The sequence below is a fragment of the Anser anser genome (assembly GCF_964211835.1).
Source record: "Anser anser genome assembly, chromosome: 1".
NCBI lineage: Eukaryota > Metazoa > Chordata > Aves > Anseriformes > Anatidae > Anser > Anser anser.
Window position 1 is genome coordinate 150,883,015 of NC_139720.1, and position 72,089 is coordinate 150,955,103.

Genomic DNA, 72,089 nt, shown 5'->3' on the forward strand with positions numbered 1-72,089 from the left:
CTTTGTACGGCTGAATCTCTATTTTTGTTTGCCTTTTTTTTGTTTTATTTTGTTTTTGTTTTTCACATAAAAATGCCATGACCCAGATTCAGTCCCTCTTGCTACAAAGGGCAGTGACCTACTCTATGAGATATTATTTCTGTCCTGTCAGTGGTACCCCTGTGCACAGCCCTGTGCTCATCAGCATCCACTTCTCTCTGCAGTGTACAGAGTGACAGGGTTGGAGAAGAAAGTGGTCTCCTGTCTGTACCTTTCTCCTTTCAAGGGGGCTGCCAGGGGAGGGCTAGATGCTCAATAGCACATCAGTGGTGCTCACAGACAGTGGACAAAATTCACGTGCACGTCTGGGAATGCTTCAATGTCACAAGAATTGAAGAACCTATGAGCCCTACTGACATTAACAGGAACACTATCCGGCAGTCAACACTTCCTTTAACATGCCAAAATCTATAGATTTTCAAACCAAGAATTTAAAGGCTTCTACATTCCCTGCCATTTGATAAGTAATAGAAAACCAAGCCAACATAAAATCAAAAAAAAGGTGTTTTACTTCAGTGATTTTTTTATTTAAAAAAAAATCACATTTGTAAGTAACAAAATTTTCTGAAAAAGAAGCTTCCAGATAAAATCAAAATGTGATTTTCTGGAGTTGCACAACAACAACAACAAAAAGCATGTCAGGCAGTTTATTTCACAAGGTATTCATTTACTTTCGTTTGGAACAAAATGCCTTCCTGGTGAATGGAATTGGCAGTAATCTAAATATATATCTTTTTCCTGCTTTTAAAGGAACTCACCAGTGTGGCCATTGGAATTTCCACTATCCAAACAAGAGAGGAAACTGCCCTTGTTCACAGTTTGTGGTTCTGGATTTGTGATTTGATTCGTAGCAGCACTGAAAAGCTATTCATCATTCCTCAGAACTGCCACACAGTTATTAAAATCAGCAAGCTAGGTACAATCTGAGAACTTTTTAATATTTTTAAAACACTTAACAGTTCTGCTGCAGTTTACAAATATCCGCTCTCTGCTCTCTGGGGACAGCGACAGGACCCGAGGGAACGGCATGGAGCTGGGACAGGGGAGGGTCAGGCTGGGGGTTAGGGAAAGGTTCTGCACCCAGAGGGTGGTCGGGCACTGGGACAGGCTCCCCAGGGCAGGGGTCACAGCACCGAGCCTGCCGGAGTTCAAGGAGTGTTTGTTCAATGCTCTCAGACATACGGTCTGATTTTTGGGTGGTCCTGTGTGGAGCCAGGAGTTGGACTCAGTGATCCCTGTAGGTCCCTTCCAACTCTGGGTATTCTGTGATTCTATGGTATCAAATCTACACACACTCTCTAAAAAAAAATCTCTCTTTTCCTTTCATGTATGCAGACTCTGAAGTCTTTAAGGCTGCGCAGAATATAGTGAGTTTGCCTTTCAGGGAGAAACATGGATACAGAAGTGTCATTTATGACAATACAGAGAACAGAAACCAGCACAGTGGCCATTTTACCTAAAGCCACAAAAAGGTAAAATAATTTCCTAAAAACTATTTGGGGAATTTAACCACAAGATACTTAAAAAAAAAAAAAAAGTTCAGAAGCCAATACCAACACATTATTTCCAGTATATACAAATACTTCATTTTGACCTATGAACAACACATATGCTTAAAATCAACTAATTCACTGAAACAAATTCAAAACAAACAACATAATTCGTTATTAAAGAAAAAGAAAGGATATACGGAGTATATTTTTTAGGGAAAGTAATAGAAATTTTAAGTAGAATGCTAACATTGTTAAGAAATGTTAGCAATTCTATTCCAAGAAGAACCCAAATCTGAATTACAATATGAAGAATATATATATTACCAAATATGGCTTGAATATTTACTATCAGTACAGAGCAGAAAAAGTCAAAAGCTCTACCTGAGTATGCTTCAGATCACTGTAAATCAAACCTGAGCATCAGCTTTGTAGTATAAAGGATTTTTGAATATTTGATAATGTAAGCAGAACACAGGATTGGTAAAACACTTCTTTAAAACATGTAAAAGTATCTAAAGTGTGCACCAACATGAGGACTTGCTGTACAAAACAACATGTACCTAGAACAGTAATGTGTGCCCCGACCTCTTGTGACTTCAGACGATAGCTTTGCTTTGATGGGATTTTTTTTGTTTTTACTCTTCTGATATAAACCACGTTGTGGGGTGTGAGTGAGGAGAAGAACATTTCAGACTCTTCTTCCATGAAGAGAACAGACAATTCTGAAGAAGTTAATGACTCCAGATGTCTTTACAAACCACAGCCAGCACTTGAAAGAATGTGTTCTTCACCAGTTGAGAAATGTAACCACAATTTCAAAAAAAACCAAAAAACACCCAAAACAACAACAAAACAACAAAAAACACCACCCAAAACAAACACATCTAGCTTTTGCAGAAGGATAAGAGCTTAGTCTTCTGCATATCTATGTAGTTCTCTTCTGCATATCAGTAAGATCAAATTCCCCCTCCTTCTCCTTGTTTTAACTTGCATAATCATTTTAATACCTTGTAATCTAACTTCGTAATCCATCCAAATAAAACTGCAAGTTTGTTATCTATGAACTTGTGCATAAATTGCTAAGTTTTGGTATCTGAGTATCTGTGGCCTGAGACATCTATCTCAACTTTTGCTGAAACAAACAAACAAAAAAGATGAAAAACCCTGAGCTTAAAAAAGAGACCTGCTTGCTTGGGTTCCTTCTTTGGTCTCGATCTGTACTCTGTAGACTTCCTGAAACACACTTAAACACTAGGTAATTTAATTTATAAACGATATGTATGTTCTTGAACAATTTGCAGCTTTTTTTTTTTCCTTTTAACTTTTTAATTTATTACCACAAGATATCTTCCTTTACTTTTTGCTTGTGCAGGTTTATAGATTGATTATTTGGCACTTTTTAATTAAGAAGTCTTTATGGTGCATTAATCATGGATTAAATCAGTCACTGCATTAAAATGGCTTAGTCATTGTTACAGATATGATTCAGATCTAACAAGTATCTTTGAAGTATTACTAGCATCATTTTAATCTTAATGGAATTACAAGTAATATGTTACAATTAGTATAATCAGGAATAATTTACTAAGAAGAATAGTTTATATAGACTTCCATTATGCAGCATAAAGCAAAATTTTTTTTTAAATTAGAGCCTATTTTGTGTATTTTTTATTGCACAGAGGTCTGTATAATATGTAACACTGATTCATTCATTCAGTAGGTGGAATTCTTCATGTAAAATTGTAAGCACTGGATGAAGTCTTTTTCTACTCGTTCACATAGAAGTGTTCACTTCCTTTAAAGTTAGCCTGTTGTCAGCAGAAACAAAAAAGAATTACATCTCTTTTGAGAACTTTTTTTTTTTTATCACTCTTATATTTCTCCTCTTTAAACAATAAAATAAGAAGTATTTGGTGAGGGAATTTTATATGCAGAATTTGCTTAGACCAGTAAGAAAAGGTTAGCTTTCTTGACTTAAAGATCTCTGAAGTCAAGTTCCAGCCATAAAAGTTCATACTGTCTGTCTCTCATGGGGATCTAAAACAATATCATACGGAGTCAAAACATTTCTAATCAGCAAATGTACCAATTTGCCAAAAAAGCACTTATATCAAGAGTAATGGCAAAGGGGATGGCTTCTCACTACTTAGTGCTTGCATGACACCAGTTGTTTCCTGTGGATGGATGTGACATGGCAAAAGAGCCTGGGAACAGCTAGTGAAAAATTGCCAGGCTAAGTTAGCCTTTCACTGCTTTGTGGACTTTGAATTTCTCTTCAGTTCCTTTCATATACACATCTGGTTGAAACGGATAACCTCAATACACTGAAGTAAATAAAGTCCACGGGTGCCCCAATCTGATCACACCAGAACTTTGCAAATTTGAGCTTACAGACAACCTGATGCTCACCTCGCTAGCCAACCATGGGAATCAGAATCACACAGAGATGATTGGAACAAGGCACCTAGGGAGCGTGCAAATAAAACTTGGCATTTGTACTCTGAACTGTCTCAAGTAATAAAGCTCTATCTTGTTCCTGGACCGAAGGACGTATACATCTTATAGAGAAGCATGCTGGCAAGGCAATCAATAATAGTGATCAGGGTAATGTGTGTGTGCGCTCGTGTGTGTGTTTCTGTTGTGTAGCAAGTTTTCCTCTACAGGCAAAATTTATAAAAAGAAAGACAAATTAGAAGAAAAGTATTCCTGCTCTTAAGTGTCCTGATATGACACCTGCTAGAAGTGGTTAGATGATCTACATCTGCCTGCATATTAATAATATGCATCTTTCAAGATCACCCATTAACTCCTACTCATTGTATCAAGAACTCTGTTTCTGACTGTTAACTGTGCAGCTTTCTCTGCAATTGATGTTCAAAACTCATCTCTTCAGCCTACTTGTGCTGGAAATTTTCTCAAGACATGAGATGTACAAATTCTGGTGACTAATACTTTTACGTATGAACATAGAAAAATGCCTAGCCTATAAAAATATTAAAGAAAGCGCTGCATTAGATCTATTTTCATTCAATCATCATTTTAATTAAAATTACAATTCGTGGCCACTTTCATGCACACAATATCAAGTAAGTGTATATTAAAAATCTATTAAAAAGGAAAATTCCATATATTCAAGAAGAGTTGAGCTAGGTCTGAAAAGAATCAAGGGCATCTATTACCAGAATTTAATTATCAAAGTTAAAAAAAAAATCACAACTTTATTTATAAACAACAACAAAAGGTTCTCTTTTACTTCTGTTCTCTGAAGAGACATAAGAGAAGCAATTCTATACCAGTAACATTCTCAAATATTCACTTTCTAAGGAACTGGTATGTGTTGAATTGAAATTATGGGTCAACAATTAATTCTGAGACTAGACTCTGCTTTGAGAGCTTGTTGAAGCAAACAGAAATAGCACAAGAACGAAGCACCTCACTCAATTTATCTGCCATCATACTGGACTGAGCGTAGTGAATCTGTGGGATACTTTAGAGGCTGCAGGGATTCCAATACTCAGCAATGGATGCAGGAAGATAAAAACACAGGGGTAGTAATTTTATGTATATGACCAATGAACTGGCAGAATTCAGGACCAGGCACAAAAACATGTTATTTTTTTTCAGGCACTGTACTAAAACAAAATTTAGCATTGACTAGCAGGTTCATGGTCATCAGTGGAGGGAAGTCTGGTCTGAGAAAATTAAGCTCTAAAGAGCTTAATTTGCTGTTATTAGAGCAGGTAGAAAGGTAACTCGTTGTAACAGATGACCTTTTATGTAAGGAAAAGATTTATAATATAATTTATTTTTTTTAAATATATACATACAAAATATGATGGCTGTGTTAGAAAACAATTTTTGTAGTACGTCAGCCTATGTAGGTTTTCCCTTTCAAATGAATGTTCATATTCTGTGCTTTCTGTTATCCATCCAAAACAATTTAACAGCCAGTTTTATCTTAAAAAACAATGCTTACAAAAATATGAAGCAGCTTAATTAGAAGTTCAGGTGAGGAAATACATATAGATATAATCAGAGGTGGCTACCTGATGAGAAGAATCTTAAGTCTGCCAGAAGCACAGCTGAGGAGCCCAAAACCCTCCTCTGCCCCATGAACCCTCAATGAGAAATAAGAGTATAGATGAAAACTACAGTGAAGGGAACTGAATAACTTGCAGAATACTGATGCTATAATATCCATTAAAAATAAAATAAAAAGACATGCCTCCTCATTTTGGTGATAGCTGTGGTTTAGGTATAAAAGATCACTAGTTTTTATTTGGGAGACATTAGGATGGGGAGAGCAGGGAAGTTATGTGACTCCCATGATAGGAAACAGGCTACAAGAAGTACAATTTAAGTAATTTTGTCTTGCATCCTGGTTGTGAAATCACTCTTAGCCAAGACCCTGAACCAAAAATTATTAATGAAATAGAATAAATCTCATTTAAACCTATGGATTTTGGTTCATGTCCTATATGAATATTCTCTTTTAGAGACTTGGAGGTAAGCAAAATGATACTGTAAAACTTAAATTTCATTTAGCTTGCTGAAGATTAACTGAAATACATTTCACATTGCTTAAAATGTGCTTTTGATTATTTAATTAATCTCTGATTTAGGCTTTATCTACTCATTATTGTTAACTTAACATATTTTAATTTAATCAGTAATTCAAAATATCAGCTCCCATCAGTCAAAACAATCTAAAACTATTTATAAGGGGATTTAACAGATTTAGCAATTTAGGAATATTTCTAGTTACTCAGTGTAATTATAGTATGCACATTGTTATGTTTAAATTCTGTATTTCGTCCTATCAAACGTCAATGTATTTGGAAACAACTAAACGAAATTGAGCATTTTATCCCTGAAGGAAACAAGTGTATCCCATTAATATACTGACATTATAATACACATCAGAGGCGTTTTACAGAGCAGTCTATAGTGTTTTCTGCAGCATCTTTTAAAAAGGCTACAGTAAAAAAAAATTTTTTAATTTATTAATTTTGCTTACTATATTAATAGATGGTTTTATGCAGAAGTAATGCTAATCTTTTGAATTCCTTGTAGTCTGCCTCTTCAGACAGGTACAAGCTAGCTTTTCTCTTTGAAAGCTCCTACTTCCTTAAAGTGAAGGAGCTTTCTTGCTACTTCTCTCTTTTAGGATGACTATGTTTTCCCAGAAAAATGACTTGACTTTTTTTTTTTTTTAATAATAGCCTTCCCTCCTTAATATTTATCAGAGAGAAACAAATTAGACATTACGCTGCATTGAGAATGATGTATTTAGAATTGATCAGTTTCCAATGTGAACAATTTCAAGTTGCCTTACTCAGCTCTACAGCTAATCGAGAAATACCATAGTTACAAGAAGAAGAATTGGGAACTAATATTCAAAATTCAACCTGCAGATAGCAGAAATATCTGGTACCTTAAAGAGTATGGTAATCATCAAGCAAATGCAGTTCACAACATTCATTCAATAATAATTATATTCAGTTGCAAAAATCGTAATAGGCTCTGGGAGCATTCATCAGCCTAAGCGGAGGAGATATGAGCCAAGAACTGCTGCTAGTCTCCAAAAAGCATTCAGCTGCAGCATCCCAACCCACTTCGCGAGGTGCTATTTACCTGTTTCTTCCGTGTGGACGACAGACCTTCTCCCCCTGTTTCTGCTCCCATTCGAGATTTCGTTTCGGAAACTTTCAGCTGGGCTAGGGCCAGGAAGCTTGTTCTCCTAACGGGGACAGGCAGCAGTTGGTGAGAGCAGCCTCATTCCCTGCAAGCTCATGCCCTGCGAGCCACAGCCAGCACTCCAGCTTACCTGCCTGGCACCAGCTGCAGAGGCTTGCAGGAAGGAAGAAACAGGGGCACCCGCTTTCTCGTCATCAGGGGAGACGGCTGGCCGCTCTAGCGGAGACCTTGCCTGGACCCTGTAGATCAGCTCATGGCGCAGAGCTTCTAGCTCTGTTTTCAGGGTGAGAACATGGTAAAGAGACACTGCTGCAAGACAAGAGGACAGGAGCATTGCAAGCCACAGGAATGTGACAGAAAAAAGTCCCGTGGTGCCTGAAGCAGCACCAGGGGGGGCAGAGGGAGAGGAGGCGGTATCCTTCTGTTGGATGACGTGCACACAGTCCACGGATTTCATCGCTGCTCTTTCCTCACTAAAGCCAGAGGGAGAGTTCAGCTGTCCCCTTCCGAGGTGCAATCCATGTTACCAGTTGCTCTGTGAAACTAAGGGCATCCAGAATAAGTGAACAAAACGCCCAGATCATTTCCTGTCATATGAAGCCGTTGATACAACCATTAAACTTAATGTACAGAGTGAAAGTTTAACATTCAGTCTCCGTTTAGCTTTCTTCTTTCTGTGCTGCATTTTGGCAATGAATACTTTCTCATGAACTGCTTGCTCAACCTGCCTTCCTCCTTTCACTTTCAGCTATGTATTTTTGTGGCAACTTGCTTTTACCATTTCCCATTATCTTTAAATTTAGGCACAACCAGTACCGCTGGTATTTGGAGCCTTATCTGGAAGTGCAGAAACAATGTAAGGTTTCCTGGCAGTGTATCATCCAGTGCCATTTAAAAGAGATAAACATATAGCAAAGTGTGTGCCTGTAGGTATATGCATATATAATATATGTATACAATGTATATATATTTTATATATACATATGCATATATATCCAAAGTGACTATATGCCTGCAGAGTGGGTAACCTATTTAAATATCAAATTTTGTTGTTTCCTAAACACAAGAGTGTAGAGTATTCTCAGGTATGAGTAAAAAATTATTGGTCTCTCAAGTGTATGAAGTGGCAGAGTCTGCCGTTCAATTCATCATATGAACTTGGTAAGGGATGACTTTTTATCAAGCCCATTTGATAAATACGACTTCTCTGTAGAATTCAAGGACCTGGGTTGCTGCACAAGAGGACCCACAGAAGAGGGGGGAGCAAACCCAGAAGGGAGGGGAAAACTAGAGGATGGGAAAGGACGAGAGGGAAAAGAAAAATGGGGAAAGAAGAACAGAGGGGTAGAGAAAGAAAATAACATTTAGAGAATTTCAAAAAGGAAACTTTAAACATACGTGCTTAAGTTTTTCAGGTATGTGAGTTGCATGCTCATGGCAACACCTGTCAGAGTAGTTCAGAACAAGCTGATACTATTGGGAAGGAGAAGGAAGGAACAGAGAGAGAGCAAACAATTCTGTTGCCTCTTCCACATTTATTTCTTAAGACTATGAGAAATTGGGGTCATTAAAAGTTTTATCATCTTTCATTGCAATTCAAGGCACTCTTTTCATTACTTTGCCACCTCTAACAACTATCCAATATCCTGCATGGACAAATCATTCTTTTCCTAAAAGCAGAGAAAAGAATATAGCATGTATTTTAACACATGCTATTTAATATCATGTATTTAACACATGCCCCTAGAAGGCACCTACATACTACATGAAAAGTGATAAAGAAACCAGTATATGGTGGAATAAGAGCAGAATACCATACTCTTTCTGCATCTATTTTCAAGGTTAAATTAAGGTGTAAATGGGATTGTGTTTTGAAGGAAATTTAAGATGCATTAGTTTTTTTGGAACACAATAAGCAGTTATTAGTATTAAACAGAGGTGTCTTGAAGTATCACCAGTCATCAGAACATTATCACTCTAGTACTGTGATAAAAAATAAAATAATATGACAGCTGGAAACGAAGCGCTATATAAGAAAACGAAGGAAAGAATGAAAGTTAGAACTAGCTATCCAGGAATCCTGAGAAACAATTGGCCAATGAGGTCTCTGTGGTCATTATCATATAAAAAAAAAAAGCTGATGTATATAATTAGCATCACTCCAGTTACTTCTACAGAAAATAGGTTGTTCCCAGCCCCCACACCTTCTTTAAATGGGGTCTGCATATGACCTGACAAAATAATTGTGGTGACACAGAGGACTTCTGTAAGACATCTGGCTTTGGCTTGCTTATCATTCTGACAGATGAGAACTTCAAAGGAGAGAGGAGGAAAATCAGAACAACCCACACATGGCAAATTGTTAAATTCAACAGGTGTTTCTATTCAAGTATCAAAGGGATTGGTCTGGTTTCAACCTCATGTTGTTCTAGTTTCATAAGCATTTAAGTGATTCGAAAGAAAATGTAATTTGAACAAATTTTGCAACAACAGAAACACAGTGGGAAAATAAATAATGACAGTGAGAGATCAGTCATGGAAAAAAAAAACAAAAAACAAAAAACAAAAAACAAAAACCAACCAACCAAACAAAAAAAAACACATTAAGTGCCTAGAAATATATTTGTACAAATTACATTTTATCACAATCAAGTGAAGTTTCCATAAATTAGACTACTAATCAGATTAAAGTAACATGTAAGAGAGCTGACGATTAAAAACAAAAACAAACAAACAAAAATGTTAGTTTCAAAGCCTAGTACGTGGATTTGGTGTGAAGGTGGTGCCTTGATGCTTGACGCTGTGCCTTGTCAGAATATAAGTTCCCTGTTATTCCTCCTGCTAGCAGAGCGACAAAGCAGCCCTTAGCCTGCTTAAAGCAATGTCAGTAAGGTTAATACAGGCACAGTTTCTTCTGCACTTTAAACTAAGGTATGACTACAGAGGACTAAGGAGTGCTCAGGTTAGGCCTTCCATTAGGAGACACAAGAGGGTGTTGACTCCCACTGAACAAGAGCTCTTGGATGAAACAGAAGCATAGCATTTGCAGATAATATACTGGGGCAAAATACTGTGCTAAAGTAAAAGGCATTGGTAATCGTGCTTTAACTTTGAGAGGGCTGGTGAAGATGGTTCTGAACAAAAAGCCAGAATGACTACACGGGGTATAAAGAACTCATAATGAAAAATGTATTCAGTTTGTGGTTAGCACCCTGTTTCTAGTGCCTGTCTTTCCTGAAAACTCTTCTGCAAAAGTTTGTGCCATATTAACTCGTTTGGCTCAGGATACATACACTATGCTACAGATGCATGCAGTAAAACCTTAGGGCAACAAGCGACCACCTCAAGCTCAGTTCAAAGCAGCTTTTTCCAAACTATTCCTAGAAAATAAAATGCCGCTACATTAAATTGCAGAAGTGTAGTCTAGGCCATCTAACACTAGAAGCAAGTAGAAGTAAATCTTTATGATAAAGTTATTTTGTAAAATATGGCCTATGCTGCATGCATGGTACAGCTGATCCATGTGCACACAGTAAATCCAACCATTTAGTGTCACCTTAGTCTGGATAGCGAGCTATGTTAAACACTCAGGTTGACTGGATAGGGAACCTTCTTAATTTTACCAAGGAAAATTATTAAGAAATGGGTTGGCTGGTCTAAGAATTTTACTTAACTCAGACTTCTACTTTTGGGAAAAAGAGTATGAGCTAGGTAAAAAACTAAGAAGAATAAGAAAAACAGAAAACAAACAAACAAACAAGCAAACAAAACCCACCACCACTGGAGACTATTAATGGTGAGAATGGTGCACTAGGGGAAATGGTGGATTCTTGAATAAATCAAGACTGATTAGTCTTTGAAGATATTACAGCTGAAACAAACCCTGTAATTTCTGCTAGCAGATAAATTCTTTCATTTCCATTACGCAGAATATCTGATTAAATGAAAAGATGGGCCCTGATAACCTGCAAATGTATAAAACTTCATCACTACATCTGTGGGGAACCGAAGCAGAGATAGTAAGCAATCACACAGGAAATTTGTGGTTGAACCAGAAAATGAACCCTTGATTTCCTGAAATCCAGCACAGTGCTTTAACCACAAAAGCCCTCATCTTTGAGGGGGAGGAAAATCTGATAATGAAGTTTATTGTACAAAAGAGAAGCAGATGATTTGAATAAGAAGACTTGGATAAAAACCCAGCTTACTGAAGAAATGTAAAAGTTTACTTAAAACAAATGTTCTGTTTTTAAAACAGAGGTTGCAGCATCTGCAAGATGCTGCAACACAGAAATTCAGGCAAACATCAATGGTCATACTAAAAGTACATATCCAGTGGCAAAAGTCCAACTTCACATGCTTCTGAAGTGGCCACAAAATGGAACTGGTCCCTGTGGTTACTGCAAAAAGAAAGAAGCCATCGTAGCTTATCGTACTACGCAACAACGCACAGAGCAGATAGAGGAGTTCAGAGCAAGCAAAGCTTCCATATTGAATACATTTCAAGTCTTTTCTGATGATGGACAAGTTGGACAAACTCTTGTGGAGGAGGTCAGAATAAATCCTGTATGACAGTTTTCTGCTATTACAGATAACTGCATTCACAGCATTCATAGCCTTCTGAAGCAGTGCACATTCCCTTCAAGGACACTTAAAAGTTTCCTTCAGCTATTAGCCAGGACTACGTAGCAGCAAAGCCAGGGAAGTCACTGCCTCATATATGCATCCAAAATCACTCAGTCTGTGGATTCTGTGTACTGTGTATTTACATCCTATTATCTTAAAGCTTAGGAAACTAGTGAATGCAGTGCAAGTAGAGGATGTGTTATATGAACAGTTTAAATCTTGTTTGATATATTAATTTGTTAAAAGAAAAAGAAGTCACATGAGATTTTTCTGAAACAAGAGTGATCTTTTCTCTTTGCCTTCTAACTCAAAATTGCCTAGGACAATGCAAGTGTCTGTATGCCTTTTAGATACGCCATGCTTGATTTATGTCTCACCTAAGATTTTATTTTTCTACACATCTAGACAATTTAAGTCCAAATCTGGCATGCATACTACACAAAGTAAACGTACAGCTGCCTTGCAGCCATCATTACTATTTACATAGATATTACAGTGCTTTCAAAGAGGTTAGCAAATGGAACAAGAAGGAAAAGCAATTCTTATGTGTGTCTCTCAAAGTATGCAGCAGAACCAACAAGAAATATAATAAAATATATAAACCAAATAAAGATAACACGAGATTTATATATTACAGCACCTTAAAGCCAGCCTCCTCCCTCCACCCCCCTCCCACAATGTTATAGTAGTTCCTTCTTACTGCACAGTGGAAAAGGAGCTCTCACTTGTCTTACAGCCTCACTGGTTTGGCTATCCAGCAACACGGAGTGTTTCTCCACCTCTTCGACACTATGCAACTTGACAGATTTTACACAGATGGGCTTGAAATGCATTTGTATGGCAGCAAAATAAACAAGGAGCCATAGCCTTTCATGTGGGAGTGGCTGCTCTTCTACTGCTGAAGTTTGTGGACCTTTAACAGAGGGTACAGGGTGGGGATCCAAATTATTTTCAAATCATAGATGCAGCTATGGAGAAATAATGCTATTTTCTACACTGTTCCTGACTTCTCAAGGGCAGAAAGGGAACGGTACTCTGACTGACCTTTTACTTTGCATTTTTGTAAATAATTACCCCACACCAGACGTAAGCATAATGCAGAACAGCTGTAGAACTTCCTTTCTTTCTATCTTCAAGCAGCAAAATCTGCTCCCTAGCTGCTTGTCAAAACTAGCAGCAACATCTCTCTGGAACTTGGAAAATGAATACAGTTAGGTTTTATGCCAGCAACTATACCGTTGCGCTACAACATTATTCAGCTCACTGCTTAAGACTAATAAAGATGTATTTGTCAGTAGATGGGTGAAACCAAGCTCTGTAATGCATTAAAAACATGCCTGCCCTTACACTGCATTATTTTTCAGAGAAAGGAAATTTGCTGTTCAAGACAGAGGAGAGTTATTCTGTACCCACTCAAGATGAAGCATAACAAATTAATCACATTAATGTTTTCAGCACAATTCCAGAAATATTCAGTTTATCTTCCTTATCTACTTACAGAGAGAGAACTCTGTAAAAAGTCAAAAGTTAAGAACCTGAAAAGGGTCCAAAGGATTTAAAGTTCAGGCGTATTTAATATCTTAGGAGCAAATCATTTTTATTTAGCCAATGGTTCAGTATTTTCCCAAGATCTTACCTATGATCTTTTCCAGGGATAGCAGGCCTGTTGCCTTTGGTTTAGGTTTCATTTCTAGCATTTGTTTAGATGCTCATATGCATTTACAGATTTTTACTGTGATTTAGGCAGTCCTCGCAAATTGAAATCCTGAACTTCCGTCAATATGGGCCTACACATAATATACTAAGCAAATGAATATAGCACCACATGGAACTTTATGAGGCGTTCGGCCCACAGTGTATGTTGCTTTTCATAGACCAGCTGCTTTACAATTTTCATGTAAGAAAAAGCAAATGCAAGACTTGACTTGTACTCTTCAGAGTAGAACTGCTCAAGTAAGGTTTAGTGACATTGTTCACAAGACACCAAACTGCTTTTAATTCAGGAAGGCTATTATTCACATGAAGTACCCAAATCCACCAGTAGAGTTGCTTCTCTAGTTTTGTCTCCTTTTTAAGAATTAAAAATATTTTAAGAATTTGAAATATCTTTATTTCACTCAAAATCAATAGATATTTTGAATGAAGCTTCAAGAGATCATCCCAGTCCCCTACCTCCTATGTATCAGTCTGAAATTGAACTAGAAGCCTTTCAGTAAACCAGGAGAGGACACATTTTGCAGCTTCAGAAAAAGCAGCAGTAAGTCCTTATTTTCCAGGTATTTCACATTAACAATGTGGGATAGCAGCAGAGGTGATATAAGATTAATCACACATTTCTCTTTAAGGAAGTAGAAATCACCTCAGTCTTAGTATTCCACTGCAGCTATGTGCGTTACCTATAAGCCTGCTAGAGGACCAGTAGCACATTTAGAAATATTTCCTAAGCCACTTGTTCAGACCATCTCTCAGTCCCCCAGATAAAAGTTTTAAAATGCAGAAGGTGATAGAAAGTGATGGAAAGCTACTGAGCATCAGTTTTACTTACCAACGCTTGGTGAAATCAAGGATATATGACAACGCTTAGAGATGGACAGCTCTAATTCAGCTTTTTCCCCTGTTGTAATAGCTTTCCACAAATGCCACCTCTAACAATGCAAATGTCTATTCCATGTGCTCTGGTTTGTTTTGTAAGTGACTGAAAATGATATCCTGAGGCTGACAAGATACCACGCATACAAAAATACCCCTGTACTCATACCGAAGACATACCACAAACTAGAACAAGACATTAACAGCACTTTTAATGTATCAATTTATTGCATATGTCAGTACATAAAAATAGAAGTGTGTTTTTTTGTAAAATTAATTTTATTGTAAAAACCAGACTAGAATGGGAATGTAAAACTTTGCCACGATTAGCACATATACAGTTACATTTATGCTTTGTCTACAAAACTTAAGAATACTTTAAAAGACATTTCTCCTTTAACTATACACTAAAGAAAAACCAAATAGAAAGCTTGCATCATTTATTCAGCGAGTGTTCCTGAATTCAAAATATGTTATTTAGAATTTGAATATATACTTTCTCTATCTACACTCTTGTGGATTCTACTCTAAATTATACAAGCAGGATGGTATTGTAAATTATTCTTAATTTACAGTGGATTAGATTAGTGGATCCAGAGTGGTCTGGATACACCAGGCTGATCCCACTACATGCAGGAGGCACTGATTTTGTATTTGGCAGGAGTGCCCTTAGCAAAATCACCTGTCATTAACAAAAATAAAAATATACTTCTCAAGAATTAAATTATGAAATACAAATGGAGGTATGCCAGCATCGCTTTGCTAATAGGAGACCATACCTTGGAATCTCAATTCAGCCTTGCATTCTTCACTATGAACTTCCAATGTGACACAAGTGATTAGCTAAGACTCGCTGATATGCATATTCTATATAAATAGTTAATCCATTTGCCCTTCAACTGAGAGATTGTCCATAGCTGACCAAATGCATTTGTGCTATATTTCTAATTTTACCTGAGAAATGGACATGAGGGCAGTTGTTTCACTTAACTTTTTTTTTTTTTCATCTGAAAACAGTTTATCACTCTATGTTTCACAGTTCAGAAGCAAACACTGGGAATGTAAACTTGGGTCAGTAGGAAGCCTCAACTATTTCCACTAATTAAAACCACGCATACAAGGTCTCATAGTAGATGATTCCTCACAAGGGCTCTACAGCTACAGCTGTTCTAGTTCAACTCCTGACCCTTCCCTCCAACTTTTTTAAAAAAAAAAAATAAAAATCCTTAAGCAAGTTCCTCTTATAAAAGAGACAATTCCTTTAAAGAGTATATTCAAGCCAAGAGGCTTTCTTACAAACCTGTAAAAATATGTCAACTTCCTCTTCCTAAACTAGAAACGTATGTATACATAAGACAAACACTTAGGAAACATCTATACACAAATGGAGAACTGGTATGGGAAAATATATAATAGCATTAATGCAAAAGTATCATAATGTTTTTGGCAATTTAAAGCTGTTACTACTGATTCTTGTAATGAACTGTCTGAAAATGGCTTTCAGCAGCAAACCATAGGTTGCCATCACAGACCACAAAACAAAAACAAGTCTTGTCAGCAACAAGCTTCTTCCCCCTTCTCCCTCCTTTAGATCATATTTACAGCATTGGAAAATTTGCATAATTATTTCCTTCCTATTTTCTTTCAGTGGATTCCACAGCCAACACAATGAAAAAATAGAACAGGTATTCAGCTACAAGCGTGTGTGTCCAACGTATTACGGGAGAAGCAAAAACGTGCTTATGTGGAAGCTGGAAGAAACCACATTAAGTATGCATATATGATGAGAGCATACCTGATACTTTGTAAAACCAGGCATTTTTAGGTCCTGCAGACACTATAGTGAAAAGATATGGCTTGATAATCAAAAGTAATGTTTAGATACAGTGCACTATGAACAGCTCCTGATTTCCATAATCCAAGGCCATACATTTGACATTGACTTAACTGTGGACCCAAACGTGAATACTTTATTTGTACAGAAGTGACACATAATGCAGAAGGTTGGAAGGGTACTGGCAGTGATTTTGTGTGAGGTTTTTGAACGTATTTGATTAGTGTGGAGCAGTGTAAAAAGTCCTGTTATTTTGGAAATCCACATTTTATGAAAGACACAATGATGTTTAATGTCAAATTATGACAACTTCTGAAACAACTATTTGTCTGCATGCAGCCTCCAACAAGTAATTAGTTTTTGGCTTTGTTAACTTGTTTTCAGAAAAAGCAGTACTTGCCCTCCATCTTCCTTTTCTCTCCTTTATCCCTCCACCTGAATTCTAAAGCAACATGAAACAGCTGAAACAATGGATCAGAGATGATGGAAGTACTTAGTATTGTTTTAGGATACATCACAGAAAGGGAATACTATGTCTATTAACTTCTTGCTATATAGACACCTCTCCCCAACCTTCCCAATCCAAACTACACCAATACCTTGTCCCCCCTCCCTCCACTGTCACCACTGAACATCAGAAATCACTAGATTCAAAACTATGCTCTGTCTACCATGGTTTAAGTCTACAGGTCCAAAAGTGTTTTTTTTTCTCCTATACCTTTTTCAATCGTTTGTAAACAAATCTTAGTAATAGGATGATGAAAGATACTTACCAGAGATAGCAGCAACTTCTGGTATGTATGTGTTTATTAAAAAAAAAAAAAAGATCACATTTAAGTTTTTGTAGTAAAAGATGTATCACCCTACCTTCAACTCTGACAATACATAAGTGAAAGTAAAACTGTAAATTGGAGGTGTAACTATTAAAGCACCAGTTCAGGAAAATAGTTTTATTCAACAAGAGAACTTAAGCACAAGCTTAAAATACCACTGTCCGTAAGGAAACAGATTTTAAGTGCGTGCTGAGATACTTTTCTGAATCAGGGCATCATGGCAAAAAAAAAAAAAATTTAATCTGAAGGGGAATTGTACAGATTTTGTGGAAGATTTTCCACAGTTCCTTCCCATAAAAATATTTTGAAGAGGCAAATTATCAGCTGCAGCAGATAAGCAATTAATCCTGTAGAAGAGATTTACACAACACACCCCAATAAACTGAACTAATACCATATAACTTTTGATATAACTACCCAGAATTAGGACACTCTGAAGCCAAAAAAAACCATTCAGTCACAATCAAGCTCTCGATTTTAGTATTGCTGGTTTGAAGTGGTGAGACCTTCAAAAGTCTCAGTACAAGAAAACTCAGTTCTACTGCTAATGGATAGGCTACCTTCACTGTAAAAGATTTGTAAGCAGATGGATAAAAGTATGAAAGTAAATGTTCTCTCTCAGATTAACTAAACTTAGGTCTGCTAAATATTATCCTCATTGTAACAGCTGTGTACTTTACTGTCTAATCATGTGATCATTGGTAATTATTTGATTTATTTATACCTCCAAAAGAAAACAAAGTGCACAGACTTGTAACTAAACCAGCCTAAACCCAAACACAAATGGAATACTTTTACCTTGTGATACTTCTATCACACACACCATCCTGCCTGGGAAATCTCACCTCAAGTGCACAGGCCGACAACAGCAATAAATAGTTTGACTGTAAGTTAATGATGTGAGCTTGGGGTGGACAAGAGCTTTAAAAGTTAAATTACACTGCCTGTTTTTTTTTTAAGGGCTACTTCTATTTTCTGTGAAGAAATTGTCTGGGCAAAATCCACCAGCCATAATGTTTAGGCACATACAACTTTATGGGCAACACTAAAATGCAAACAGTAAAATGAAAACAGGGAAAGTGTCTTTTCCTCTTCAGTTGCAGTTTGATCTATATATGTATGCATAACCATTAAAAAAAGTAATAACTGAGGATAGTATACCTGTAAGTATACTCTACCATTAATGTTATTTTATATTATTTAGCACATTAAAGACTTCCCATCTTGCATAATATAAAGTTTCAAGGAATAAAACACTATCTCATGCATGGCACACTTTAAATAAACTCTAAGAGAAACAACAAATCATTGTGCTAACCATGATTGTCCAAAAAGCTCACACATACAGCATTGAAGCCTCCCACTGTTCTAAACTAATATGTTCTGTACTACTCTTGTAGCAAGTTTTTTTTTTCTTTTAATAGCATCTGTTGTACATATCAAACAAATGGACTATATGGACATATCAAAAAAGTATGAGAAAGACAAAATGGTTCATTTACAATGCTGCAAATGTAAAAGTTATCTGGAACATCTTAATAAAGCATCAGACCTTTCCAACTTTAATTTCACTCTTTAGGCAAGTACAGACATGACACACATGTAAAAATTGACATTCTTTCACCACTTTTCACAAACCAAGGTACAGTGCAGGTACTCCCCCGACCCCAAAGAAGAATATCAGTTATATTATTGTTACATTAGATGACGTTTTCGCCATTTCTTCAGGGGAGTGACTCTTTATTACTTCTTTGATGAACTGTTCAAGTGCAGTGAAATATCCCTGGCACTGCCAAGTGTCATTATGAGTTCCATCAGGAAAAATTGCCAATCTCTTAGTCCGAGCTGGGGATAATTCATAAAGTTGCTTCATCATGACTGGTGGAATTAACTGGTCAGACAACCCAGAGATGAAGAGTGAAGGCATTCTGCACTGAGAGATTTTTCTGTAGGACAGAAATTTATTTTTGTAGCACCATAAGGGAAGGTATCTCATCGGAAAGAAAGAAAATAAAGTGCTGGCCATGTGTGGGATGCTAAGAAAGGTGTTCTCGACCATGATGGCAGAAATCCTATGGGAATTTTCAGAAGCTAAATGAATAGCTACTGCTCCCCCCAGGGAACGGCCAAAGAGAAAAATTTTTGTTTTATCAAGATCGGACCGAGTCATCACATAGTCTAACACAGCCTCAGAATCTAAGTACAAACCTTCTTCACTTGCTTCTCCTTCACTTTTTCCGTACCCTCTATAATCAACAAGGATTAAGTTTACTTTCAGGTTCACCAGCATTAATAAAGCATTTGGCAACCTGTGGCCAATGTTGCCTGCATTGCCATGAAAGTAAATGATGGTTGGAGAATATGCTGCATTGTCCCCTGTGTATCTCAGCAGAATAAGATTGAGAAGGACTCCATCTTTGGTTTTGATGAAGATATTTTCGTGTGGTATACCAGTAGGCATGGGAACATAAAGACGTGATGAAGAGGGCTGTTCAGGAAAGTAAAGCAGCACATCCTGGAATTTATATAATATACCTGCTATTGACACGAATATCAGTATGAGTAGTATAATGCCTCCATACAAGTGAAAAGTTACTATCAAGGGTAAAAGAGAAATACGGCAGAGACCCCAAGACCAGGAAGCCAAAGCTAGTAGCCATCTTTCAACAAAGGTCCAAAGCATCCATGACTTTTCCATTGTAGTAGTCAGTGATCTTTTACTCCAAGTAAATCCTGTAAAAAAAAAAAAAAGACGTATAAGTATGGGGGAAAAAATGAAGTGATATTTTATTACATAAAAGTCAACATTACACAAAAGCATAAGCATCAAACTTGGAGTGCAACTCCTTTGGATTTTTGGAAAACATTCAGTTCTGTAAAACAGGTAGGAAAGCAAACGAAGACAAGGCTTTAAAACTTTCCAAAATCACATTTGCATTGTTTCAAAAGGGCAATATCCAACAGTGGCTCCAAAAATTGGTAGAGTGTAACCATGAAGTGTTTTCCCTCAGTCATCCCTACTGACCAAGACAGCAAACATACAGATGAGTTTGTCCAAGCTTCTTGTAAGTAAATCTAGAATTCAGAGAGCACAAACAAAAGTAGCTCTTCTTTCTAAGCTGCTACTGATTAAGGCCAAGAGGAACATTCAATAAGCCTATGCACTTCACTCTGCAACCAGTCAAGGCTAACAATGCACACAGGGTCGACTATCAATTAGTAGCTGTGTTTCAGAATCTCAATTAACTGTGATTATAGAGCAACACGTAAACCTACCAGAAGAGACACCACTACAGCAAGATCCCACACTGTACTTAAATTTATAACAGAAGTTTTGCTATATTCTGATTAGTTCTGACTTATAAGTTTTATGCTAACAGATCAGTAAGCTGAATGACGTAACTATCATCACACAGCTGACTGAAAACAGTCAGCTACCTGCATTATTCTCTGATCAGTGAAAAGGACAACTGCTACGTAGTCTGGAACTGAAGAGACTTATGACAAACATGTACACCATTAAATAAGGAGAGTGGTGCTCAATGATAACAGATTAAATCTTCTCTGTGGATCAAGATATAAATGACCACCTCTGTAGTCACAGCCTTTGCACTCTCCAAATATGTCAAGTAAGCAAAAATACCAAGAAAAACTGCAATCTCTGCTTTACAAAAACAATTACAAATATATAAGTAAATCTGTTACACCTTAAGACTCATATATTCACCACATGCAATGTGAAATTAAGTTTTTACACAGTCTATCTATTCCAAATATAGAACCACTGAAATATGAAGTAGTTTAGGGATTAATTATCCCAAGTTTTTTTTTTTTTAATATGAGGAATTCATGTTCAATATCCAAATCCAAGTGTGCACAAATATTGTCTGTATAGAAATTTAATTCTTGTGATCCATTTAGGACAGACACGAAGTAGGTATTTCAATTTCCAACATAATTCCCTAATGAAGTAGTCTAGACTAACATTTCCTGCACTGAAGACTAAGAATGCTAACATTGATAACCACACAGTAAAAACACTTCTCTTACCCCCTCTATGCAATTTTGATTACTTTGTTACAAAATGAAGTCTCAAAAACTCATTCTCAACAAGCAGTTCACAAAAGAGAAATAGACCCACCATTAAAAATGACTAGTAAAAAAAAATCTTACATAAGATGATTACAAGTCTTGCAGATGGCTATCCCACATACACTATGGATTGTATTTGGAGACATACTCTGATGGCTTTGTAAGCTATGTTAGCTTCCCTTGCACATAGCTTCCTGTTTTCTAGGACAATACTACTGAGTATTATACAACTCTGAGATACTGCTGCTATGTGACTACTTCTGATATGTGTATATATAAACGCTTTTCTACCAGAGTAGAAAAGCCAATGCATCCTACAACTAGAACTCAACCCAGCTCCATATTACCAAGGTGCTATTACATTTCATTCAACAAAATGACTACTACAGTACTGCAAATATGTAACAAAAGTAAAACTCAGGACTTCATAGATCAAACTCAATTCCTTTCTACCAAAACCCCAACCCAACAAATACTCGGTATTTCAGTCAGCTTTTAGAAGAAACATAGCTTGTGTTCAACATGTTAATTAGCCAGAAATGTAAACTACACCACCACATGTTTTGTAGTCACCTAACGTATTTCAGAAAGGTTGACTACCCTGCACTAATGAACAACTGCTTGACTATTAAGGTTTTCTTCCCAGCTATGTGGAACTTCACTAGTTTCATCTGCTACCAGGCCTGAATCACGTCCATTTCACACCTTGCTGGGAGGCTTGTTAGTGAGAGAACAAAGATACAAGTTTCTTCCAGGTTCTTGCCTGCATCCTTCCAATACCAATCAAGGGTCACAAGCATGGAAAATTATGGTTTCTCAAACATGCACACAGACCTGGAAAAGACTAAGGGAACACAACTTCATTCTCAAGAAAGCTACAAACCATGCTTTCTGGGGAGTCCAAAGTAGCAAGCCTTCTAAACACACCTTCTCTGACCTGAATAGTAGAAGTTAATACAGAATCAGACTTCCATTTAAAGCACATGTATATCCTTTCTGTACACAGAGTGATGATATTTGTGTTTTAGTTCAATATGATTATCTTTCGAACACTTTATAGTATAACATCTTACGATGCAGGAATTCTGTATTGAATTATGAAGAGCGCATGCTATAATTCTCTTATCTCTACATTTTGTGACTAATTGGATGCCAGAAAGTGAGGGAAAGAGAATATATTTTGACTTCAGTATCTGAGCTGGTCAAACCAAGAAACAGTGGACCTGACACCTGGAAAAGCACATTTCTCTTTCTAGCCATGACTAGTTCTGTTCCTAGACTACATGAAGAAGTCCATAAGCCCTCCTTAAGATGTCCCAGCTATAGCAAGAAGCAGGTACCCTTTACGTCTTCTAAAATAAGACCTTTTAAAATCATTTTCTCTGTCACCTGCAAATACGACTAATTAATACTGTTGAACAGCCAACTATTTAAAAGGATTATCTCAGTTTTATTGCCTTCTACTATTAGAAGTTTAGAAGTATCACAGCTCTACAGACAGATGGCATGAAACATCATCCCTGTATTACAGATGGAGATACTGAAACCAAGGGAAGTCAGCAAGCTGGCCAATAGCAGGCCTTCCGTTTCAGCTGGAGAAACTAGGTTTCTCCACGAGTTTCCTTTTCTGATTTGCCAGATAAAACATTAACCCCTCAAAAAGCACTCTTTCTTTCCCCTTTTACAGCACACACAGTAACAGTATTTTATTACTGCTGATTATTTAAACCAAGCTAGAGGCTGTGGCGGTGCACTCTCCCCTGTCCCCCTAAACTGACCTTTTACCTGTATGCCAGCTCGGGGGATAACCATCGGTGGCAGCCGTAATGAATGCGTCTGGGCTCACGGTGGACTTGCAGGAGATAGATCCAAGAGCTAATGGAGCGCGCACCAACCACATATGGCTGGTTTACAAACATGGCTAGTAGTCAGTTATCTTACCCCATAAACAGGGGAGAGTCCAGAGCCCGCTGAGCTTCCTGTACTGCAGCAGGCTGCATGCCAGGATCTTCCCCCTAAGCAGGGACACTGCTCAAGGTTACTCCTCGAGATCAAGAGATCCCTTACCTGCAACAGATACTCAGTAAGTGACTAAGAGCTAGCTTGTTAAAACATTGCAAGTAACTTGTTAAGCATGCTGAAACTTTGCAGGCTTAGCTAAGTGATAAAAAGGATTGATTGTGCATATAATCCTTTAGGCAGAAACCATTAAGTCTGGGATTGGGATAGGATCTGGTTGTATCTAGACTCTTTGGAGTCTGGACAGCAAAAGGGCCTCCGTCCTGAACTTTGTGACTCACTGTGAGGGCTCCCTGAAGCTTTTAGTCTGACCCTATCCTCTACGCAGGAAATAATGAAGTGACCTCGTTTAACTTCACTAAATCACTATTTTCATCAATAAACATATTGCTGCTTCTCTCTTATGAGTGAAGTGCATAATCCCATTCATGGCAGAGGATATGAAAAAAGCATATGGAAAGTATTTTTTTTTTTTTAATTTGGCATGTAAGTCAGTAAGTCAGTGTTTTTATCTGGTAGATGTTTTCATGGATAACTTTTATATTAACGGAAGTTTAAACATAAGCTGCTACTTGCTCTTAGCTACTGGAAAATATTTCCCAATACTTAACAGCAAGAAAGATTGAGTAACAAACTCATTACTTCTAGTTCAATGTTTATTAACCTCCAAATACGTAACCTACCTTCGGTTTATCCGGACTACATAAACCCGGGTCTTCTGCTCTCCCCTCACAGATAGTGCTTTCTTAGCCACAAGCATGATCAGAAGTATTTTGTCTAGCATCTAACTACTTCCCATTTCCTCCTATCCCTCTGGTAAAGCTATATTAGGGAGGCTAGCCTTTGTGAATGGCAGTAGTTCCTCCAAGTTTATTGATGATGCTTGTAAATTTATGAGACAAGACAGAATTGAAATACAAAGCTCTATGGCAGAAACTTTAACACAGAAGAACAGCAGCTTGGTGGAAGTCAATGTTCAGAATTAACTGAAAGTAAGACTCAGCCAGAGTGCTGCTGTGCCTCAAACAACCCACCTTGTTCAAAGACCATTAATAACCAATTCTGTTTACAAAGCTATAGAACTGTGCTGCATCTCAAAGCAGAAGTGAAATTTGACAGCCTTGAGTCTCAATCTCATCCCACAGGGATAAACACATATATTGGTGCATGCACACATCCTTGTATCTATCTCCACTGCTGAACCCACTGTCCAGGATCAGGATATATCACCACAGACAGACCTCTGTGTTCTGTCAGGTGAGCTACACATCCCATACTTAACGCAACTACTCAGAATATAAATCACTCGGGACAACAAAAATTCTGAAGAAGAAAAAAGTATTCATTACCTAGATGTTTCATTATCGTTCTGCTGTGCCCTAATGCTAATTCTAAATGCTTAACGTCATTATCAACTGAAGACCGTAAGAACTTACGTTCAAACTTAAGTGCATGGGAACAATTATCCACTCATTTTGAACAGCAGTTGAAATTACTCTTGTATTTGTGACAGATCTGGTTGTATTTTTTGCCTTTGTCTACATTCTTAACATTAAAACTGTTAATTTCACACACTAATCACATTATAAAACATTTACCTTTGGATGTGATGATTTCCCGTGCTTCATTGCTGCCTGAAAGACAATTCCATTTGGGAACTTTGAGTAAAATTGCTTTTTCAATTAAACACACAATCACTGTTTGTCTTCAGTTATTTTACAGAAGCTTAAGAAGTGCTAGCAGCCAGTACCCTTACAAGTTATGCACCTACTTTACTGATGAAGCCATGCATACCATATTCAAGCTCTTCCTGTCAAGCTCAGCTCTCGCTTGAAAGAGCTGATAAACTTGAAAATGCCAGCTGGTAATGAAGTTTGAGAACCATGCTGAAGTATCCTGGACTATACATATAACACATAATATAAAACATATATAGCAGTTAATAATCAAGCTATATTAGATTTACGTTGCCTCCTTAGAGCTAACTTTTAGTCTGTGTATTTGCATGCTTAAAGTTGCATCTAAGAAAAGCATTCAGATGCTTATGGCTGCTCCCTCTTTCAATAGCTTTGAAAAAGTTTTAGCAGTCACTGCAGCCCTTAGGATTTCATTATGGTTTTGAAACAAACGAATGTGCTAGCTTTAAGAATACAGAAAAAAAACCTGGAGAGATTTGTGCACTCCACCTTCTCTAGACACAGACAAGCTTTATACAAATTTTACATTTACTCATACATCAAAAGACTTCCTTACGCAGCAAGAGTCCTCAGCTATCAAAAGTGACATTTGCAAGAGAAACTTGTCTTAAAGAAAACCTACAAGAAATTTAATAAAGACAGGAAAACTATGCTTTCTTAGTACTAAAACCCTAGAATCATTTAGGAAAAGACCTCTAAGATCATCTGCTCCAACCTTTAACCTAGCACTGCCAAGCCCACCCACTGAGCACTACATCTACACATTTTTTGAAGACCTTCAGGGATGGCGATTCAAGCACTTCCCGGGGAAGCCTATTCCAATACTTCACAACCCTTTCAGTGAGGAAGTTCTTCCTGATATCCAACCTAAACCTCCCCTGGTGCAACTTAAGGCCAACTCCTCTCACCTTAACGCTTGGTGCCTGAGACAAGAGACCGATCCCCACATCACTATAGCCTCTTTTTAGGTAACTGTTGATCTCACAGAAAAACTCTCATACAAAAGTTAAAGCAAAGTAGCTACTCCCAATTGAGTATCTACGCCTACTGAAAAAGTAGAGCATGCACAACCCAGCCTCAGAACCTCACGGGCTGCTTGTTGGAACTAGAAGGCCACCTCTCCTACCAGGCGCACTCCCACAGAGTGATGCACACCCAGAACTGAAAACGTAGTCCCCGTAACTCTCATCATGCTTCTCCCCCTCACGCTATTGAGGATCCCCAACGACTCCCCCACGCACATCTTCAGTTACCGGTGGCACCGCGTTAACGAGACAAACCCAGCGAGACCGAGGGCAGTTACCGTAGCAGCTCCCGAGCCGTTCAGCAGGCACGGCCCCCAACACCTCCTGCTGCAGTCCCAAAGCCCCCAAAGAAGCCATCCCCGTTCTTACCCCAAGCAAACGCCCCGCTTCGTCTGCGCGGTGCTCACCCGCCACGAACCCGGCACCCCGCACCGGGAGCCGGCAGCTCCCGGCCCACAACCTCCCCCCCTCTCCCCCGGGGGTTCCCCAGGCACCTCCCGCCCCCTTTCGCAGCCCCCGCGGGCCGCCCACGGGACGCACCCGCCTCATCCTCCCGCGGCCGCCGCCGCAGCCCCGGGCGAGCGCGGCCCCCAGCTCCGACCTCCGCCGCTGCCCAGGCAGGAAGCCGCCCGCCGCCGCTTCCGCTTCCGGCGCAGGCTCTGCCGTCCCCGCTTCCGCTTCCTCCTCCCCTCACGGGGCCCTGCCGCCCCGGGCCCCGCCGCCGTCGCCCCCGCGGCAGCGCTCACTGCGCATGCGCGGCCGTCGCGGTCACCTCTCCCCCTTCCCCTCCCCTCCGCGTCGGACCGAACCACTGCGTGTGGGGGGGGGAACGCCCCGCAGACACCGCGGCCGCGCTCCTCCCCTTCCGGAGCAAAGGGGCGAGGGGCGGCCGCCGGGGCTGCGGGCTTCAGCGGCGCTTCACTGGCTCCGCGTAGGTCCGCTCTGGGGTCGCCAGGCCCTTTCTTTCTCCCTTCCCTATCCCCCTGCCCCTCCCCCCGGGCCGCCTTCCCGCGCTCCGCTGCAGGGGGGGGGGGGGGGGGGGGGCCGTTGCGTTGCCCTGGCAACGGAACTCGGGGGGAGGGGGGAGGGACAGGGGGAGGGAGGGCGTCAAGGCAAGGGGGCCGTTGCATTGTACTTAGGAACCGCAGAAACCCGGTGAATCCTCACTAAAAACACGCAGACGTTTTGTATATCTATACGTATATATATCTATAAATAAATATTTTGTACATTTTTTCCCGTTTTAGCGAGGAAGGGCCTCGGATGGCTTCCCCGCCCGCCCCGCAGCCGTCTCCTCGCAGGACGGTCGCCTCGCACGTGCCCTTTGCGGATCTGTGCGCCACCCTGGAGCGGATGCAGGCCTGCAAGTCCCGGCCGGAGAAAACCAAGTATTTCAAGGACTTCCTGGACTCGTGGAGAAACTTCCACCACGCTCTTCACCAGAAGGAGAAGGATGTCACCGATTCGTTTTATCCGGCGATGCGACTCATTCTCCCGCAGTTGGAGAGGGAAAGGATGGCGTATGGGATTAAGGAAACCATGCTCGCGAAGCTGTACATTGAGCTGCTCAATTTGCCAAAAGATGGGAAAGACGCTGCGAAGCTTTTAAACTACAGGACACCTGCCGGTTCGCGTGGAGATGCTGGAGACTTTGCCATGATTGCATACTTTGTGTTAAAACCTAGGAGCCCCAAACGAGGCAGGCTGACAGTGGAACAGGTCAACGAACTGTTAGATGCCATAGCTAACAACAATGCTGCTAGAAACAAGGGGCTGTTAAAGAAAAGCCTTCTTCAGTTAATTACCCAGAGCACAGCGCTTGAGCAAAAGTGGCTCATCCGGATGATTATAAAGGATCTAAAACTGGGCATTAGTCAACAAACTATATTTTCCATTTTTCACCCCGATGCTGTTGAATTACACAATGTCACGACAGATTTGGAAAAAGTTTGTAGACAATTGCATGATCCCACTGTCTCACTTAGCGATGTTTCTATCATGTTATTTTCTGCCTTTAAGCCAATGCTTGCTGCTATTGCCGATGTCCAGCAAATTGAGAAACAAATGAGTAACCAGACATTCTACATAGAAACTAAACTGGATGGTGAACGTATACAGATGCACAAAGACGGCGATGTGTATAAATATTTTTCTAGAAATGGGTTTGACTATACGCAGCAATTTGGCGCTTCCCCCCTTGATGGCTCACTAACGCCATTTATTCATAAGGTATTTAAAGACAACATACAAAATTGCATTCTTGATGGTGAAATGATGGCTTACAATCCTGAGACACAAACCTTCATGCAAAAAGGAAACAAATTTGACATAAAACGAATGGTGGAGGACTCTGATCTGCAGACCTGCTTCTGTGTGTTTGATGTGCTGATGGTTAACGATCAGAAGTTGGGTCATGAAGCGCTGAGCAAAAGGTACGAGATCTTAAGCAATGTATTTACCCCAGTAACTGGCAGGATACATGTCGTACATAAAAAAACTGCCAGAACGAGAAAAGAAGTAATTGATGCTTTAAATGAAGCGATCGATAACAGAGAGGAAGGGATTATGGTCAAGGATCCCATGTCCACCTACAAGCCTGACAAACGTGGGGAAGGCTGGTTAAAAATCAAGCCGGAATACGTCAATGGGCTGATGGACGAGCTTGACCTTCTGATCGTTGGTGGTTACTGGGGAAAGGGCTTACGTGGTGGAATGATGTCTCATTTTCTGTGTGCGATTGCAGAGACTCCGGCTCCAAATGAAAAACCTACTGTTTTCCACTCTATTTGTCGCATTGGCTCTGGCTACACTATGAAGGAGTTGTATGATCTGGGTTTGAAACTGGCTAAACACTGGAAGCCCTACCATAGGAGGGACCCTCCCTGTAATATTTTGTGTGGCATTGAAAAACCTGAAGTGTACATTGAACCTTGTAACTCCGTCATCGTTCAGGTCAAGGCAGCTGAGATTGTTAACAGCGATATGTACAAAACTGACTGTACCTTGAGATTTCCCCGAATTGAGAAAATAAGAGAGGACAAAGAATGGTATGAATGCATGACTTTGGACATGCTCGCAGATCTCAGAAGTAGAGCAGAGGGGAAGCTGGCGTCCAAGCACCTTCATATTGACGAATACGATGAGCCACAAGAGAAGAAAAGGAAAACTGTATCGAAGGTGAAGAAGGTAATCGGAATAGCCGAGCAGTTTAAAGCTCCTGATCTTTCCAATGTAAACAAGGTTTCAAATGTGTTTGAAGACGTAGAGTTTTGTGTTATGACAGGCACAGGAAAACACTCCAAATCTGAACTGGAAAGCCGAATAGCCGAATGTGGTGGCAGCGTGGTACAGAACCCTGGACCAGACACTTACTGTGTCATTGCGGGAGCTGAGAACGTCAGAGTGAAAAACATCATTGCTTCCAACAAATATGATGTGGTGAAGGCAGAGTGGCTTCTGCAGTGTTTTCAGTCCAAAATGCTTGTACCTTGGCAGCCAGCCGTTATGATTCACATGTCCCCTGACACTAAAGAACATTTTGCTCGTGAGTATGATTGCTATGGAGACAGCTACACAGCAGATACAGATGTTGCACAACTCAAGGAAGTATTCTCAAGAATGAAGGATAATAAGATGATGCCCTTGGACGTGATTGCTGAGTTAGAAGAACGTTACTCATGGAACAGCTGTCAACTCAGTATATTCAGAGGAAACACTATTTATGTGGACTGTTATGCTATTGTTAACGAACCCAGAACCAAAATCCATGGAACAAGACTATCAATTAGAGCTTTGGAGCTCCGTTTTCATGGTGCAAAAGTAGTGTCTTGCCTTGAAGAAGGTGTCTCCCATGTCATTATAGGAGAAGATCATTCCCGGGTAGAAGAGATGAAAGCACTCAGGAGAACATTTGGGAAAAAATTTAAAATTGTATCTGAGCTGTGGGTAACAGAGTCAGTGAAGGAAGGAGTCCCAAAGAATGAAAATCAGTACTTGATTTAAAGTAGTTTTTAATCTTGGAGCAAAAGCATTCTTGTTGACTTGATTGGACTCGGGTATAATGTATTTTCCTAATTTTTCTGTGTGTTTTCATGTCTTATTAAACCTGTGGTTAAACAATGATTGTATTTTTTGAAATTAGAGGAAGATTCGTTATACTGTTGTGGAAGCAAGAGGATGCTAAGCTGTGCTGGAGGGGGAATAAGAAGCCACAAGATAAATAATGTAAGCCTTTTACTTCACATACAGGTCTCAGAGGAGATCTAATTTCTTCTAAGAGAATTCCTAACTATTGATAGTGTTGTTCTCGGTGGTTCAGAATGGAGCCAATGATTCAGTATTTTATGGAAATTCTACTGTTTAATATGTTTATTTATTGATTTGCAATCACTTTCATGTTTTTGTAAAAGTGATATTGTGTATATTCCGTATGCTACATAATTCAGTAATTTATAAACCTTCTTTGTAGTGTTTTAATTTGTTTACACTGTTTTTAGTGTTAAGCTCCATGTAGCCTCAGTAGCACTTTGGTTTTAGGACATTGCATTGATCTCGTGTTTCTTTTTATAAGTAAATGTACAGTGAAACCTAAACTTCATATTGAGGTGCTAATGAACTAATACTTACTAATGTATCTAAACTACAGATCGTTAACTTAACTGTAATGATGTCCTTACCCATTACAGTTGCAGTTAAACTGTCAAGCATTAGAGTGACGCTTTTACTCTTAATTTTGTTTACCTTTCAAAAATTAGTTCTGTAAGCTATTTCAGTAATGAGATGAATTTCCAAATATCTAGTTCAATATATATATATATATATATTAAATTATTAAAGAAATATATTTTTGAAGTCTGCCTGGTGTGCTTTGTGTTTTTGTTGTTGTGGTGGTGGTGGTGATTTTTTTTTTTTTAGTGAGAACTAACTCTTGAAAAGCATGAAAGAGTTTCTCATTTTACACCTAGATAACTTTGCATTAAATTTGCATAGGGAGAGAGGTTCAGGCCTCAGTGCTTGTTACGCAAGGTATCAAACAGAACGGGTTTGGGGCTGATCCCAAAGAACCAGTTTCTGTCTGAGCTATTTGTTCAATGCTTTTTGTGGTTGCATTCATTTAAAAATTGCTGTAAAAAGAATTGGGAAATGTTAGGCTATTTGGGAGGGAGTTTATTCTTATCTCTTATAGTTAGTGTAAGCATTTGGAGGTCCCTTATTCAAAATATTCTAAACAGGTAAAAAGTAATGAAGGAGGTGTGCAGAGAATTTCAGGCATGATGTCTAAGCAGTAATAGAAGACGAGATTTGTAGGTAGTTATATGAGCTGATGTAGACTAGTAAAGGGCTTCAGTAACAGAAAAGTCTATCTATTCTGATAGGTGCATATGTATATATACATTTTTTTAAAAGCATATAAAGCTAGCCATATTATTAGGTAATCAACACACATCAAAAACAGCATTCAACAAAAAGGAAAAGCTGGAATGAAAATGCTAAAACATTTGCCTGATGTTTGAACTTTCAGAGGACCTCCTCTGATTACAGAGCATTGTACTCTTGTACTTTTTATTGCAGCAAATACTCCTGTTTTCTTAATAACATTTATATGTCTAAAAATGGGGATTTTGTAGGTGAAGGTTTCTTGGCTTATTTATATTTTGTGTAAAGCTGTTTTTTATTTTATTTTTTTTAAATAGCCACTTGTTTTGAAAGCAAACCTAATTTACACTGTAATATGAAATTTATTTTAAGATGATGTTTGTGTAGGAGTTTGAGAAAGAATAGTGAGTTAAGAGAAAAAAGGACTGTAGACCTTGCAGTTTCAGGGAAAAGTTTGGTATAGTTCCTATTCTCTGCAACTTTTTAAAAATGCTGTGAGTGAAGGAGAAAGGAGAGGAGAGCAACTTTCAGGACCTGCTGGAGCAAAACATCTGGTATGTACCTGTCCTGTCTGCAGCAGCATGTTGGTGAATGATGGTCTGATTTCAGTGAGCAGTTGCCAAGGCACTTCTGCACAGGCCACAACTTCACAAGCCCTGGGAGAAGGTTCCACTGTTCTCTTAGTTTATAAAGCAGTTCAATAAAAAAGACTCATATCTTTTTTTTTTTTCCTACTTTCCAATACATATAACTGGTGTAGTGCATTTTTGTAGCAAAAGCTTACGGGCAGCTTGCATGCAGTATCAAATCTTGCCAGGGGCTCTGGGAGGATTTTTTTTTTCCCCTTCATAAGATTTATCTGCCTCAACAGTGGAAACAGAGCATGTATTGACCATACAGTGCTGGTGAAACCTCAGCTGTGCTCGTACTTCAGAATATGTTCCTCAGTTTCACATACATGACATAACAATGATTGCCAACGTTGTAGACAGGGATTATGCCAGGTATAAAGCTGTTATTGCTGTTTTGTATACTTTTACCATGCAAATGTAAGTAAACATGGCTGTTGCAAGGCAATATAGAATTGCTCCCCCCTCACACATGAGCTCTTGCACCGTTACAGGAAAAAGTAAGAAGCCAAAATCTTAAGTAAGTGACATTCAGAAGGCATTAGAATATGGCACTGGCAACACCTATTTATTCCTTGGATAACTTACTGAATTATTCTAATTCCATGAATACGTGGAATGTATCTGGCTTGTAAAGCAAACCACTAGTGTTTGAATAAGCTAAAACCGAAAAATACGAAGAATTTTTTTTCTCTTTTTTGGGGGGGTGGGGCAGGCTGTTCTCTGTGGATAGTTTGTGCACCAATGGCAGAGTGAGAAAGCCTTGACTAGTTGTTAGATGTTTATACATCAGCACAGCTTTTCTCAGTCCTCTTCATTTCACATTTCATCTGTTTGTGCCTGTACACTGAAAATAACTAATTGACATTCCTGCCATTTTAAGGGGCTTAAGAAATATAATTCTTGCATCTGCAGATAAATTTTAGAATATAGTCTTGCAAAATACCATACTATTAACTGTTTATTAATCTGTTGAAGACCTGAAAGTTTCAAATAACACTGAAATTAACTGTGTGCATACAATAGATTACAAGCTGCAGACTGTTGAAGATGTATTATCTTAGTAATTTCACATTTGAAATGCTGGAAGCAGTAACACTGGAGAAGCTCAACTGCATGGATGAAAAAAATAAACAACTTCCCTCTCTTTGTGCTACAGCTGGGCTGTAGTATTGCAGCAGCTTTTGGTCAGTTTATGCAACTCTAAGTGTAGTAAATATCAGAACCAAATTCCTCCATTTCCCTCCTGCCCTTAGGAAGGTAAATTGCTGGAGAAAGAAAAGGTAGGAAGCCATAGTGAATCAACACAAGATACTATTTTCATATATGCTTTGCTTTATACTTAGTGCATGAAGTGATCACTAGCTAGTTAAATGAATACTTTAAGTAGGCAGGCAGCTATAAAGAGTGTTTTGCATAAAATATGATAAAAAATCATTATTATTCAAACAGTTAATGAAAACCATCCCCTCTTAGTTGAGTTAATCAAATTTTATTTTCTTTGCTTCTGAAGAACAGGGATGATTCATGTATTTAACCTGTGTAGCTAAATTATATTGTCAATTTATTTTGGTACTTGGCATACACCAACAATGATAAATTCCAAGGGAAATTATTTCAAACACACAGGAGAAGGATTTCTGATGTACCAGAACTTCATAGGAGGGGAAGGAGCTGTCAGAGCCCTCAGTGTACCCACCTCCTGCTGGGGCTATGGCTGCCTGTGCGAAAGGCCAGCTCTTACGTGGTGTAGCTGTGTTACCTTGCTCGGAGAGTTGTGAAGAGAGGTGCAACAAGCCTTGTTAGGGACCTGTCTCAATTTATGTGGAAGCTGTGTTTAAGTTCAAGTCCATGGTTGCAGTCTTTGCTGTCACGGTCTTGCAGCTGTGCTTGAACGTATACCTCACTGATAGCAATCCTGACCTACTGAGTGGACTTGCTATCTTGATGTTGCACCTGCCTCATCACCGTAGACTTACCTATCACAGGCTGACTGTGGTTACTGCCACTGGGCAGCTTTGCTCATCTCTGGTGGGACTCGCACAGTGGGACTGTGCCGTTTGCTGCTGAGGACACTGCTTCATGCCCCTTGCTGTCCCCTTGGCTCCCAGCTGTCTGCCCCTCATGGAGCAGCCCACTTGTACCTCTTGATGTTACAGGGAATCACACAAAGGGAGCCAGGATTCCTTGCTTCTCTTCTTTAGGGCATACCTCACCCCCCACAGAACCCCTTTCCCCGATATTCATATGATATTTAGTTTGGATGTGGATTGCTTTCTGGGATGAAATTTCAAAATTGTGGAAATCTTATAAAATTTTGCCATAATACATCCTTTTGGAGAAACACTAAAAACAAAACAAACAAACAAATCCCACCTGTGTGGTGCCTGTTGGTCAATTTTCACTTGCACTTCACTGAAATAGTACATCTGCGTGTTTTGATTCTGCATGAATATCTTTGAAAAGCACAGGTCCATTTATTCAGGTGAAAAGCAATCAGTCAAAATCTCTTAGTTCTGCCAGCTATGGCAAATGACAGATCAGGTATAAAATTCCTTTGATGGCACCCCGATTTAATGATGGTGACAGATTTTAAAAAACTCTTTAATTTGCTAGTGAGATTGACGCGCATTTTTTTATAACATTCAGTTTCAGTCTTTTTGAAAACAAACAAACAAACAAACAAAAACAAGCCAAGACATTTAATCTTTCCAATTCCAAGGTAATTTCCAAGGTAATTTTAGTTTGAATTCTTCAGAAGAGGGACTTGAAGTTGTTAGTTATAAAATTTCCTGTGAAGGAGAAAAAAATGTTCATTTGAAGGTGACTTGGGAAATGCCTGGTAACATAGTTAAATTGAGCATAAAACTTGTGCAGCTGGTAACAGCTGTTGTACCACAGTACAGTGGATGGGCCTATAAAATTTTATTGTACTGCTTTTTGCTACGAGTGGATAGGAATGAGGGAACAGTCTGTAAGTTTGAATTATAATACCAACCTAACAGTAAAGGTGGAGCTTGTATGTATAGGTAAAATGTTTTTTCATGTTACTTCCTAGAAGTGTGAAAATTAAGAGGTATTTATCCTGAAATTATTTTCTTTTAGATATGATATCGCTATTACTTTCTTGTAAAGTTCAAACTAGCCTTTTGGGGTAGATTCAGATACAAGCCTTAAGAAGGCTCTCGACATTGTCTTCCGTAACATTCTCATAGACTGCTGATGAAGTACAGGGTAGAGAAATAAACAGGAAAGTGGGCTGAAAACTGTCTGAACTGCCAGCCTCAGAGTTTTGATCAGCAGGATGAGGTCCAGCCACATATTAAACAAGAGTAAAATCGTAGAATTTATGTAGTTCTGTACTGTAAAATCAATAAACAAGTCCCTGGGAAACAAAACAAACAAACAAACAACCCACCACCAACAAAACAAAACCCAAAATATAAAAGTTTGTTTCTAAAAGTCAGACATTGAGTTACAGTGAACACGAACACAAAGTTTTTATAAGTATTTTTAAAAATCTCATGAAAAGTGGAGAAGAACTCACTAGCTGATTAAGTATACATGTTTAAATAATAGCCAACTGTGTGAGAACAGAAGAGCTTTATTTCATTTTGAGGTGATTCACAGCTGTATCAGTTTTGAAAGTGAAAACAGGTTTAGTAACTGAACTGCTTTCATCTGGTTGCCTAGCCTTGATCCAGAGGTAAAAGTTGCTTTCTTGTGCTGGTAGACTTCAAAATCATGACCACAGCCCTAGACGCCAGGGCCAGACCCTGCAGGCCGGTGGGATCAAGGGAAGAGGTAGGTTTCCTCCAAGTTCTTGCACATGGCAACTTTTCCCACAGCCCATGTGCTAAACTTTGCCTCTGCAGGCATTACTCCAGCAGCACTGAGGTGCAGTGTGTTCTTTTGAGCCTGTGTTTTCAGCCTCCGGTTCTCACACCTGCAGTTAATGATCTTCTGGTGTAGGGTTAACCACTGAGAATCCAAAACATATAACAGTGTGGTCAAAGGCAGGTGGATAGATATTGTGTGTCTGCATAGATACGTGTAGTGAAGAAAAAGACAGTAACAAAAATGTCTCATTTTACTTTTTGTGGTTTCTTTTTTCTTGCCTTCTCTCCCACAGCTTCTCCCCAGCCTTAGCCTCTTCTAACTGGCGTATTATAGATTTTTAAATACCAGGCTTGTATGCTGCCAGAGCAGAATCAGTTTATTCATCCAGTCTAAAGCTAACTTGAGTACCCTTGTGTTACACTTCAGTTCTTCATACGAACATGCTCATATATGATTATACCAGATGTAGTTAAACATGTCTCAGAATTATTACTTTTTTAGTTAAAATCCCTGAGTGCTATTGGGGTAATAAGAAAGATTTAAACAGTGGCTGCTGCCAACAAATTAAAGCTTATGTAAGGCAAAAATTAATATGAATATGACAGATCTCACAGTAAAACCCCTGAACGGGGTTGCCTGAACAGAATACAAATAAGCAGGATGGCTAATTTTTTTTGGTTCCATTTAACCGTAACAGAAGCATAGCAGGTACTTGGTAAAACTGTGTGACACTGGTGTAAGAGCAAACAGGGCAGAAAAGCGAGATCATATGCATTAACAGATTTCATAAATTAAAGTTGTAAGAGAAAGAAAAATATAATTTACCCTCCCCCCCTTATTTTCCCCTGTGGCTTAAATGGTAAATCTAGAAGTACTTTCTTCTGTATTGATATATGTAAATTCTTATGGTTGATGAAGTGTTTTGTAACCAACTGTTGTGCAGAGATCTCATACAGATTCCTGGCAAATTCTTAGTATGACATCTGAGGTGTAGTACAGGTAACATTGGAAAGCCTGAAGATTTATTTATTTATTTTTTTAAATTAATTTATTTAGTAATCGGAGGATATAAAGCAACATCTTTCCACTGGAAAGAATCATAGACTCATAGAATATCTGAACTGGAAGGGACCCACAAGGATCATCAAGTCCAACTCCTGGGTCCCCAAAGGACCACCCCCCCCCAAAAAAAAAAAAAAAAAGTATCTGAGTATCTCACGTATCTGAGAGCATTGTCCAAACACTCCTTGAACTCTGGCAGGCTCAGTGCCATGACCACTGCCCTGGGGAGCCCGTCCCAGTGCCCGACCACCCTCTGGGTGCAGAACCTTTCCCTAACCCCCAGCCTGACCCTCCCCTGTCCCAGCTCCATGCCGTTCCCTCAGGTCCTGTCGCTGTCCCCAGAGAGCAGAGCTCAGCGCCTGCCCCTCCGCTCCCCTCGTGAAGAAAAGAGCCCTGGCTCTTAATAAAATAATGTGATGGGATAAATATTCTGTTGCATATGTTCTGGATTATCTGTCTTGATGACCTGTAGTTTTGGTAGACATGGCCAATTCAACCTTTCCAAAATCATATTTCGTCTTACAGTGTCTTACCTTTTCGTGTAAAATGCATTTAGAATTACACAGTATTTGTCTTTACATGCATGAATGCATGTGTTTTGTAGTGGGTCTGTCTTTGTTTATGAATTCTGGTCTGGCCTACACAATTCTGTGTTTATGTTGGAGGCTGCCCAGGGCCAGACCGTGGCTTGGTCATGGCCCTGCTCTGGATTTCTGCTGCTGCTCGCTGGTCTGTCCATTACATGAATGAGCTCCAGGTACGGCAGGGCAGAGACAGGGATTTCTAAACCTATTTTATTTCCTGAAATAAAGTATCCAGAACCTGCTAGAGTATGTGTAAATGTGCATACTATATACGTGCTTTCCTCTCTCTCTATATATACACCCAATATATAGATACATAGATTTATGTGGTGCTTCTGACCGCTCCCTTCTGCCTTCACCTCTTTTTCTTCCTTCTCCACTGCCAACACTGAGGAATACATTTAGAGATCCCAGTAGTGAGTGGGAAGGCAAGATGACAGGAATCTATGCTAAGGTGTCTTAATATTGGTGCGCACAGACTATCCCACACTCACTTTGCTCATACCCCAAGGTAACTATACTTGGTGTTACTGTCTGGATGTGCCTTCCATTTAGACCTCTTTTCCAGCCAGAAAAAAGGACCATGGCAATTTTGGTTGGCTAATAGAAAGAAAAAGCTGCCAGGACTCGGTTTAAGCTGCATGATCACTTCATGTATCTTGATGCCTGTGCTAAACAGAACTAGTAGTTTCCAATTATGGCTCTTTAATTTGTAATGTCAGTCACCAGCTAAGTGTGGTCTGCCCTCAGAGAACCACAAAGTGACTGGAAAAAAAAGGAAACTGTTTTTTTCATATCTGAATGCCAGGTGGAAGGTTACTAAGCAGCAAACCACATGATAAGGGATGCCACATTTTTCATGACAGTTAATCTTTTCATCTCTTGCAATAGGCTGGCTATGTTTACAGCTGCACCTGTGGCTCAGACCAAGTCCTTCTAGCCTGTGCTTGGCCAGTGTTTTGGAAAATGTTATTTGGTCCAGGCCAAAACTACCAGAGATTAGACTATGCTACCATTTACTGTTATGAACAACAGCATGATAGTGGTAGGCCTGTGTCCTGGCTCTGCTCAGTGCAGGTTCGCTGGCCAGAATCAAAAAGTAAGCCTGGGCTGAAGGAGCAAAGCAGAAAGGAGACCTGGGACAATGAAAAATCCATGCTAAATCTCAGATTGCGCTCAGGAGCAGAGAGGAAGCATGGGAAGCACTATGAGCTGTGTTTGATGGTCCCAAAGTGTGGGCAGAGTTCTGCTGTGGGAATTTAAGCTCATGGGAAGTCTTGTAAATATTTGCTATTGGTGAATATTGTCATCAGAGGCAACACTGAAACAGAACGAGCACCCAGAGGCTGAGAAAAAAGACCATAACTACCACTTATACTGACTGAAGAGAGATGAAGACCACTATGTTGAGGCAACAAAAACCAACCTGGTGTGAATGTCCAGCAGGACAAGGACAATGGCAGGGCTTGGCTCATCTGTTCCATAAACTTCATCCACAGCTGTCTGCCCTTTGACTAAATTCCAAAATTCCTGTAAATAATTTTAATATTCTTTTATCATCTCACAAACGTTTTAGCGATCAGAAAGCATGCAACTCACAATTTATCTTCTACAATTATATTAAAAGCTAACAAGAATAAAAGTAGAGATTAAAATCATTCAGCAGTGTTTGTACAATAATAGTTCCCTGAAGATCATCACAAGCAATATAAAACAGGCAGGAACCAAATAGTCAGGCAGGTGGCCAGCATAGATAACTTGGCTCATTAGTATTGAGCAGAAATAGTCTTGGCTTTGTTAGTCAGCCTAACCATTACATTTGTTTCCTCTATCTTTTATCTCCTACTTACTCCTTTTGTGTGGGGTTAAACCCGGCAGAATCCTGTGCTTGGTCTGGATTTAAATACTGATGAAAGAGGGACACAGGCTATTTTAACTAACATATATTTGGCAGGGCAGCTTGGAAGTTAGTTAAATGCAGAAAAGGACTTCAGTCACTGGCATTTAGCAGTATGGGCAGTAATGGTGTGAAATAATTTCTGTGTACAAGGATTGCAGGGTAGATTGTCAGTGTTACATCCATGAACGTACTGTGAGTGGTATTCTTGTATTTCATCCAAGGATGAAATATAATTCTTGTATTCCATCCAAGGCTGAAATAATTTCCCTCAGCATAGCTTCCTAATTTAAATGTTGACCCTTCAGCATTATCTGTATCTAACTCCAAACAGTGATCAGGCTGCTTAACAGAAATGCTTAAAGTTGCTAAGCAGCCTCTGGGGGAGCTGCAGAGAAAAAACAGGTACACCTGTTTCCCATTATTTGTATGGAAAACTTAAGCACTTCCACAGTGCCTTGCTGTTGCTGGTTTGGGTGTCTAGCTTGTTTACTAGAGCTGTAAACTTAAGGCTCTGTGAGCACTTCCTAAGGTAGAGTGGGCCCTCTTCCAAAGGCTGCTTCCTAGTAAAATGGTCATCTGCTATGACATATGCTCAGATCCCAGGAAGCCAGAAGTAGAAACCCACTTTTGATCTGTCCCAAAGAACCTTTGGCTCTTGGCATCTCCCGCTTCATGACTTCTACAACCCAGTATGGATCCAAGCTTTGGGAGATCAGTTCAGAGAGCTTTCATCCAGTACATTGTTCCCTCCTATATACTTACCCACCATGTTTACAGTCTAGTATCTGAGTGGCTTCTTACTGTCTGAGTAGGTACTCTGACAAATGTACTGTTGTACTAAAAGGAGCCTCTTTCTAGAATCACCACAATCTGAGTGGGAGTCTGTTAAGAGCTAAGAAAAATGTCATTATGCAGAGAAATCTTAACACCCCCCCCCCCCTTTCAAATTTAGATATCTAAGACAGGACTGAGACAGCATAGATTCTTCCTGAAGTTAAGTGCACTTAAACTATCCTTTGAAAAGCACTGGTCAAGGTCCAGATTTTGCTTTTAAAATGACTTTATAAACTGGATTTGGAGCTGAAGTACTTGCCGTGGCAAGTTTCAGTACCTGCTCTCAAATCTATTTATTCATTTTACATCACACAGTCTTTATATAAGAGGAGAAATCATGATGGGAATGGAGATGGTAATCCAGATAAATGCCCTAGCTCCTGGCCCACAGGTTCTAGTGAGGGGTCTGTTGATGATGCAGGGAAGACTATTTCCAGAGAAGTTCTCAGGTAGAGAAGAGAGAGTTCAGACGTCACAGCTCTTCTCCTGGTTGAAGACGTGTATAAATTTCCTGAGCATCAGCTCAGAGTTTCAGTCTGAGAAAACAGTTTACCTGTCAACTACTGTACTGCTTCTGACTGAACACAAAATGTTAGAAGGTACTGTGGTCCAGTTTGAGAGGGGAACACATACAGCCAGATTTCAAAGTCTGGACCATACAATGGGTAGCAGAGATCATTTTACACATATACTTTTCTATAGGCAACCATGAAACACACCTCAAAACTTTCTCCCCCTTCAAGCTCTACAACCAATTGCTTTTGGCCTGGACAACTTTATCCATTTACAAAGAGACTACGTCAGCATCACATACACACTTTTAAAGTGCATAGCGATTATTTGTTAATTGGCACATATGAAGGATAACTAGATTTTCTTAAAGAACTATGCGAAATGCTAGTGCTCTCAGTCTTTTCCCTTTCCTATGTGACACCCAGAGATTTTGCTAACCAGAGGGGAGCCAGGAACGAGGTTGAGCCAAGAGGATTCCCGGCTTCGTCAGGCCACAGAGGCTGTCTGCTGCTCCCTGGATCTTAGCTCTTCCTGCACTGTTAAATTCCACCTCTCTATTCATCCTTTATATATTTTTTTTTATTTTTTCCTTTTCCATCTTGGTGTTTTTCCTCTTGAATCCTCCAGCTGCTAACAGTCCCAGTTTCAACAATCCTACCTCCATCTACATTTTCACCTTTCTTATCTCACAAGGCTCCATTCTGCAGACTTTTTTACAGCTCTTTCTCACAACTTGGCAATTTGCTCAGAAGTCTGAGCCAAGTTTCCCTACTGGAGCTATGTCGTAGATTCTTGAAATGCATACAGCAGAACTCCTACAAGGAAGGAGGAAAAGCTGAAAGGGGGAGATTAAAAATGGGCTACACTCATAAAACATACATATTTTTAATTGAACTTGAAAGGCATCCTCATTTTTGGAATAGATTCAGAGAAAAGCTACATGCATCAAGTGCTGTGTATAGTGATATCAGCTTCCCAGGGTCTTGCATCTTTCTTTCTTCTCTCACTTGGAAATTTTTATGTTAATCATAATGTGGGAAAATTAGAGCCAAACTGAAGAGAAATGCAACTTTTTGAGAGTTGGACCTCTTCATGCAGAAATCAGTATATCTGCTTGTTCCCTCTGCCTCCCCTCACATTTATATGTTTTCCTAAAAGAATGAGCATTGAGCAATCAAAGTGTAAATACCTGTGTTCGTGTTTATTCATATCTAATAACTTGTGAACCAAAGAGCCAATTCTAACCAAATTTCCCAAAGGAATAGTGATATTCCTCTCTCTGCCCACTCTTCTTCCCTGGCTCTAATGAAGTAGGTGACTGAGAAGAAGAGGGAGAAGCCATTAATGGCCTCTTTGAGGGAGAGGCTGTGTGAACCATCTTGGAAAGAAGAAATGCTAAAAACCTTCCAGATACTGGAATGACTCCCCCCCCCTGTATTCACATCTCATAAAGTCATTCAACCCAAGGCACAGCAGTATGAAGACAAGTTTCTTCGGCTAGCAATGCTATTACTTTTTTTTTTTTAATGAATATTCAGTGAATCAAAATCCTACAGAAATAAAAGGAGAGCGTACTCATATCATAAAGTAGTTGCTACTTGGAAATCAACAGAAGAATGGAAAGAGAGAAAGATAAAGTAAACAGACTGGTAGACTGAAAACCGTTCCAGATTGGTGCTTTTAGTTCCATAAACCAAATGATCACCATTCTTACAGCATATAAAGTGTTTGATCAATAACAGACTTTCACTTCAAAGTCATGTGATTCAATTATGTTTTGAATCATGGGGTGTTTCAGTGCTTCACAGAAGTTACCGGGCATACCATGGAATTATGGAAAGTTGCACCATCCAAACCTATAGGAAAACTATTAATTTTATAGTTTTGTTGGCAATGCAGTTTCAGAGCATACATTTTCCTCAAGAAAATGGTTTTGTAAGGTCTCAGTGTCATACTGTCAGTTTTAATAATTCCGTGCTGAAGAGGTATATCTGTTTTCTCCATGGCTCACAGTGTAATGCTATTTACATGAATAACAACAGCTTAAGGAATAGTTAAGAGATTTATAGGTCATAAATTTAAGAAATAAAAAATAAAAATAAATATGTATATTTCTATGGATAGAGTGAGAGTTCTGAAAACTCTTCTACTGGTTTAAAAATGTCAAGTCTGTGCAAAACTTATTTTTTATGATCCAAAGGATAAACGAAAATTCATGGTTGATATTGGAAGCAGATGCAGTAGCTTATATAAAAATTAATTGTCCCAGGAAAAGCAAACTCAAGAGACAAAGAAACATCCTTGTGTTGTAAATGATTTAGACATTAATGAGTCCATGTTCATCAACAGTGATGATTGTGAGCACTTAAGACAGCATAAAACATCAATGTCTCCTTTTAAAGACACTTATAAAGCAGACAAATTCTAAAGCAATCAGAGTAGAATGAAAGTACTTAAAAATGAATAACAATCAAATCAAGCAATGACTTTGTGGCTTTTTTTTTTTTTTTTTTTGGATGGTTGTTCTGGTTGTTCTTGTTCTCTGTAACCCAATATCACTGACAGCAGCCAGCTCTTAATGCAGACAAAAGGTTTCTTATGAATACTGAGTTGACATTTGAAGTCTTCTGATAAATCAACTTAGGGAATACATGTGTAGGTTAAAAATTCAGCTAACATATAATTGCATAAAATCAACTGGAGCAATGCAACTTTAACTTCCTGAGCACAAAGAATAAAACAAAGCTGCTACTTTTTATGTTTTGGAAATTGATTATCTAGAGTTTGTAAATATTGAATGAATGGAGTATTGAATCCACAGTTCTTGAGTCACCAGTCAGTATTCCCAAGTGCATCAGTGAACAAGGCCAGTGTTTGAACTACAATATTACAGGAATTAAACATTTAATCAGAAAATCTATGTTTGAAAAACACCCATCAGCTTTTACCAGCTGGCCTTTAATTTGTAATTAGTAGTAGTTCTAATAATGCAGAAAATGTAATGATTTGCTCCTTAGATCATCCATCTAAGTCCTTTAACATATGAGCACATCATTATCCTCATTTTGTTAAAGCTGCAAAATGGGATTTAGCCATTAAAAGCTCACCTTAGGCAGAGTTCAGGGACTTCTAATTAGCACCACAATCCTGTGAGTCCTGTTGAATTGCTACTAAAGCTTTATATGTTCCTTGGTACCTTATCTTAAAAAGCATTTTCTCTTCTGCTACTGGGTATGTAGAGCAATATCTCAGTTTTCACAGCACTGAGCAACTCTGTGTTGGTGGTGGTGAAGGCTGATGATAATCCACAATTTATCCATCCATCTCTCTGCAGGGACTCAATCCAGTCAGCACTTCAAAGCATGCCTACTGGTGTGGATTCAGCCTAACATGCATTGAAATTCACCGTTTCTTTAAAATGATGCTCATTGTCATTTCAGCAAGTGTTATCATGCAGGATGTGGGTGACCTATGCTGAACATCCTGTGGTGAAGGGGCTACAGGCTGACTTGGGCCAGCTTTCCAGGGGAAAGCCAGGCAAGCAGGTTCAAGGCTGCAGGTTACTGTGGGCATTCTGCCTTTTCTGTGGAAGCTATAGAGGAGTGCTGCATTGCTGACCCTGCTTCAAGAGGTGTACACAGATTTTATCCCGCATGAGCTTATTACAGAATGAGTAAACAATCCTTCACAAATGGATTCAAGTTTACAGCTTCTACATCCCAAAACATCACAGTCATGTTTTCATTGACAGTTTAATATATTAGCTTTGTACAGATATATGTATACCTTTATACATACATATTAACTTTGTGTATACACACACACACACACACACACATATATAAAGCAGTTGTCCTCCTACAAAAAAGGTCCCAGCTGTGTATTTTAACTAGATGGAAAGAAATGTCTCTGAGTAGCCTGGAGTTTTGTGTCTAAGCCCTGGAGACAGGTGAGCTTTCAGGCATATCCATGTTCTTGCTTACTGGTCATGCCTCCTTAGAAACTAAGAGAAAAAGTAAACCTTTTTCTATATGCACTTGTGTATAATTTTGTTTCCTTATGCCTTTATACATACCTAGAGAAGAATTAGAGCTATTCAGAGTTTCCTTTTCTATGTACTCAAGAAGGGAGATGAGCCACATCTATTACTAATCTGCAGAAAGAATTGCAGAATATTTGTGGCATAAATTAAGAGTTAAAAATTAAATTAACCTTACTGTCATAGAGAAAACCAAATAATGGTGCTTATAGAAATGATATTTTAATAAAAGGAAAAAAAAAGAGAGACAAACATCTAGATACTCATCTTCTTAATGGTTTAGTACATCTGCATAAGTAGGAATGACATTAGTTTGTATCAAAATGCTGACTTTTGAGAAGAGCATCTCTTTTATTCTGATGGTATTGTCAGTGAAGAAGCATTTAATCTACAGTAATAATTGACCTTTTTTTTTTTCCTGCATTTAAAAGAGCCTGAAGATATATTGCTGTTTCATTGTTGAAAATGCATTTGCTGTTAATGCTAAGTAAAATCAACACATGCAAGAAACCCCATGTCTAGTGCAGCAACAGCAAATGATTTCATTCATGTGCCATCCTTCTAGCAGATTAAAGATCAGAGACTATCAAAAAACCACAAAGGAGTTCAATGCTTTGGCTTGTAACATTTTTATTGCTCTCATCCTGCCAACTGCTTAAGCATGTAGTTAATTTTAAAGCGTGGAAGCTGTTCTACTGATTCATGTATTTTTAAATTCACTTTTAAAGGGCATGTATTTAAGCATGTGTAGGTTTGGATTTAAATTTAAAATTTAGTTTTCACATAAGATATGCACAAATTATTCTGGACATCTTTACACACAAGCAACATTTAGGCCAAGCTTTTAATATATGAAACTCAACCATCACGCAGCCTTTGACTTCAGTACTAGTTTACACTAGCTGCAATCAAACTGTTTTGTTTAGTCTAGAGCATAGTCAATTTTTTGGTGGATTTGGTTGAGAGATTCTGGCAGGTGAAAGCACAAAACAGTCTGGAAACAATTTCCTTGTCAGATAGTATTTCTGGAAACATCCTGCAGAGTTCAGAACAGAAACAGCAGCACTAAAGCTGAGACACAGGTAATCTCTACTCTACTCTGTTTTGACTAACTCAAAGCAAAATAAAAGGAAAAATAAAAACATTTGGACAGAAAAAATGTTACTAAGAGAGATTCTCTTGACTAATGTATTTGTCTGACAATGAAATAAGGTGTACTTGCTGTAAAAGATGTACTGCCACTGAGGCAGTAACAAACACATGTACCCATATATACAGCAGGTTGATCAGATTATTAAAATATTTAATTTATGAGACACCTACATAAAAATGCTTCATAATTTATGTTGCCTACAATAAGAAGCAGAAAGAAAAGGAAAATGTTTCAAGATGAGACATGTCTGAACAAACATTATAGCTATTAAGCAACAAGAAGATGACAGGAAATGGCCTAGATACTTAAAGAGGCATGGCATCTCTCCAGAGAAGCAGGGATTTTTTACAGTAAGACAGAGGTGATCACTAAACCAGAAATGAAGTCTACTTAGTATCCATCACCTGATGGAATTTCTGGGCCAGTAATATTTTTTCCTTCCTTCCTTCCTTCCTTCCTTCCTTCCTTCCTTCCTTCCTTCCTTCCTTCCTTCCTTCCTTCCTTCCTTCCTTCCTTCCTTCCTTCCTTCCTTCCTTCCTTCCTTCCTTCCTTCCTTCCTTCCTTCCTTCCTTCCTTCCTTCCTTCCTTCCTTCCTTCCTTCCTTCCTTCCTTCCTTCCTTCCTTCCTTCTTTTTCTTTCCTTCTTTCTCTCTTTCTTTCTCTTTCTTTTTTCTCTCCCTCCCTCCCTCCCTCCTTTCCTTCCTTCCTTCCATTTTTTCTTGATTCTTTCCTTACTTCAGTTTACTTAGCTAATTCAGACTCAAGGAGCAGTTATCATGACTGATGGTGTGACACTGAAGGGATCATGAATAATGAGGATATTCAAGTAAAACCAACTCCAACTGAAATTACTTTTTTTTTCTTTTTTTTCTTTTTTCTTTTTTTTTCCCTATTCACCTGTAAGTAGAAGGAAAGAGCTCTGGATTTCCTGGTGCAGTGGATCCCAGGCAGCACATACATTTCTCTGCAGTGTTCACCATGTACAAGTCACAATTGAAGTGTGTTCCACTGCTTTCAGGGAACACACCTACTGGCACTACTGCTGCTAATGGTGATGCTCAGAAAAGATTCAGGAAGCTCTGCTCTAAGTAGGGATGCAACGGGGCTTGTGAAGGCAATACAAGAACATATGGCAAAATATTTTGACATTGTAACAGGTAGAAAAAGGGAGCTCTGAGAGTTGTTAAAATGTGAGGAAATCAATCAAGTCTAGCAAGATAATGGTTATGAGTGAAAGATTTGGAGACTATAAATATATTGGGGGGAAAAGAAAGGATAGCAGAGAAGACATCTTAGGAAAAAAAAAAAAGATTCAGTTTTGAAGAGGCTTTTGAAGTGACACATGAAAGTGCCAGGAAAAAAGTGTCTAGAGGCTGCCTTAAATGTAGACCCGGATGAAGGGAGAAAAGAATTAGAGGGAAACTTTGGTGGGGTTATTTGGTAAAACAATAAAGGAAAGGTAGAGGGACAAGACAGGTGATCATAAAAACTACATAAGTAGCAAGGAAAAGGAATAATCCGGTACTCTTATTGCTGTTGTTAATAATAGCACTTAAAATTAAACAAATTTTTCCTATCTTTAGCGTGGATAAATGGTAGAAAAGTGCACAATGGCCTGAGTGGTAGGTTCACTGGGGTGGTCAAGCCTTTTGATGTTTTTGGCAAATGAGATACCTGCATGGGATTGGGAGGGAAGTAATATCTTAGTCCTGCTATGTGGGGCTGCCTAGATAGTGAGAGGAAGAGGTATTAAAGTACCCAGAACAGAAACATTTCCTAAATTTCCATGCGTCTTAGAGTCAAGCTTCTGATATTACATATAAATATATATTACATATCAATCATGTCAGAAAATATTTGGATGAATAGATAATTCAATTAGTATCAGAGAGAGACGTCAACAATCTAGCTCTATTTAAAACATAAGGCAGGCTGCTTTATTCAGGTTTAAAAGCCCTGCAATTGCGAAGGCAATTTCAGTTTCTTACAGCAGGTGGTGGTATGTGCTATTAAAATATTTGCTTCCAAGAAAGACTGTTGCTTACTTAATAAGAACATGAGTAGAATGGACAAGAAAATGACTGCTGTAAATGTGTTGAAAACTTGTAGATTGAAAAATTTAGTATTTATTACTTTTATTTTTAAATCTTCCTGCTCCTGTGCTATATGAACACAGGTCTAACATTTGGACAGTTATAGACAAGCTATAGACATGGTACCAAAATTAACTCAAATAGTTTAACTCTTACAGGGCGGTTTTCATCCATAAATCCCACATTCTTTTATAAAAGACCTATATAAAGCACTTTAGAACAAGATATAAATGAAATTTAGGTTGGTAAAGCCAAAGCTGTAATTCTGATAATCCTGTTTTAGTTGCTCCCTGATACTGGGGTGAGCCAAACCTCTGGGATCTCTATCACAGAGTCCACCAGATGCCTGAGTGCTCTTTCTACACATGTGGAGCTGTGCATGCACCTGCCCGAAGCTCAGCTAGGTCTGATCCAAAAATTATTGGGTCTAGGGACTAGGTGTTCCTACACTTATATCCCTGAACCACTGTGTGTGTATGCATCATGCATACTGCTAACAAGATGAGGCTCCTTAAAAAGGAAAATGCCTGGATCCTTGGTAGAAAAAATTTGTTCCTGTGGTGTTTCAGGGTATACTCAACATGTCTCCATTATCTCACTCAGAATCTGACAACTTTAGACAGTCCTCTGCTTAGCATGATGTCTGTTTCAGGTCCTCCTTTCCCTGTGCCCTGGGGAGTAAATCTCCAGAGGACCCTGAATTCCTGCCATGGGGATCTAATGTGAAAAATAGGGACTGCAATACCCAGTTCTTTTGTTGGACCCACTTTTGACCCCATATTTACAAGGGTTTCCCACATGTGGAGTGAGATGCTGTGATCAGGAGCAGCATCCCTGGCCCAGCTCCTCTGTATTTTCTGTTGGGTGGGTGAATTCTGACAGCATCTTCTAGACTGGAAGTCCAGAGGTGAGATAAGAGGACATATGATTAATCAGTAACAGGAATTAGTGAGATGTTTACCTGCTTCCAGGCTGCAGCTAATTCAGGGTGAAGCTGGCAGCAGATATTTAGGGTACATTTACCCATAAAATTATAGTCACCATGGCATTTGAAATACTTACAAGAGTCATAAAGCAATAAAGATGTCAAGCAGCTCAAAGACACAGCTAGGAACCCGAGTCCTTTTGTGAATTTTTTTGTAGGTTAGCCTTCAGTCTCTAAAGGCCTTTTGCCCTCATTTACTGCATTAATACAATATGTCTAAAGGTTGTTCCTCTCGTGATATTAATTTAACTCAGCATGGCCTTTAACTGAGACATCTTCTTCAAGTCTGTGTATTCGTTTACAGATACACAAAACAGTAGTTAATTTGAGAAGGTAATTTTTCTTGTCACAAAAGCATTTAAGATTCTGATTATTCTCAAATTAATATTTTGGCTACCAGTTCTGCTAACAGCTCAAACATGTCATAGATAGGACCCACAGGACCTTTGTCTGAGTTAATGTCACTGTTTCAAATAGTAAGAGTTGCAGCAGCACCTGAGAGCAAAGTTTCTTTAAAAGCCATCTCCAACCTTATGTCTCTAGTTTTGTAAAACTGAAACACTTTTCCTTAGACAATGTGCTTCTGCAGCTGGCAGCCTAGATACCCATTGCAATGTGGAGAAGCATTTTTGTCTTCTGCCACCTTAAGGGCTTATTGTTAAAAACAAGACAAACCAAGGCAAAGAAAACCTCAGTGAGATGGGTTTGTAAAAAGAGCAAGACTCCCCTTCACTGAATGGCATCTTCAGAATTCCAGTACCAGCTTTGTCTGAAGCTGGGCTGTTACTTTGATAGGTTTCATTTTGTATTGACCTAAAATAACCCCATCATTCCCATATTCCCTTGAGCAAAACTTAACATTTGTATCAAGCAGTGTTGTGGCATCTTGATTGCAAATACCCACTAGATATTTAGCTGAAACACTCTTGGCTTGTGCATTACAAAAAATTTCAATCCAGGAGCTCAGTTAGATAAAAGAAACTATAATCAACTGTGAATGATCTGTGGGTGGTTTATCTGGTTGCTGATTAATCACTCCATTAATCGTTGCAAAGACAGTGAGCTAACTCTGTGCAGAGCCAATTTCTGTGAGCTGGGCTTCTAAATTCAAGTGCGGTGCCATGTGAATGTGGTTGTATGTTTCCAGAAATAGTCATTTTTGCACAGTTTGGACCTTGAGTCAGTAAATGTAATGTCATTCAGGAGCTCCTGAACTGCTGCGTGCAAAGCCAACCCATACCTCCCAACACTCATTCCCATTACTGGCAGCTCTGGGAAGAGTGACATGGAGCCATCAGAATGATTCTGCACAAAACCAGCTCAGATTCAGCATGGCTGAGGCAGCAGGAGGGAGGATAAGGTCACAGAGATCCAAGGGAAATTCTTCAAAATCACTTTCCTGCAGTATTGGTAAAAGGATTTTCTGGTGCGGAATGAACAAAATGGATGTAGCCAACACAGACCCAGTGTTGCATCTGAACTAGCAAACCTGTGTAGAACCAGAAGCCTGATGTAAGGAAGCCTCTGTGAGGGTAATTTTAAGTTGAGCCAATGATTCACTCATTATTGTGAACTGAGTCCTCACAGAGTTGTTTGGACACCTCTTGTCAGTGTTGCCTAGCATCCTTATGACCTGGGATAGTTTGCCTGCTTGCTTCCTCATCTGTCCCAATCTACTCCTTTATCCTGGATGGAGAGAGCTAGCTGTCCTCAGATGCATCACCTGCTCACTTAAAGTGAGTTTCACCTATAGCAGTATGATAACAAGCGTCCTAAAGAACTGCAAAGACTGCAAACCGAAGTGAGGCAAATTCAGGCAAAAATATTTTAAAAGTAAACATTAAAGATAAATAAGCTTATATTCCAATATACTCCATTTTTTAAAAGATTTGACATCAAACTGGATGACTTTCTGACAGATGTGTCTGGTTACAGATGAAATTATTAGGCCTGAAGGAAATGGTAGAAGCCTAAGAACAAAACAGACAATTATAATTGTTCTTTTCAGTTTAAAAAGTCAACACAGTGATGCCAGCAATAGAGATAAAACATGGAGTAGGTTCTGAGAATCAGATCTGTTGATTTACAAGACTGATGAATCTCAGGTTTAAGGTTTAAACTTCTGATTTTTCTGTCTAGCTTCCATACAGCTATTTATTCTGAAAAAAAATAATCGTAAGGAAGGTGAAAGGCTTTACAAGCTCTCCCTTCCCAGCCAAAATACTCTGGTATGAAAAAGGCAGGTAGGTGGCAGTAACAAGTGACTAATACCGTGCTGGATAATTACATCTGCCACAGACTTATCTCTTAGCACCAAGTGCCTCAAAATTAAAAGCAGGGAGTATAAGAGAAATGTTAGAGATACTGAATTAAGCAGAAGGGGAAAAAAATTACCTGTAGAGACTCAAACAGACTGTAGGAGTTCAGATGGGTAATGAAGATTTTAATTCCAACAGAGACAAAAACTTATTTTTTTTTTATTTTTTTCTGTCTGGAAAAAAAAAAAAGAAAAAGTCTAAAGGAAAATATTAAAGACCAGAACCTGCTGACATATTTTGGGCCCCCAAAATAGGTGTGACAATATACTAGAGGCAGGGCTTCTAGCATAACAAGCTAAGTCAAGGTGATGTGTCTAGGCTTTTAAAACCGGGGTAGAGAGAGAGAAGTGCATTCAGATGTCTGCGCAAGGCACTTTTTCTTCGCTATGTAAAGAGCCAAGCATTTCTGTGAAATAGTTCAGTATTTCTTATACTAAGCATTAGGTCCCTGATACAGAAATTCACAGTAGGCTTCCCCATTTCATAAAGATGAATCTTTGTCTAAATGGGGAGAGGAAAACTCTTTTTTTTTGGCAGAATTCATGTAGTTGCAGTGTGAATATGCAAGTGAGTAGTTTAAGGCAGTTTCTCAGTTTGACAGCTTTTGAATATCTACGGTCTTTTTTTTTTTTTCTCTCCCTCTTTTTTTTTTTCTTTTTTTTTTTTCTCCCAAAAGTATTTGATCCACAAAACTATGTGGTATTCCAGGAGGAGGGTCACTGTGCATCTCTTCTATTGAAGTTATACCATGTTGATGTGCTGAATGCAGAATTTAGGGTCTGCTTTTGTAACCATGGCTATTCACTCAAAATAGATCCCCACTTTCAAAAGGGCATTCCCAACAGTGGGTATCAAGTGGGTGAAGATATAGCACTACAGTACAAGAAAAACAAGTTGGGGGTGGAACTGATCTCCACAAGTTTTAGCACATTTTTGATCTTTAATTAATTTTATAACAAATGCAATAGCAGCTTCTCCTCAACTTGAAGAAAAAATAATCATGGAAGTGCATACCAAATTCCACACCAAACTACCAAATAACCATTCTTATCAGTCCATTCTACCCCAGAAAATGCAGTTAATAAGTGTAAAGTGCAGCCTGTCCTGGGGGCCACTCATTCAAATATGTTTCTAAAAAAAAAAAAAAAAATGTAAGTACTAAACGGAAGGGAAATTAACTTGCTGGGGTCTGAATATTTTATTTTTTTAGCAGAGGGCTTCAGCTTACATATCTTTGCTGACCACAGCTCTATCAATAAGGTATATAGAAAACCTTTGCCTCGGGACAGGTTCTCCCATTACAGTTGTGTCTTAATAAATCAAATGCAAATCTTAAACTCTATTTGGGAAGTGATAAGCAACAAATCCTGTGGAATTGCTTTCACTTGCTCCCATGGGATACAGTACTCAATATTTCACATGAGCATTAATAGGGTTGATTTAAGAAGCTAGTTTTCCATCTCAGAGTATCTGTTTGGCATATTAAAAAGGCTTCCTTTGCTTCTGAGGACTTAAGCCCATAAAACTGTTAAAGACAAGCAGGCGTATCTAGGACCTCTAGATCACAGCTACATGTTTGGATTTCCTGTTATGATGCGTGTTTTCCATGTTAAGACCCATCTTGTAAAAATAACACCATTGACTGGGCATATTAAGATTGGAACCATTTGAAACGTATTTGATTAGGACAAAATGGCTGATGAACTGAGCCTAGATGCATCCTGGCGCTGAGAGCAAAATGCACTGTAGCCACTAGTTTTACAGACAGTGACCCACAGAAATACCACAACTTACAGAGGAATTTTCGCTCCAGACTTGAACTGAAGAGCCTTTTAGATTCAGAAGTTGATGTAGAGCAAGGACAAACTTGAGTGATGGTAAAGATGATAACACAGGTGTCTTGCAGGCTGCTCTCCTGTACTGGAAAGGCATACATAGATCACTCCTCAGGAAGTGGTACTTGCACATTCTTACCTCCAAGCCCAGTCCAAAACTCTTAAGATTCAGTATTGGAATAGTGTTCCCCATTTATGCAGTTCACATACAGAAACGAGCAATGATGCTTTGTATCTGCCTTTTAAAGTCTGGATAAATGGCTATGCAGTTGAGTGGATCTACTGGTTGTATAAATTGCCTTCTGTGATTTAATCAAAAAGGTGGGAATATCTTCCTGAGCCAGCCAGACCATCATGGAGAAAGGGACTTATATGTGACTTAGCCCAACACAGAGTATAAAAACTGAGCAACCAAAAAAATTAACTGTGAAGAGAGCAACAGGCTCTAGCTGTCTTCAACCTAGCCAGTGATGGCTAGCCAATGATGGCAAACATACAGAGACCAGTAGTGGGAATCATGTTTTTATTGTGGTTCAACTGTATGTTGCAATAGTTTTGTTGTGTTTGTGAGGTGATTTCAGTATATTGTGGCATTGCTCTGCTAAATCAAAATCCACTGTAATGCCAAATACCTACAAATAAGCAAATTTTATGGTAAGAGTAAACTTTCTTTGTGTGGAGTACCTAAAATAACCTGTCTAGAGAGTATTGGACCCTGATATTTTTGAAGATGTGAAATCTTTGTTATGTGACATCAGTAACAAAGATGTTTTTAGAATGATAGTATCACCAGCTTTAGAATAACTATAGAAAGCAAGAAATGGAAAAAAAATCCAGCACTTTAAAATCTATAGGAAAACTGCACTTTTTAGAAACACTGTATAAAGAAGCATAGTTTTTACAAGGGTCAGTCATTCATGCTTGCATTTCATGTTTTTCTTTCAGGCTCATATTAAAATTTTATAGTTTTCCTTTGTTGTTAAGTTCTCAGACTTTTTATTTATTTGTTAATTAATTAATTAATTTACATTCTCCCCTACTTGCTACCAAGGTTTCTGGTATGTATACTATGGTGTGGGAGGTATCATAGAATCATAGAATGGCTTGGGTTGGAAAGATCAAAAGATCAAAGATCATCTAGTTCCAACCCCCCTGCCATAGGCAGGGATGCCACCCACTAGATCAGGTTGCTCAGGGCCTCATCTAGTAAAACTGTGTTCTTGCCAAGAAATAAACAAGATATATTGATCACAATTTAGCTGTATAGAACTATACATATATTGAAATGCCTGCAGTTATTATTCTGTCAACATTGTCCTGTAGCAGTCACAGAACTATCCATCACATAAAATTCAACACAGGTAGTCAATTCGAATCAGCCAATCTCTCAATCATTTCCAATCAAGTGAAGAATGTTCATAACATCACTTTGAAAATCTTGCCACCATACCTGCCCTGAAATAATAATTCAGCTTTCACCTTTGGGTGCAATGACAATTGTGAAGAAGAATTGTTTATAGCTTATCAAGGATGCTTGAAAGACTGATCTAGTTCTCAGCCTGTATGACAGTGAAGGAGGCTGAGCTCTTGTCCTTGTACTGTGTGTTAATATTTATGTAATATTAGTCAGTAGTATTCAAGGCAAGTAGAGATGTCAAATTTAGTTTAACTTTTATAGATATATGATACTTTACTAGCTTAATTCAGAGGTAGCTAACCAAGCATATTAATTTAGCGTCATTTAAAGGACTACTTTATCTTAGTGGGGATCTCAGTAGAATGAATAATAGTCAATCATTTTGAACAAGCCTTGAAGAATAGGAACCAGGAGTACATACTGTCCAGTTTTTGGCAAGTTTCTGACCTTATTTCATTTCCTTTAAAATAAAAGTTATTTGACAACTTAACATTTAAATATAATAAACATTTCAAGATTAGCATGCCCTTCAGGTGAAGATAAAAGTAACATATGTAATATCTCTACTTAGGTAAATATGAATAAAAATAGAATAACAACACACGCCATTAAATCAAATTCACCTTTAGCTTCAGTTAGTATTATGTGAATATTTATCATAATTATAACTTGCCCTAATTGTGTGCAAAATTAAAAAGCTGTACTAAAATGCATGTATCATTTAAAAATGCTAAACTAGAAATTAGATTTCAAAGTAGGCAGATTCTTAATTTATTAATATTATTATTTTTAAAAATGATGATAAAGTTTTACTGTGTGGGTTCATCCCTGCAATATCTTTTTTTCAGCCCTTTATTACTTTTCAGCACTAATTTGACAGCCTCATGGAGAAATGCTTAATGATGTGAAATTTGCTACACAAATTTTCTGTTCTTTTCCTTATAAGAATGTTTATGTTCCCGTATTCTTCCTAGCATGTTCTAAAGTAGCACTATACATAATTAAACTGCTCTTACAGGGCAAAGACAACAAGAGAAAATTTCAAATATTTTAAAGGCGCTAATTCAGACTCAGTAATTCATAATTGTGGTGCCCATGGTGTGAAGCAGACAAATTTTAACAGTTGGAGTCTGACATTTTATGTTCAGGCATTTAAGAAAGTCAGCAGCCCTCAACTCTAAGGTCCTGTCTATTCTCAGTTCAGCAGAAACATGATTTTCCAGAGGAGGAAAGATGGTGCCAGTAAGATGACAGCTGGCAAGTTTCAGATGCCTCATAGCTTGTTTAGGCTCTAATTTGAGGAAAGAAACACAATCTTTTATACAGTACCTGACAAGCTGCTGACCTCTGTACTAGTCATTATTGTTTTCCTCCTTGAAGTGCCCACAAACCTTCCCGAGAGACTTGCAGTCCTAGTAACTTTCTTAGCCACTTCGTTATGTATGAAGATTTGATTATTCAATATGGGAACAAATGGGCAGAGCACAATGATGATCTTTCTCGAAACTTCATGTAAACAGACCTTGTGTCCAGGTGCAAAAGGAGTTTGGTTTACAGTGGCCAAACCTCACTGTAGCAGTCCCACAGCAGCTAGAAAGAGTATACAAAACCCCATATGAACAATTGCTGATAAAAATTGTCTAACAATTATGAAAAGCATCTATCTTTTCTAAAATTATCATTAACTGTAAGTCAGTTTTCAAACAAAATCCCCACAGTAACAATAAAGATATACAGAGGCTCAAAAAACACTTGGAGTAATTCACTTCTTACTTTATCTTTTTCCTTTCGTTTTCCCACCTTTAAAGCTAATTTCTTAAATTTATTTTTGCATTTCTATCTTGGGAGGTTCTAGTTTCGCTTTATGTTTTTTGTTTGTTTTGTTTTGTCTTTTGATGGTTCTCTCTGGTTTTATAGAAGATGTTATTTCAGAAGGGCACTACAATTTCTTATTCTTTATTCCATTAATTCAATGGATTGTCTTTGGGAGATTGGAAACACCTTAATCTGCATTGGTTTATTATACCTAAAAGAATGAATGTCTTAACATGCTGCATTTATTAGTCTTCTTATATATGTACCTGTCAATGTTTTAATTAGTTTATTAGCTGAATGTGCATGAGTTAAAATAAAAGGTTTATGCTAAACCACTTTTTTTTTTTTTTTTTGGTTTAAGAATAAGAATGTGGGTTCCCTTTCCTCAGGATTCAAAATGGCCTTAACATCTACACGATATTTGTTCTCATGCTGCTTGCAGCTGTTGAGTTTTACTGCTGAAGGAGAGTAATAAGACAACCTCTTGCTTTTGTTCAAAGGATAATGAAAGGTGGATTCTGCTCTCTGGATTTAGAGCTCTTCAGGAAACATTTGAAATCCTTCTGCTTATTTCCACTGATTTGTTTCTTCAACATTTCTGATGCCCTCTAGAGCTTTCCCAGTTCCTCGCAGTTGTTTTGATATCTTATTATTGATGAGACTACTCCTTCATTAGAAGTCCACTGCAATGAACAAAAAAAGAGCTACTTGGCAAGAAGGAGTGGAAGGGAAGAGACCTCGCCTCAGCAATACTTTCTGAAGTGTGAACGCAGAGTCTTTTCACATTTTAAAGTGAGATCTTTGCATTTCTTTTGTACTTGTTTCTGGCAGCCAAACTGTTAGGTAATTTTTCAGTATGACAGCTAAGATAAAAAAGCAAACAAACAAAAACACAAACAAACCAACTAAATTCTATAAAATAATTTGAGGAAAATGTATGTTTTTCACATATCAAATGGCAACAAATGGACAACAAATGACATCTGCTTGGATAATTACACTGTGTTTTTGCAAAATACCATGGAGATGCCCAAAGATTTATTGGTTGAAAATTCACTTTCTGTATTTATATTGGTCTAAAGATCTGTTTGGGTGGATCTTGTCAGAAGTTTTGTTTCAAAAGGGGTTTTATGCCAGAAAACCGAATATTCCCCAAAAACAAAATACATTTTGCTGTATTTTTTCCCCCCACAAGATACAGTCAAAATTCAGAGGCAGAAATGCATTTACTAACCAGAAAGTCGATGATTTAATTGGCTTGGACACCTCCAGGTGCTGGGTAAACAGCAAATCTCTTGTATTTTTTTCCTAACTGTTGAGCCGATACTTATTTTGAGGTAAAAATCCTTTTTTTCTTCTCTGATTTGTATACCATATGAACACCTTTACATTTAGGATTTTTGTCAATGTGGAATGGGAAAGATTTTTTGAAAGATTTTTCAAAATGTTAGGTACTGAAAAGCATTCAGAGGAGGGCTTCAAAGGTGGTAGAAGGGCTGGAGGGCATGTCCTGTGAAGAAAGGCTGAGCACACCTGGTCTGTCCAGTCTGGAGAAGAGAAGGCTGAGGAGAGGTGACCTCCCTGCTCTCTGCAGCTTCCTGAGGAGGGGAAGCACAGAGGAAGGTGCTGGTCTCTGCTCCCTGGTTTCCGATGACACGTGGGAACAGCACAAAGCTGAGCCAGGGAAGGTTCAGATTGGGCATTAGGAAAAATGTCTTTACTGTGAGGGTGGTCAAACACTGGAACAGGCTTCCTAGCGAGGTGGTTGATGCCCCACGCCTGTCAGTGTTCAAGAGACATTATACCACAGGTTATGGGATATTTTCTGTTTTGCTCTTTTCTCAGATTATGCAAACAACAAGTAATCAGGATTCCCCTCTAGATCCATTGGCATGCATGGCACTTTATGTACAAACCTGGGTTCTAGGACAAGTAACACTGGTATAAATCACAAATATATTTACTGACATAGTCTTTATTGAAATTCACTGGGTTTTAATAAGGTGCAATGGGATCTGTGATTGTCCTCTTCACGATCCAATGTTCATGTCTCCACTCACACACAGAGGAAGCTGCAAATTTGTTACTCAGCTTAGCATATTGCCAAGAGATTTGGACCAGACACGTCTAGTACAAGGGTCATGCAGTCATTTGTTTTCTTCAAGTAGGAAGTCAGTTCCTTGCATTTGAGAAAAAAATATTCTTGCTACAGAGGGCAGAATGAATGGCAGCATTTTTTTGTCACTTTTTGCTATATCCCATCCCATGAGGGGGTATAAGCAGAAAATTTATGTACATTAGTAGATACAGCTTTTAAAGCTTCCCTTCAATCTTCTGCCAGAAAGAGGAAATGAGTAGTTTTTTAGATGCTACAATTTAGTAGTGGAACAAGCTTTGATCAACAGGCAGAAGCTCTGCGGGGCTGTGTTTGCAAGAGATTACTAAGGAGCGACACTAAATCAGCTCATTTCCCATACACCATATGCCCATATGCTTTCATAATAATTTTTTCTGACAACTTTTCTCTTCTGGGGAATGCACTTTGGGCCCTCTGGCCAAAGGAAGAAAGCAGCAATGAAGTGGCACAGTATGGATGCAGATCTCTGTCTGACATTAGCTGGCATAACACAGCTGAGGAGTGGGCACAGGTGACAGCTCCACCCCAGCGTGGAAGCTTTGTTTGGGAGTAAGGGAGATGAACCTTTGTGAGGAATGTAGCCATAGATACTGCTTTGCTTTTCTGTTGAGGTTTAATGTGAGTGCATGTCGTGTATTGTCTTTCACCTATTATTTCTCTGAGGCTGAGTGCTACTGCTAACAATAAAATTTCACAGGCTTACTTTAGCAGAATATTAATGAAAATCTTCTAAATCCTTGCAGATACACATGCAGGGTAGCAACTGCTTTCAGTACTCCAAGTGAGATCTCAAACATTTACTTACTGTCAGGCTTTATGCATAGACGTGCATGTGAAAGGTCAGAGATGGTCGTTCTATCATTTGGGATGAGCACAGCTGAATTGAAATGTCACAGCAGTTGTACTTAGCAATTTTAAAGCTTTGGAGTGTTACAAGCCTGTGGATTCTCCTGCCAAGCAAATAAAAATCGACTCTCTAACTGTACAAATTTACATGATTACAGATAATATATTTTACATCATGCTTGTGGAGTTTCTGAGCACCGGTAGAGCACAGGCAGCTTTTGGAGTTGATTGGAGATGAGAAGCTTGCTGTGCAGCCCTGGAGCAGGGAAGCTGGCTGTTAATGTAATGCCATGGCAGGCATCAGTCAACCTAATCGTCTGCGTGCAGCTGATAGATGTTAGCCTCTTTAGACCTCTCAGACATTATGAGGGAACTCTGTAGAAGAAGTAAGGGGATGTTATGGTATAATAAAAGATCATTTAGAAAATTATTTTTTAAAAAAAACAATTGAACAAAAGATGTCTCTGAAAGAAGGGATATACTAAAAAGAGATCATAATCCATTTGTCAAATGTTTATAGGTGGTTGTTTCATCAATTTCCTTGAGGAGAATGAGCACCACACAAATAGTACAGGAACTGGCTGACTCGGGGGAAGGGGGATTGCTGGACCATTTATAGGTGCTCCTTTCTGCAGGAAGCATTTTGCTGAAGAAAGAGTGGTGGCTGGCTCAAAAGGGGGTGGAGAAGATGGAGGTTGACACCTTGTCAATGGCAATGGGAGGGTGCCCATTACAAAAATAATGAAAATTATGAACACTCCACAAGGTAAACTGTGTTGCAATTTTGTGATTTTGTAAGGAAAATGAAATCAAGAGGGCAAGAACAAGCAACTTGGATTCCATCTTTTCATCTGAGGTTCATCCCGAGAAAGAAAGAAATTTAGGTTAATTTGTTTAGCATATGGGATGAGGACAAATCATAATGAAAATCGTCTCCATGCAGAATTACAAACCGTACTCCTGACTGTCTGTATAGTCATGAGGCATTTTTCTTGAGCAGTCCTCCAGAAGAAATGACAGCAATAATGCTCTGTGTTAGTTCTGGTCGAATGTTTTGAGACCCACAGAATTTAATAAAGAGTGGGCTAATGCCTATAGATTTTAAATGAACCTACAGGCTCATAAGGCAGAAAAATTTATGCCTCTAATTTAATATGGTTAAAATAATAAGATATTTCATAATTGTCTAATTAAATTTTATAAATGATTTTTAAGGTTTGTATGTTTTTCTTCTCCAGCAAAGACAGATATTATATGATTAGGGAAAAACAACTATTATTCAAAAATAGGCTGTTGTCCACCTGCCCACTCTTAGCATACGTTCTGCTTTGCAAATATAAAATTAGGTTATATGTTGTACATCATCCACTAAGTGGGTGCTTCATGGCATCAGTGATTCTCAACATATGTTGTTTAATGACCTGTAGCTGTCCTGATTTCCAGTGTACCCATCTTCTATAATTATATTTGAAAACAGTATCTAGTTGAGGACAGGCACAACATATCCAGACTCCTAAGTCTTCCTCATAAATACTCAAGAGAAAGGGTGTTCAGACTCCCACAGTCCTAATATTCTTTTCCCTAACCATTCCTCATTCTTATTTGTTTGTGTTATTTATTTTTTAGGACAAAAACTCGTTCTTACTCTTCCCTAGCACAGTGAAGCTCTGACTTCAGTTGAAGACTCTGCTGTGATAATGTTGTTGTTTCTGGTAAATAAATAATACTTTTGGAAGAATTTAGTTTCCAATCACTGTAACTGCTCTCAGAGGCAGAGGACATAATCTCCCAGCACACAGGAAACAGATTTTGAGCAATTCACCCTGTGAGCAGCACTCACTGGTAGAGAAAGGCCATTTCAGAGCTCTCAGCCATTGTCAAAATCACAGCAACCTGGCTGCTGCTCAACAAAAGTTTAGAGAAGATGGGGAGATTCTGAAGTTGTTAATTTCATGAGGGAATGAAAGGAATAAACTGAAAGACTGAATAAAGACAGCTGTCTGAGGAAAGCTGGGGATAAAAATGGGAGGAGTTTCATAAGGTGTTTCTCCTTTAATGACAGTCAGGAAATAGAAAAACAAAACAAAGCAAAAGAACAATTAAAAAAAAAACACCTACAACAGTCTTGCTGGTAAGGTCCACTTACCCATCAGAGGCAACCTGGAGGAGAGATCTGGAAAATGTAGGAAAAGCCGCTCTTGTCTGAAGAATTCTGGCTGCACCTTTCACACTCCTGTGACCATGAATAACAGCAAGCAGGGAGAAACAAGAAGACAAGATTTTGTAGTGTAGCCCACCCAATGCAGTCTGGTTTATGAACAGAGAGGGATGAGGGTGACGTGGCCAATCTCTGCCAGCCAGTCTGCTCCTGGTGCATTTGGCACTGCTGATTGCACAAATATCATACTTACTGTTGATGCCTGTACAGACTAGAGAACGGAGTTAAAAAGCAAAGCACTTCAGTGTTTAGACCATTATTGTCACAATGCACTACTTTTCCCTACTGGAAAAAAAGAAAAAAGTCCCTCCTTCCCACCCCAGCAGACCCAAACTAAATGTGGAGAGAGAAAACCACAGGCCACTTTCTTCAGGTACTTGTGGGCTGCAAACAGAAGCAGAAAGGTAAATGAATCTTTGGCGTAGCAGATTGCACAGGAGCTGAGAAGTTTGGGTACACTCAGGCTGAAAAGGAGCTGTGCACATATAAACTGTAAGATAGATATATGTCTTATTTGTTTATTTGTAAGGAAAAGAGGGATGAAGGAAGAATTGCTCTCTAAATTTGGTAGGAAAACAGGATTTTTGCTGCTCTTACTCCTCCTTTGAGAAGAAAGGGTATAACGTTAGCTTTGGATGTAGTTTTTATGAAGTCCCCCAAGATTAAATAGGACAACTGGTTGTCCTAATAAGGTTTAGGAAGCAGGAAGGTGCAGGTCTGCTGATGGGCAGTCAGGCACCTGCTGGGGAGCGTCGGGGAGCTGAACCAGTGGGTGCTTTCTTCTCTCCTCCACTCTGAGCATACTGTGACAGATGGCACTTAGCACTGATTGACGTATCTTACAGGATCTGTGCCAATTTAAATTATCTTTCCAATTTATCGTATAAAATGCTGAGGTGAACTATGTGACTTGGTGCACCAACTCACTCAGAAAGAAAGAAGAAAACCCGTTTTGAAAAAAAATCCCAAAATCTGACAGCACAGAGACTAAACAAGGGTGAAAAAAATGGAGAATTATCTGAAGACAAGTGCACTACAGCTTGCAGATGAGTTGCATTGCATTGTCGGTTTGTAGCCTTACAAGGTGACTTGCATCAAAAATCCTTCAGATTGCTGTCAAAGACAAATGGTCTGCCTAGGCACCAAGGTGCTCTGGCTGTAGCACCTCTCCTGTGAAGAAAGGCTGAGAGAGCCGGGGCTGTTCAGCCTAAAGAAGAGAAGCCTCCAGGGAGACCTCAATGCAGCCTTTTAGTACTTAAAGGGGGCTTATAAAAAGATGGAGAGCAACTTGTTGCTTAGTCAGACAATGACAGGACAAGGGTTAATGGTTTTAAACTAAAAGAGGGGAGGTTTAGATTAGAGGTTAGGAGGAGGCACTCAGAGGGTGGTGAGGCACTGGCACAGGTTGCCCAGAGAGGTGGTGGATGCCCCACCCCTGGAGGTAGGTGTTCATGGCCTGGTTGGATGGGGCGACCTGATCGAGTGGGTGGTAACCCTGCCCACGGCAGGGGGTTGGAAGTAGATAATCTTTTAGGTCCCTTCCAACCTGAGCCATTCTGTGATAAGTAGAGGTATTCTTCTTTAGAAAGGTTGCCTTGAAATAGAAGGTAGTATACAACACAATTTCCTTGTGATCAAAATTTATTGCATTCATGAAATGAATTGACTTAAATAAACCATTTATGGGGAGGAGGATTGGGTAGTATTCCCATCACCTGTTTGTATTAAGTTGGAATTTTTCTGGGATGAATATTTTGCTTAACATGCTACACTTCTATTTTACTACAAGCCAGTTTGCTTCATGGGTATTAAATAGACATTGTAAATTTGCTCTTGCTGCTGGCTCCTCTGAAAGAATCATCCACTCACCCAGGAGGTCATAACACCGTTTTAAAAGTCAGGGAGGAGGAATCAGGATGAAGCCTTATTACAGCTGGTAATTAGAAGCAGTGACAGCAGCACAAAGATGCTTTCCTCTGTCGGCTCCTAAACTTCATCAAGGACTACACTTGAGAGAATAAAATCTAAGTGCTTGTCAGGAAGATCAGTAAAGTTACCCCGTTCCTGCAGAGGTCTAGCAATGCAGAGCTGGAGACATCCCAGCATGGCTCCTGGCACCATACCAGCCATGTCGCTGGCATCCCTCCCCTGCTGTCAGTGCTGCCAGGCAGGTCACTGCCTCCTCTCCTTGTGCTCTCAGCTTCCAGCAGCACAGGGACAATATTGCTCGGCCCAGCGCCAGTTGCCTGGTGTGACAGCGTTGGATCAGCTCCTCACCTGACATAAGCCGGGCAGAAGGAAAGTAGACAATGTTCTAAAAGGTGAGAAGAAGCAACAAGAAGGTGACAGCAGCCTGGCGAAGTGTCCAGGACGAGAGACAGGGAGAGAGCAGTAAATCTAGGAGGGTCACCTTGAGGCAAAGCACCCACTTCTTGCTGCACAGCAAGGGACATGGCTTGCTGTGTTTTGTCAGGGCTGTGCCTGGCCCAGAGAAAGGAGGAGAGAGGTTAGCTTTTAGAATATGTGATTTTCTAGTGATAAGCATCACAAAAATTAAATATTATCACTTTAAAGTAGATCCTGCATTCACAGAAAAATGAGGTATGTATTTTTTTTCAGCATCCTGCCACAATATCTAGATTGCAAACACATTCCTGAAACCACTGAGATGATCCTGAGCTGAGCGTTCTGTTCAGCGCTTTCGTCTTTTAGGATCTTCTTGATAGACAGACTGCCAGTTGTCAGAGAGTCTGTCGACTGTGAGAGCTAGCGGCATATGCTGAGACAAGCTGGAAAGGGCAGGGTAAAAGAGATGACTTCTCTGTTTATATAACAGGAGCTTGGTAGAGTGACTACAGCAACCCTCAGAAGGAGCAGGCTCATCTGAAGGTACGAAAACAAGTGAGTTTGAAGTACTGCAAGGAAATTCTTTTAATACATGAAATAAAATGTCCTAATTCATCTCTATATCTAAATAGTGCTCTATTTTATTTCTAGTGATTCACTCATTATTTACATTACTGTTTACTGCTAATGATTACTTAGCCTCTCACTCTGTCATGTCGCAACTGTGAGATCATATTATCAATGGTCAGTGGGTGCTACCGCTTAGAAGGGGGATTTGCCCTTTAAAGATGTTCAGGTTGGTGTGTTGGAAAGCAAAGTGAAGATTCCTTGATGTTGCTGATGAGGTCTTAAGTCTAATGGGCCACGTAACACACTTTGGAAAAAGAAACTCAAAGATTTGAAATGCCCTGTCTGAATCTTTGAAGTCTTCCACCGTGGTCATTCCTGCCTACCCCTCTTCAGCCCATTATGCTCTTGAACAGATGCTTTACTGATGTTGTCTTCCTAAAAGTGGGAAAGAGCAAAACAATTGGGATTTGTGGCTTACTCTCACAATTAACCATCGTTGGCAAACAGGTTATCTCTGTCTTTTGTAAAATTTGGGGATTATCTTGAGTTCCAGAATTAATTTAGGCCATATCCAGACTGAACAGTGGCCTTGTGCGATTAAGAACACAGGGTCCTGGTACCCCCTCCTTGCAATCACTCTCCAGGTGTTTTTTGTGGTTTTGTTTTGTATTGCTTTTTTTCCCATAGACTGACAACATTCAGATCTGCCCCTGAAAAGTGAAAAAATGTAGGAGTAGTCCCAGCTGTGACATAAATGCAAAGGTCAAATGGAGCTGACCTGGGACAACTACACTCAATATAGAGTATTGTTGGTTGCTGCTGCTAAGGACATTATTAATATTCTGCCCTAAGAAGTAAATGTGTGCCATGGTGTAGTCTCCTTCATTCATGCATTTGGGTTATAAGAATAAGTTTATCATGCAGCATTCAAAGTACAGTAACAACAATATCTAGACATTTTTATCTGTATCAGGCAGTGTATAAATTTTGGTGGTGAAGTTATCAAGGAGACTTGAAACACTGACATGAAGCAATGCCTGCTCAAGGTAGCAAAATTCCCCTTGAAAAAGGGAATTTCTGCCTCCCTTCCTTTTGCCCCTCCTCCTTTCCTTTTACCCTTCCCTGTTTCGTTGTCTAGAAGTCCAGTAACCGTTATAACTCCCTGTTACATGACAACATATAACCAGTGAAGGGTTACAGATCAAAACAACATCAAAAGACAGTTTATAACTATACTCTTGAGGAAGCTTATCACAGCATACTTAGCAGGAAGTTTTCAAATCTGCTGCATTTGGGAATTTATCGTTAGACAGCAGTGTCAAATTTTAATATGAGAAATTAGTTAATGCATGTACAGTGCTTTGAAGATATGAAATGTTATTCAACTTATGGAAAGTCAAATCAAGGTAAGGAATATAGACTGAGCAATGGAGAAAGAAGTACTTTTGTGCAATGGAACAGTGGCTTCATAACCAATGAAATGCTATGTACTTCTTCATCAGAGGATGGTCCTCTATTGCCTTTCTGGTAGGCATTTTCTCATTTTGCTGTTTTTATCTTGCAATGAAAATCAATGAATAATTTTTTTTTGGCTGCATCACTCCATCATATTAAAAAAAATAAAAAACAGCCTTTTCTGCTTTCACTTTTGTAATTTATATTATGCTAACAGAATTTTAGAACAATGATGTGACATTATGAAAAAGCTAGGCTTCAGGGTGATTATTAGCTCAGTTATAACACTGTTTTCTGGAGCATTTTTTAAATTAGTTTAGGGAAACACATATTTGGGGATTAAATGATGCTTAGAATAAAACAGTGAATGTGCTGTTAATGATAACTGACAAATCTTAAGAAGAAAGTAGATCAAGAATATGAATTATTTTTATTAATAATGTGACAAGTATTTGCAATTTTGAGTTGAATTTTCATTTTCTAAGAAGTTTGTCAACACAATAAGCTCGAGAAAAATATGTAACGTTTTAATTTTTTTCAGAACATATTTGCACAAATGAATTAAGCAGTAATTTTATGCAATCCATTTCCTTTTTATAAAAGTGAATGTATTTTACTGATATGAAACTGTTTGATTCATAAAGCTCTTTTTCAGGTAGTTATATTGGGAATTCTTAGTCATTACAGCTGACCTGATATAATATTCATGATAATCCTGCTTCTAACTAGAGGATGGACTAATAGACTTCCAGAACTCCCTTGCAGTCATCATTTTTATGATTTTTAAGATACTCAGTCTTTGACTTAAAACCACAAATAAATGTAAATTTATGCCAGATATCATGCAAGGCATTTGCACATATATACGCACATATGTACACTACACATGCTTGTTAGTGATACAGATAAGGTTTTCTATTTATTGATCTTGCTAAAAGTATCAATCCATTAACAGCATCAAAGACAGTGACAGACTAGTGCTGTGCCTCATGGGAAAACGTTTTACACTGGGGCCTTTTTTTTTTCATATTTGTGGGCTTTCAAACACTTTCCTATAGAGTGAGATATGAGCTCCAGTAAAGAAAATGAGTGCCTTCTGACAATCACTGGCTTATTCTTCAGTAATCTTTCTTTGACCATTTTTAGTGTATCTAGTTCTTCAAACCAAAGAAAATTATAGGTGCTTAGTGCTGCTATTATCATCTAAGAGGAAGAGAGTGTACCGTGTATGAGCCATTATATCTCTAATGTACATCTATTGTAAGCCTGCAAGTCCTTTGGCAACATGCTTGTATGGTGTTAATGGCAGTTTCTGTGTCTAAAAAGGTGAAAATGTCACAGTATACTGGGTAACGTATTCTCAGAATGAGAAGGAAATGTTATGTTTTTTATCCCAGCGACTGTTTCTATAATAGTGGAAAAAATATAAACGTGAAAAAATTATGTAGGGCTGCATGAACTATGTCTGTTTTGGACAGGATGTTGAGATAGTAGAAAATACAACTCATAAAGCTGTACCCAAAGAGACAAATAGGTGCAGCTACGCTGTGGCTTACAGTACGTAATTTACAGATGTTTGGATCCTGGAGGGCAATTCGGAGTCCTGTGCAAGGCATCTGCAGAGGAGTGAGAGAGATGGGCAATGGGAAATGCTCACTTCTAGGTGCCATCCAGAGCTTTGATGGTTATTCAGGGTTGCAGGGAGACTGCTTTTCACTTGGGGTGAAAATTCTTCTCTGAAAACAGAAATCTCCTCTCACTTTTTAAGGCATTAGTGCCATAAAAACTGTGGTTGGCTTTTTTTTTTTTTTTTTTTTAAATATATATATATATAAAATCTCTCATTCAGCAGGCTATTTATTGGTTACCTTGGATGGGACTGAAATTCTCTTTCCCTATAGCTTTCTCAAGCCCCCAGGCTAATAGAGAAGAGATGAGGATACTTTCTACACACCTGGTTGGAGTTATTCCACTTGACAGTAGCATGTTCACAATTCATTGTGCCCTAGAAAAGCAGCCAGCACGAACCTATTTACTGTTGGCCAGCACAGAAACCTCCTGCCTGGAGGGAGAGAAGAGCAGCTCTGAAGTTCTTGTCAAGACTTGTGCCATAGTTTATGTTTAAATGCATATTAAGTACAATGCATAAATAGTTCTTAGCTTGTGCTGAAGATGCTGGGACCAGGATAGGGCTTGTTAGATGATTTGAAAGATACTGGCAGAGTTGTCAAGGGAAGCCAGCGTAAAGCCTTTCTGCAGTACATCTGCTTCAGCTGTGCACAAAAGCCACAGCCATTACTTTTTTTCCCCTACAGGAGCACCACAATCACTCTTTTCAAAACAGAGATATTGATCCTACCTCTGGGAGTGGCTGGGCAAGCACATTTAGCAAGCTGTATTGCTTGGAAAAACTGATAACTTGGCTCTTAGGCTCATGCTGTAAAATGAGGTGAAGTAAAGCCCATTGTATGATGCTAAAGAGAAGCATATCAGCAAAAAGGTAACAGGAGCAATACTATTACCTGTTTGATGTTTCATATTATATGGCAGAAAAGCTGAAATTTAACAGAAAGAGGCACATGTGAGTGTAATGTACACTGTAACATCAGAACAACACTAAAACCTAGTAAATACTAAATAAATGTCAAGATGATCTTTTGGTAAGTGACAATGATTGTTCTTTTCTAAACTGCTTCATTTATTGCCTGTGTTGTCAAACCTATGCCTTGCATGGGTGAGATAGCAGGAGAGAAAGTTCATTATCACCCATCACTACAATTAAACTGACCCTCGTGAAGCAAATCTGTTTAGCTAAGAACAAAAATATATGAATAGGACACAAACAGAAAGGCTAAAATTGATCAAGTTTGAGTCTCAGTGAATTATCTCTTATGATTCTCTTCACTACTGGCTGTTCACTTAGTCTTATCCTAATTAGAACTTAAGCTTTAAAAATTAATCTATAAATGTGACAGCAAAGAAAATGCAGTCTTATAATATACTAGAGCCTATGAAGTCCTCAAAAACTGAGTGAGGTAGAGATCTGAGCACTGCAAGAAAGCACCCAAACTGCCCTCAAACCTTGTGGAAAGAAAACAAACTATTCATCACAGCCTCAGACATTGACCTGTAATACAGGCATAGAAGGCTCTTCCTTGTTACACCTAGAAAGGCACCTTGAAGTATTCAACCCAGAGTTAGTGGCATTAATCTTGCATTTTTGTAGGAGGGGGAGGGGGCAGGGGCAACAGTGGCAGTGAAGGTGCTATCATCAGCTGCCCCACCACACTGGATCATGCTAGGTGGTATCCTATACATTCAGTTTGGAGCCCCAGTTTATGACAAATGTTCTGGTTCAGATTGATTCTGCTACCCTGACCCTTCTCTAGATTAATCCATTATGGAAATCACACATTCTGTGAAGTATATGGAATTAAATCGCTCTGAAATTCAGAGATCTTCCTTTTAAAAAATGGTTTTAGGGTAGTTAGTAATGCTGATAAGTTATATATCACTGCTAAAGATTTGAATGAATGATTGATGTAATTAAAAGCATAATTGAATGTACATACCAACTTCTTCAGAATGAAAGAAACAGACAGAAAATGGGTATATACTAACATGAATTAATTAGCTAAGCAATGGTAATTAGGTGACTACATAATTAGATATGGGACAATGAGGTTTCATTCGCTGCATTTGTTAATATTTGCTTCCATCAGACCCAAGTCTGTGTTAAGTAGATTATCTCAGCTTACTTGTCATATGTTTTTTAGGTACCTGATAAAAAATGTTGTCAGATTTTTCAGTGAAACGGATTTTCTGTGAAATGTTCATGCAAATACTATAGTAAAATTGTCCTTGACTTATTGTCTTTCTCTAGAAATGGTTCCCTTGAGGACTGTAATGTCTCTGAAAGAACATAAGAGGGCCTGAATAATTAATTATATATTTGATATAAAATCATGAGGATGATTCCTTTCAGATTTGAATATATAGTAATACAATGTTTTGTCAATTAAATTCTGAAACTACAAACCTGCCAAAGTATAAATAGTAATAATCAAATGAAAATGGTGATTACTCCTTAACTGTTACAATATGCACCTGTTCACATGAAATTATTTTTCTTAAATAGCTGAATAAAAATCTTCAGAAAGATCAACAAGCTGTTTTTTCTTGTTTTTATTCTTTTTCTTCACACTTCATCAGTTCCTTTTCTCTTATTTTGCATTCAAAGTCTTTCTTCAGTGCCTATATCTAACTATAGAGAATAATAGATGCTTACATCAAAAGAAGTAATACTGCACAGTCCTTTAAAAGACCAAGGAAAGACAGTAATGAATAAAACAATTAGTCCACTTAGCTCCTCATGAAGACAGCATCTCTTTCCTGTTCTCATTTTGTCACCTATTCATCTCTACCTATATTAAGCTTTTTCATGCTGTTGTCATTTCCTGGACAGCTGGCAGCAACCATTTTTCTGGCATGCCTATTTTCTCAGTTGGGTTTTACTCCAAAACCAATGCATTTCTACTGTTCACAGAGCTTTACTTCCGCTGTATTTTCTTGCTCCTGTCTAGGAGCCAGGAAGCATGTTTCTATTTCATGACTCAGGGAGCAAATGACTCTATTTCAGCATTCTTCCTCAAAAGTCATTTTACTTTCCAAACTATCCTGTCTTTCTGCCACTCGGATATATAAAAACTTCCCATTATGTTTGCTGAGTGAAATCAGCAAAATTAAGTGAAATCCTATGAACCAACCCCAAGTGCTAATTGATGATGTACCAGGAGCATCCAGGAAAGAGAGCAGGGAGGAGTCACTTCCATTAGGCCATTGTCACTTCTTTCATGGGTGCTCCTTACCTGAGCAAGGGAGTACAGACAGAAAGAGGAAAGCTGGATATACTGCCAGTATGCAAAGTGCATGCACCAGAGTTTGGATGACCTGTTAGGGAGGGCCAAGGCTTTTGGTCTTCTCCTACCATTCAGTGAACTGTTTTAGCTAACTATACCTGTAGGTCTTACTTGTCTTAGGTAATACATAGTATATGGAAATCAAAGCAGGCTGTTTCTTAAGTTGTTTCATAAAATAGAAACTGAATAACATTAAAAAGAAGGTGGAAATGGGAATTAATGATCCATAATATGAAAAGATTATCAAGTTTTGAAAGTAAGTGATTTCTCAGTTTATCACAGCTGCACCAGTTAGAATCAGTTATCAGTGGGTGCCCCCTTCTGTCACACTGGGACACCCTGGTTTTGACCTTGTCTCCTGTCCACACTCCATGTCGGCTGTCTCTCTCGATCTCTGTTATGAAGAAGGAAAACTTAAGAGCAGATATGAGATAAAGCAGACTCTCACACCTAGATACAGAGTCTCTCCTGATTGTAGATACAGGATAACAGCAAACCGTCTACCTCTTCAGCTTTAGTCCTTTAAGGATATCTACAATGCCTGCTCAATTTGCAGGTGATTGCTGCAAATATATCTGCTGAGCTCCAAAGCAGCTGTTTCACTTTTGTGCATAACTGTACAAAATTACCCATTTGGAGAGGGAAGTGACTTGTTTGTCCTGAGGAGAATAGGACCCTTGTCAATACATGCAGGGACCATTCTTTCAGAGACAGCTCTGCAGCTGGAGAATTGCCCAGCAGCAGTATGATGAAAAAGACTAATGCTGGCTCAGTCAATTAAACCAGCAAACAGCACTTAATCTTAAAACAGCATGCATTTAAATGAGCTGTGCTTCTGAGTGCAGCTCAGCAGAGTTTGCTTCTCTTTCACAGGGAAGACTTTTGGATAGAAGGCTGTCAGGGACATGAAGGCACAAGCAGGCCTTTCGACCCGTGTTTGGTCTCTCCTGGGGCTTTCCATCTCTTCCTGCCCATTGGCCCAGGGCCAATTTCAGCTCAGACCTGGACCTTAAGTCCCTGCCTGAGCTGTGTTGCAGGTGTGCCAGGCTCTGGTCCTACCTTCTGGAGTGACCTCAGATCTATGCTGCAGGTAGTCTGCTGCCCTCTTGGGTGGGATGGGCCTCTTGGTTCATGTGGCTGGCATGGCAAATCTCCCTGGCAGATTTTGGACCCGCCTTGCTGCCTTCAGTCCAATTTCTGGCCTGGTCTCCTTTTGTTCCTAATGGTCCTCCCTAGATGGACCCTGGACCTGGTCCATCACT

General features: G+C 38.9%; 3 protein-coding genes and 1 long non-coding RNA gene across 13 annotated transcripts in view; 1 reads left to right on the forward strand and 3 right to left on the reverse strand.

The window, feature by feature from the left end:
- TNFSF13B (TNF superfamily member 13b) overlaps positions 1-12,869 on the reverse strand; it is an 18,487-nt gene extending 5,618 nt beyond the window's left edge. The window contains exons 1-3 of one of the 3 annotated variants that reach the window (XM_083845970.1): positions 12,556-12,869; positions 7,360-7,538; positions 7,167-7,272 (exon numbers count right to left, since the gene is read on the reverse strand). In XM_083845970.1, coding sequence (XP_083702096.1) covers positions 7,167-7,272; positions 7,360-7,538; positions 12,556-12,688 — 418 coding nt within the window. In that variant the 5' untranslated portion in view covers positions 12,689-12,869. Of the gene's footprint in view, positions 1-7,166; positions 7,273-7,359; positions 7,773-12,555 lie in introns of all 3 variants that reach the window. The other 2 variants (XM_083845968.1, XM_083845969.1) reach the window with 2 other exon arrangements.
- Positions 12,870-18,646: 5,777 nt separating this feature from the next.
- ABHD13 (abhydrolase domain containing 13) lies at positions 18,647-26,744 on the reverse strand. Of its 6 annotated transcripts, none has more exons than XM_083845922.1 (4): positions 26,485-26,601; positions 24,821-24,856; positions 22,989-23,270; positions 18,647-19,844 (listed from the first exon to the last, which is right to left on the reverse strand). In XM_083845922.1, exons 3-4 carry the CDS (start codon positions 23,101-23,103, stop codon positions 18,796-18,798), a joined length of 1,164 nt encoding a protein of 387 aa, XP_083702048.1. In that variant the 5' UTR covers positions 23,104-23,270; positions 24,821-24,856; positions 26,485-26,601; the 3' UTR covers positions 18,647-18,795. The 6 variants fall into 6 exon arrangements, with proteins under 6 accessions (XP_083702048.1, XP_083702050.1, XP_083702052.1 ...); XM_083845924.1 differs by having other exon boundaries at positions 23,145-23,270; positions 26,485-26,597; XM_083845926.1 differs by lacking the exon at positions 22,989-23,270 and having other exon boundaries at positions 26,546-26,744.
- On the forward strand, positions 26,744-30,798 carry LIG4 (DNA ligase 4). 3 transcript variants are annotated; one of them, XM_083845901.1, is made up of 2 exons: positions 26,744-26,875; positions 27,192-30,798. In XM_083845901.1, exon 2 carries the CDS (start codon positions 27,208-27,210, stop codon positions 29,944-29,946), a length of 2,739 nt encoding a protein of 912 aa, XP_083702027.1. In that variant the 5' UTR covers positions 26,744-26,875; positions 27,192-27,207; the 3' UTR covers positions 29,947-30,798. The 3 variants fall into 3 exon arrangements, with proteins under 3 accessions (XP_083702027.1, XP_083702028.1, XP_083702029.1); XM_083845902.1 differs by having other exon boundaries at positions 26,750-26,879; XM_083845903.1 differs by lacking the exon at positions 26,744-26,875 and adding an exon at positions 27,033-27,099.
- Positions 30,799-34,421: 3,623 nt separating this feature from the next.
- Positions 34,422-38,965, reverse strand: LOC310889254. Its single transcript, XR_014576480.1, has 3 exons — positions 38,862-38,965; positions 35,429-35,930; positions 34,422-34,741 (listed from the first exon to the last, which is right to left on the reverse strand). It is a non-coding gene; the product is annotated as an uncharacterized lncRNA (long non-coding RNA).
- Between the last annotated feature and the right edge of the window lie 33,124 nt (positions 38,966-72,089).

What these genes read in the sequence shown, in the direction of transcription:
- ABHD13 (XM_083845922.1), bottom strand. Translation starts at nt 23,103, where the DNA reads ATGTGGTTGGTGCGCGCTCCATTAGCTCTTGGATCTATCTCCTGCAAG. An exon ending in TCCCCCGAGCTGGCATACAG is followed by an intron (nt 19,845 to 22,988) that starts GTAAAAGGTCAG and finishes TTTTTTTTACAG; the next exon opens with GATTTACTTGGAGTAAAAGA.
- LIG4 (XM_083845901.1), top strand. Translation starts at nt 27,208, where the DNA reads ATGGCTTCCCCGCCCGCCCCGCAGCCGTCTCCTCGCAGGACGGTCGCC.